We start from the raw sequence: 51,613 nt of genomic DNA, 5'->3' as shown, positions 1-51,613 counted from the left end.
CTGGGATGAAGGGACCGAAGGTATGTTTACTAAATTTGCTGATGACACAAAGATAGGTAGGAAAGTAAGTTCTGAAGAGGATGTAAGGGGGCTACAAAAGGTTATAGATAAGTTAGTTGAATGGACAAAGATCTGGGTTATAATGTGGGAAAGTGTGAAATTGTCCATTTTGGCAGTATGGATAAAAAAAGCATATTATCTAAATGGTGAGAGACTGCAGAGCTATGAAATGCAGAGGGATCTGGGTGCAAAAGGTATGCAATTCCAACAAGTAATTAGGAAAGCAAATAGAATGCTGTCGTTTTTTGTGAGGAGAATTGAATTTATTATACAGGGCATTGTGAGACCACATTTGGAGTACTGTGTACGGTATTGATCTCCTTATTTAAGGAAGGATGTAAATGCATTTGTAGCAGTTACAGACTAATACCTGGAATGGGTGAGTTTTCTTATGAGGAAAGACTGGACAGATTAGGCTTGTATCCACTGGAGTTTAGAAGAATAAGAGGAGACTTGATTGAAACATATAAGATCCTGAAGGGTCTTGACAGGGTGGATGTGGAAAGGATGTTTCCTCTTGTGGGAGAATCTGGAACTAGGGGTCACGGTTTAAAAATAATGAGTCATCCATTTAAGACAGAGATGAGGAGAATTTTTTTCTGAGGTTCGTGAGTCTTTGGAACTCTCTTCCTCAAAAGGCAGTGGAGTCAGAGTCTTTGAATATTTTTAAGGCAGAGCTAGGTAGGTTCTTGATAAGCAAGGGGGTGAAAAGTTATCAGGAATAGGCAGCAATGTGGAGTTGAGGTTAAAATAAGATCAGCCATGATCTTATTGAATGTTGGAGCAGGCTCGAAGGGCTGAGTGGCCTACTCCTGCTCCTGATTCATACGTATGTACGTACAGCTGTATTGAGGTGGGTATACTTATTGTTCATCAGCTCTGTGAACTCCTTTGCCAGTACCACAGGAGAGATACATAATGTTGTCTGCTATTTTCACTAAGTTTGGAAAAGTAGGAAAGAATTTGCATTTTCTGGTTCCCAATCTCTCAGGTTTAAAAGCCTTGTCCTTGTGTTCGAGTACCTTTGTGGCCTTGCCTTTCCCTGTCCCTGTAACCTCTCACAATCACTCAAAGTCTGCATCCCTCTGACTCCAGACTTTATGGTGTATCCTCTCCACTCATGCTGTTGGCAGCTGTGCCTTTGGTTAGCCAGATCTGCAACCCTCCGAAATCACAGAATTGTTACAGCACAGAAGGAGGCCATTCAGCCCATTTTGTCTGCGCTGGATCTTTGAATAAGCAATTCACTGTGTGCCACTCCTCCGCCTACTCCCTGTAGCCATACGCATTCTTCCTTTTCAGATAATAATCCTCTTGATACCTCGATTGAACCTGCCTGCAGTGCACTCTTAGCGCATTCCAACCCTAACCAATTGCTGTGTGCAAAAGCTTTCCCTCATGTCTCCATTGCTTCATTTGCCAATTACTTAAATCTATGTCCTCTCGTTCTTGATCCTTCCACCAATTGTTACGACCGGTCCCTAGGCGAGGTCCTCTAATTTTTTTATGATCCTGGACGAGATACCCCAAATTGTTAACTCCCAAATGGGACCCCAATTTTGCTATGCTCCTGGGTGAGGAGCCATGAGCTGGCTCCCCTAGATGGTGAAATGTTTCAGCTGTTAAGTTGGCTGATTCCAATAGACCTGATTTTGGCAGTTGAGCAGTTTGGTTTGGAGACACTTGGTTCTGCAGGTTAGCTGAAGGAGTTGTCCGGTTTCCTTTTTGACTGTGGCTTAGCTGACTTGCCACCAGCCAGAAAGAGATAATAGCTAGGGACTTTTACCTGCAAGCTGCAGCGATGCCTAGTACTGCTTTTCTGCAGCAACCTTCACAGCACAAACTAGCACACCAGAACTTGAAAACACAGATCAGGTTTGGAGCTGTCTTTTTAACCTCTTTTCTTGTGTATTCCTGGAAGGGGAAATAAAACAAACATGTCTTTCACCTAGAATCTGCTTTCTTTGAACTCCGATCACGTCCACATTCTGAGACATAACTCAACAGGAGATGGGTCCTGCTGAGATGATAATCAGTCTCCATCGTCTCCACAACCATAGGAGATTAAAGTTCAGTCTTTTGCATTGCATCTCACCCTTTCAATTGTCTCTGTCTGAAGTGGGTTTTTTTAAGTGTGACATTCCAGGGCCTCTCTGGACTAGTTGGTCAAGTATACAGGAATTTTCCAGAAAGCACAGTCTCAGCTAGTTTTTACTTGGATGCCCCTTTTTTTTAAAAAAAAAGCACACCTTCCTCAAAAAGTTCAATATTCCCTTAAGTAATTTGGGCTGTGATCCGTTGTCATGACATGGTGGGAACAGTTTTCTCCCCTATCTACGATGTCCAGACCCCGCATGATTTTGAATACCTCTATCAAATCTCCTCTCAACCCTCTCTACGCTCATCCAATCCTGGCCTTTTGCACATCCTTGATTTTTTTTGTCTACCTAATATCTCCTTACGTGGCAGATTTTGTTTGTAATTGTTCCTGTGAAGCACTTTGGGAGGTTTTACCATGTTAAAGGCCTACATACATGCAAGTAGTTGATGGCCAAGACAGGAAATGGACATGTTGAGATGGAAACCCCGGAAGTATTTCAGAAGCAATTGGATGTTGCATTGGGAGAACTTTGGGATCTTCCTAGCTGCATGAATTTAGATGAGCTGAATGGCCTCATTGATCCATAATTGTGTTCACTGACTTTTCTTTGCCTGTTCCTACAGGACTGAGCCACGCGGCTGGTGTGTGAGTGATGACGAGACATGGGAAGAACTGCACAGCGGGGGCTGTGTATACCTATTACGAGAAGAAGAAGGATACAGGTATGGGCTGTCAGTGGGAGGGTGAATTTAATATTATCAATGGGAGCTAACAGACAAAAATAGAGAGGGAGGGGTGCCAAAGGGTGGGTGGAAGTAAGGTGTGGTAATGGACAGGATCTGACGTTTTTAAAGCTAGACTCTGGGTCAAGCAAAATGCTGAGATTGCGTGCAGTTTAGATCACATTGAGCGAGCAGCCAGGGAGGGAGATGGAGGAGAGGGTGAAACTGGCTTTGTTGGGTACCAAGGACAAACAGCTTTGGTCTTCCCAATGTTTACTTTCAGAATTAAGAGAAAATGCTGGAAACCACTCCACAGGTCAGGCAGAAACATAAAGAGCTGACCTTTCGTCAGAATCTGATGGTACTGAAACAGGTCACCAACCTAAAACATTAACCATGTTACTCTCTGCACTGATGGTGCCTGACCTGCTGAGTATTTCCAGATTTTTCTGTTCTTATTACAGAATTCCAACACCAGCGGTATTTCGATTTTGTTTACTTTGCCTTTCCCATTCTTTATGCATCATTTTAACACGGTGGTAACTCCAATTATGATTTGACCTGTGTATTGTAAACGTCAGCATAGAATCACACACCACACGAGGCCTTTCAGCCCATCATGCCTGTGTTACTCTTTGAAAGAATTTTCCAATTAGTAGTTGCTTGGTTGTACAGACCTAGAGTATTGCTGAGAAAAGAGACATGCTGTCAAGAGTTTCTCATTTTGCACTCATCAGGACAGATGCAAGAATACCAAATTTCAAAGGGAGCAGCAACTAATACTGCATGAGAAAAGGTTAAAGATTGGTTGGCAAGTTGACTCTGATTGGTCAAGGCATTGCAATGGAGAATGCACCAGGGAACTATTGTCCCCCATACTTTTGTTTAATTCAAAAAAGGTACAATGCCTGGACATGTTCTTTCTGCCTGCAGAGGAGACTGGTCCTTGCTTTGAATATATATAGCTTCTAGCAAGCTCAAGTGAGCCACATTTGCCAACACATGCTTGCCAGCCAATCAGCATTCCTTTCCTCATGCAGTATAAATCGTTGCTCCCTTTGAAATTCCCCATAGCCCTACAACTTTCTCCTTTCCTTTTGAAAGGTACTGTTGAATGTTCCTCCTTCACTCTTTCAGACAGCGCATTCCAGATCAGAAGAACTCTCTATCGTAAAAGAAAATTTCTTCAACTCGCTTCTGATGTTTTTGAAGGGTTTCTACCCGAACTTGTCCAACCTCTGTGCTCTACTATTCTCCCTGCGTTTCCAATTGCTTGTTCAGTACTTTGGCATACCATCTCGTTATTGATGGAGAACCATCTTCCATAACTCGTGGTTCCCATTGTGAGTCTGCCTGCATTCATTCAATTCCATTCTTTTTTTTTAAGATGAGGGACACAGTTTAAGAATAAGGGGCCTCTCTTTTAAGACTGAGATGAGGAGAGCTTTTTTCCTTCTCAGAGGGTCGTTGGCATGTGGAATTTCCTTCCCTAGAGAGCGGTGGAGGCTGGTTCATTGAATATACTCAAGGCTGAGTTGGACAGATTTTTGATTGACAAGGGAGCCAAAGGTTATGGGGGGCAGGCGGGAGAGTGGAGTTGAGGCCACAATCACATCAGCCATAATCTTATTGAATGGTGCAGGAGGCTTGAGGAACCAAATAGCCTACTACTGCTGCTAAGTCCTATGCTCCAAATATGTATTAATTTACATTGCTGCGCTTTAACCTTCATTTATTGTTTATGCATTTCATTCTACTACAAATATATAAATCCTTCTGCAAGTGTTTTGTTGCATTCTCAGCCTGTACCACATGCTTTCTTTCCACTACCACTGTGCACTGTGTACCTGGGGAGCTGGTCGGAGGGGGTGTTGGGGCCAGCCAAGATTATGATGGCTTCCAAGGCCCTCTGTCCTGGATGCACTGGCGGGGACCAGCAGGACAGTAGGGTGATGTCGTGCTAAGGTTACTGGACTATTAATTCAGAGACCCAGGCTAACATCCACCACGGCAGCAAATATTGAAATTGAATTCAATAAATTCAATTGGTTAATAAAAAAAAAATCTGGAATCAAAATCTAGTCTCAGAATTGATACCATGAAATTATCGTCAACTGTTGTAAACACCCATCTGGTTCACTGATGTCCTTTAGGGAAGCAAATCTGCCATCCTTACCTGGTCCAACCTACATGTGACTCCAGACCCATGGCAATGTGGTTGACTCTTAACTGCCCCCTGAAGAGGCCTAGTAAGCCACTCATTTCAAGAGCAATTGGGGATGGGCAACAAATGCTGACCTTGCCAGTGATGTCCACCTTCCAGCAAATAATAAAAAAAAAGGACCAACATACATGCAGGAGTTCTGGCAGCATCGGCGGAGAAGAAAAGAGTTGACGTTTCGAGTCCTCATGACCCTTCGACAGAACTTCAAGTTCTGTCGAAGGGTCATGAGGACTCAAAACATCAACTCTTTTCTTCTCCGCCGATGCTGCCAGACCTGCTGAGTTTTTCCAGGTAATTCTGTTTTTGTTTTGGATTTCCAGCATCCGCAGTTTTTTTGTTTTTATTACATGCAGGAGTGCCTGGTGATTCCACCAACGCTCATGTACCAGTTCAGTTTTGTGTGAGGTCAGTCCTGGTGTGGCAATGGGGAGAGATAGAGGAAAAAGGGGCATAAAGGAGAGGGGAGATTGCCCCTGCGGGTGAAAGATGTATTGTGGCTGGTGGTGCCTGCTGTGCAGTGCCCTCTTTAATGGTTCAAGCTGTGGCTCAGTCGGTAGCTCCCTCCCTCCTGAGTCAGAAGGTTGTGAGTTCAAGTCAACTCCAGGGCTTGGGTGCCAAAACCTAGGTTAACACTCCAGTGTAGTACTGAGGGAGTGTTGCCAAAGGTGCCGTCTTCGGCTGAAACTGAGGCCCTATCTGCTCTCTTGGGTGGATATAAAAGATTCCATGGCATTGTTTGAAAAAGAGCAGAATAATCACCCCTGGAGTCTTGGTCAATGTTTATCCCTCAATCAACATCACAAAATTATCTGGTCATTATCACATTGCTGTTTGTGGGAGCTTGCTGTGCACATGTTGACTGTTGCGTTTCCTATTTTACATCAGTGACTACATTTCAAAAGCACTCCATTCACTGGGGACAGTGTTAGGGTTGATTTGGTCGAGGTTGGTGACTGACTGATTCTTTCTTCTCACCCAGCTGTTTCGGGGTATGGGACTCAGTCCCTGCGCCTCAGCAAAGATGCCATCAAGGACTTTGACTGCTGTTGTCTGTCCTTGCAACCATGCAAAGATCCTGTCATAACGTGAGTCCTTCTTAATTTTTCCATCCTCTGATGCTTCTTGCTCCTTTCCTGGAAGTTGCAAACTCTTGGGATCCGAACCCAGTTCCTGCTGCTCTCCCCACAGGTACCACTACCTCCTGTGCCTATGATTGGGCTGGTGGTGACTGAGTGAATCAAATTCTTGAATATTGCTAAAAATATTTTGACAATCCTGAGTGTACTAATAGCTACACGAATAACTGTAGTTGAGCTCGTAATGTGGCTCATTTATGCTTGCTAGAAGTGACATACATTCATACACAGAGACCCATTTTCTGCAAACAAAAGGAATATGATCAAGCCTTGCGTCTTTTTTGAATTACCCGGGAGCTTGGAGAGACTATAGTGCCCCTTTGACTGAGGCATTACCTTATAGAAAGCAATCACATGCAGCCACAATGGGCCCTTCAACCACAAAGGCAATCTCGCCTCCCCTCCATGCCCCATCTGCCTCTAGCTCTCCCCATTGCCACATCAGGACTGACCCCACAGAAAATTGATTTGGTACCTGAATGTTGGTGGAACTTCAGAGCTCTGAAGAAGAGTCATACAGACTCGAAACATTAACTCTGCCTTTCTCTCCACAGATGCTGTCAGACCTGCTGAGTTTTTCCAGCATTTTTTGTTTTTGTTTCGGATCTCCAGCATCTGCAATATTTTGCTTTTATCTTCCTGCACATATGTTGGTCCTGCTACCCCGGAAACCAAGACAGTATTGGCTGGTCCCTCTGACCAGCTCCCCAGGTGCCCCCCAGACCATTGTGGTGGCACAAGCAGGGAGTGTGGTAGAGAGCAAGGAGGCCAACCAATTGGCATTCTTTTCTCCTGTCGTATGAATTGTTGTGATCGTTTGAAATTTGGCATTCTTGTGTTTGTCCTGATGAATGCAAGACAAAAAGCTTCAGCAACATGTCTCTCTTTTCAGTAATATTCAAGTTCTGTAATACCAAGCGACTGAATCAACTTCTGTTTTTATTAGATTGAATTCCCAAAGTCTTTGTATTTTGGGATTGCTTTCTGTAATTTTCTCATTAAAATCAGTGCTTGTCTGGATAATGAATTGTCTAGGGTATTCAATTATTGGCAGGGTATTCAATTAAAACGGCCAGAAAGAAATAGCAGGGGATTTCTTCATGGTTTCTCTAGTTTCATGGTCACCATTATGACATTTATTTCACATTCCAAATTTATTTAATCAATTGAATTTAAGTTTCTCAGCAGCTGTGGTGGGAGTTGAACTCACAACTCTGGGCCATTCGTTCAGGCCTCCGGGTTACTAGTCCAGTAGCATAATCATTCTATTGCCATACTCAATTAATCTCATTGCTGTTTGTGGGAGCTTACTGTGCACAAATTGGCTGCCACATTTTCTACCTTACAGTAATGTCTACGCTTCAAATGTATTCAATTGGCTGAAAAGCACTTTAGCACTGAGCTTGTGAAAGGCACTATATAAATACAAGCTCGATCTTAAATCAGCACGATTCAGGCATCAAACCTGTGACCATTTAACCCCTGTTGCTCAGTAGATATTGTGCATTTACCCTTTGAACTGGTCAGAATACTGTTACTGTACATTGGTGTTTAATGCTGTAAAGGTTAATGGGTTGTCAGGCTAATGAATATTACTTATTATTTATTTCATTATACAGACCTGATGGTTTTATATATGAAAAGGAAGCAATTCTGGAATACATCTTGCATCAGAAAACCGAGATTGCCAAGAAGATAAAGGTAGCAAAAGGACTGCCGTGTTTCAAGAAGGCAGCTCACCACCACCTTCTCAAGGGCAATAAGGGATGGGGAATAAATGCTGGCCCAGCCAGTGATGCCCACATCCTGTGAATGAGTAAAATAAAACAAAAATTCCCCTTTCTCATCTCTTCCACCTGGAATGAAATCTGTCTGTGTGTCATGTGTTTGACAGCAAACAAGCTGTCTCTCTCCCCTCTCCCGCACTCTCCCCCACTTCCTGCACTCCCACCCCCCCACCCCTCGCTCTCCCCCCCTCTCCCGCTTGCTCCCCCCCCCCCCCTCCTGCTCACTCTCTCCCCCACTCGCCCCCCCCCTGCTCGCTTCCCCCCTCCCGCTCACTGTTCCTGTCGCTCGTGCCCTCTCGCTCACACACCCGCCTATACTCTCGCCCTCGCCTTTTCTTGCGCTCTCCAACTCCTCTCGATTCGTGGAGAGAAAAATGTTGCTGCTGATGTCCACTCTCTTCCCCTCCCGCATGCAGTTGGTCTTGTTTGGACAATGCTCCACAGGAATCCCAGCCCCCTTGCACTTTGTTCAATTGGCCATTTTTCAGTGAATCTGCTGCACCCACTTCCTGTGTGTTTTGTACCATCCTCCATTTGGAAACTTTATTTCCTGCTTTTAAAATTTCCTAGGCTTACGAGAAACAGAAGAACGTCAAAAAGACGGAGCTGGCTGAGCTGGCGAAGGCAGAGAAGGAGACCAAAGTCAAAGCATTCCTGGAGAAAGAGTCAACCATCGTGAGCAAGCCACTGAATCCCTTCAACTCCAAAGAGGGTACGATGTCCCACTGCAGTCAGGAAAAGAGGATTCTCCACAGTGCGATGGGCGGGGGACGGGTTGGGGGTGGTGGGGGGGGAGTGGTCCACACATAAAATCACTTTGACGTCATGTCAGCTTTATATAGAACTCTGCATTTATATAGTGTCCTTCAGCAACTTGGGACACCTCAAAGTGCTTCACAACCAAGGAAGCACTTCTTTTGACCTGGTCAAATGTAGGAAACGTGGCAGCCAGTTTGTGCACAGCAAGCTCCCACATGAAGCGTAGCGATCAAAGACCAGATCGCCCACTTTGGCAATGTTGTTGAAGAATAAGTATTGGCCAGGATGTCAGGGAGGACTCCCCTGATTCTCCACACCCCCCCCCCCCCCAAAACAACAGAACGATGTCATGGAATCTTCTGCATCCACCTTCGAGCTCGACACCTCTGGCAGCGCAGCATCCCCTTCGCCCTGCACTGGAGAGTCAGCCCCGACTTTGTGCTCCAGTCCCTGGAGTCGGATTTGAACCCATGACCTTCCTACATAGATAAGAGGAACGAGAAAAGCAGCTCTGCATTGGGTGCCTGTGGCTGTCCAAGGAAGGCTCCGTTTTCACTATATCAGCATCACCAGCCCCTGTCAGAGGAAATGTAGGGGCTCAGTGGATGGCAGTCTCGCCTCTTAAGTCAGAATGTTGTGGGTTCAAGTCCCACTCCCAAGACTTGAGCACGACAGTTTAGGCTGACAGTACAGTGCAGTGCCGAGGGAGTGCTGCACTGTTGGAGATTCCATTTTTTGGCTGAGGTGTTAAACTGAGATGCCGCCTGCCCTCTCGGGTGAACGTAAAAGGTTGCGTGGCACTATCTCGAAGAAGAGCAAGGGAGGCCTTCTCAGTGTCTTGCCCACTATTTACTGTTTACACCTCAATCAACGTCACTAAAAAAAAAATTATCTGGTTGTTAACAAATTGCCGTTTGTGGAAGTTACACAAATTGGCAGTCGTGTTTCCTAATATTAAAACGGTGAGTACACATTAAAGGTACTTGGTTGGCTGTAAAACACTTTGAGATGTCCTGAGGTGAAAGGGTGCTATATAAATGCAAGTCTTTCTAGGCGTGCTCCGCTAATGGCTGCCTCTGGGTTTTGGACCTGTTGGAGTTTTTCCTCTGTTAGTTTCTGTTGTCAGTGGCAGCAATACTGTGGGATTGCTTCTGACGAGTCACTGATGGTGAAGCAAACTTTTAATAAAAATGTTCCTCGGAAGACTACTAACCACCGTTTCTCTTGCTGTTCTCTTTACTCGTTCCTCCACGTTCTCCCCTTACTGTTCTGAAATCGCTGGTTCACGTCGTCATGGGGCGCCCCTCTTGTTTCATGGGGTAACCCTCGGCAACATTTGCATGAGGGCTGTTTGACTGGGGGAGGCAGCGTCATGCCCATTAGGGCAATTGGACTGCTGTTGACATAACGGTGATAACCGGAGCAGATTTCATCCCTACTTTGCCCTTCATGCCAGTCCCTAGTCCAGGGCTCAGCAAACATTTTTTTAACCTGAAGAGCCTTTTTTTTAAAAAAAAGGCCTCAAATAAAAACTATTGGGAGCCAGAAGACAAAAATTTGGCATTTCTAATCCAAGGATACAGCAAATTGCCAAATGCCTCTGGTAGAATTTATAAATTGTGTACATAAAAGGTAAAATACATGTTACATAAATGTATGTATTAATAGAAAACAATTAAAATAGACCTAACTCTGAATTATCACATTTTTTAACTTTCCTCGAATTTTGTCTGTAAAGTCATCTTTAAAACATACTGACTTAAGAAACTTTAGAGGTAAGACACTTTTAGCTATCGATTCTCGTGATTAAAGAGTTCTAAGCACATTCAGAATAATTTATCATTTCAGCTATACTAAAAGCAGTAATGGTCACAACCATAAAACATGTTCCTTGACCCAGTATCTGTGGTGGGATTTGAACCTGTGTCCCCAGGGTATCAGTATGGGCCTCTAGTCTAATGACATTAACACTACGTCACTGTCAGCCCCCAGGATGTGAGGACTTGTGCACAATGTAGTTGCAAAGGCAGCAGCGGTGTTTGGAATTAAGCTGCATCATTTATGGTCTCTTTTTCTTTTCCCTCCCTCCCCCTCTGAACTTGCCCTTCGGACCCCAGGTGAACCCCAGGCTAGTTCAAGCAGAAAACCCGCTCAGCAAGAGGATGAAAAGCACTTGCCCAGCTTTTGGATCCCGTCTCTCACCCCTGAGGCTAAAGCATCTACCATGAGAAAACCGGTAAGATACTCCGAGGCAATTGATTCTGGTTTGGTATTCTTCCTGTTTCTCCTCCAGCTGCCCTGGACCTCCCAAACCCAACCCCACACCCCCCGCCTCCCCGCTCCCCACTGCCATTTAAAATGGGGACTGAATCACATCTGCACTGACTACTACTGTCAGTCACTGGAGGCTTATGGACTGATGCAGTTCAGGTTTGTGAGCATGTACCATACACTACTTGGTCCTACTCTCCTCTACCCTCAAGTCATCTGAGGACTACAGATGGCAATCTTCCTTGGTCTCAGCAGATGGAAAATGACTGAGTTATTTAGAGAAAAGTAAATGTAGGAATTTAGGAGAACGTTTTGATTCACAACCTTTCAATGCCTCGCCTCTGTCCTTTTTGAATGCCCTATTTGCAACACTTTTTTAGCTGCCGCTGAGGAGCGAGCGGTATTTATGTATGAACGGGGCAGTGTTTTGCTGCAGGTGTCATTCTTACAGGAATTACGGCAGAGCGGCTGTGGGAGAGATGGAGATCTGGGGTATGAAGCCTGCCAAAGTTGAATAGCCAGCCAGCCACTGCTGTCCAGGTGCACACACAAGAAAGGGAAGACTTTCCTTTACGTGGCGCCCTTCACGACCTCCGACAGCACTTTACAGCTAATGAAGTGTTTTTGATGTGTGGTCACTGTTGTAATGTAGGAACGCACAGAGAGCAGTCACTTGTGTGAGCTACAGGAGGGCTGCTGGCGCCTGTGGGTCTGAGCGAGGGTCAGTTCCTTGAAGAAAGGAGGGGTGAAATTTGGAGGAGGGGGCCGTGTGCCTTCTGCCCTTTTTTATATTTGGGTGATTTCATGTTTACAGTCAAATAGGAAAAAATGATCATTTGTGATGCAGAATAGTGGAGTTGGTTGGAGCAGAGGAGTTTCTGTGCAGTACAGTGCCCACCCCACACCCGCCCACCCCGCCACCAGTGCTGGGAAGCTGTCATTACAGCAAGATGTTTACGTAAGAAATTTCCATCTTGAGTGTGGAAAGTTACAACGGGAGATTTTAGTCTATTTAGAGAGAAAACGTTATGAAGGCTCAGACATTTAACATGTGCATATGGACGGCATGAGCTTCGTGTGCCAGATCAGTCCCCTAGTCTGCTCCTTTCACAGCATGGTTTTCAAAAAGTTACAAGACTTGACTCTAGGGAGGTTGTGGCACAAAACACAAGGCCACAAAATGGCAATGGGTTGCGGTCTGGAGTCAGTTTTTCGTCTTTAGTGGAAGGGAGGTACAACGGTACTCATCTGATAGTGTCAAAAGTGTTCAGGTTAGAAAGTACAATGTACAGGCCATGTTTTGTACTGCCTGAAATCATGGACTGTCCTCCTAGCAGTATGTTCAGTTCTCACCAGTTAAGTGTTTCATCCCTCAGGACTTCCTTCTTCCCATATTCCGAATGCTTCCAAGGATATCTATGGACCTGTCAACACGTCATCCAACTGGCCATTCTTGTCCTGCATTGAGTTTTTGGCAGACTATTTGACTGTGCAGGCATCGCTGCTAAGTCTGATCTTGGCCTTGCCAGGCATATGCAACCACTAACTTTGCAGGAGGAGCAGCTGCATTATTGATCAGGTTTCCCCTGTTAAATCTTTCTTTCCTTATTTTGTAACACTTTTCCCTTAACTGAGATCAGAAAAGGCTGGCTCGGAGGTGTGAGTGCTACTCACTGAGCCACACCTGACGCAGTTGATCCAGGGCCATGCTGCTGAGATATAATAATACGCACATCGAAGGACTGATAACTACTCTTGACCAGCCACTGGAGGCCTACTGACCACTATCGTACAGGACTGTAACCTGCACCAGAGCGTAATTAACGCAAAACAAATAGAGGACGGAAAGACATTGGAAAGGGATATTGACGGGTTAAGTAAGTGGGCAACAAAGTGGCAGATGGAGTTAATGTGGGGAAGCGTGAAGTTATTCACTTTGGTCATGAGAATAGAAAAGCAGAATATTTTTTTGAAAAGGCATGAAACTTTTAAATGTTGATGTTCATAGAGACTTGGGTGCACTCGTACGAGGAACACAACACAAGTTAGCCTGCAAGTACAGCAAGCAATGGCATGTTGACCTTTATTTGCAAGGGGATTGGAGAACAGGAACAAAGAAGTCTTGCTACAGTTGTACAGGGTATGGTGAGACCACATCTGGAATACTGAGTGCAGTTTTGGTCTCCATATTTAAGGAATGATACACTTGCATTGGAGGTGGTACAGCAAAGGTTCACTAGACTGGTTGCTGGGATGAGAGGCTGGGTAAATTGGGCTTATATTCTCTGGAGTTTAGAAGAATGAGAGGTGATCTTATTGAAACATACAAGATTCTGAAGGGGCTTGATAGGGTAAACACTGAGAGGCTGTTTCCATTGGCTGAGGAATCGAGAACATGTTGGGGGCAGGGGCAGGGCAGGGGGAGTCTTATCATCCTGAGACTAACATTTAGAACTGAGATGAGGAGAAATTTCTTCACTCAAAGGGTAGTGAATCTTTGAAATCCTCTCCCTAAAGGGTTATAGATGTTCCATTGTTGAATATATTTAATGCTGACTTAGACAGATTTTTGATCTCAGGGAATGGAGGGACAAGGGGAGCATGGGCAGGGAAATGGAGTTGAAGCCAAGGATCAGCCATGATCGTATTGACTGGTGGAGCAGGTTCGGTGGGCTTTATGGTCCACTCCTGTTCCTATTTCTCATGTTCCTATGTTTAAACTTGATGTCGATACATCAGGGCTTATTGAGATAGGGTGCGGGAGTTGGAATAAACGCGAGAGCACTGCTGTGGCGAATAAAACGACAGCACTTAATGACCCAGACAGCCTACTCCAGCCCCTGTATCTCTGAATTGTTAAATTGCCTTCTCCCCTCTCGCAGGATAAGACTGTCTACTGCCCGATGAGTGGGAAGCCCCTGAAAATGAACGACCTGATCCCTGTGAACTTCTTGCCAGTGGACAGTAAGCTGGACCGTGTGCAGCTAATCACAAGGCAGGAGCGCTACGTCTGTGCCGTGACTCGGGATGTGTTGGGAAACTCCGTGCCGTGTGCTGTACTGCGACCCTCGTAAGTGAAGCGTCGACCCCTGCCTCACCCCCCACCACCACACTCCACTCCACACCTCATTCCTTGATCCATGGCCTTGCAGCAGCACCGCCCCCCCCCCACCCTGCGCCTTGTTCCTGAGTTCCTGATTCATGGCCCCTCTCCCCCACTCCCCTTGGGACTACATTAAAGGTGCTATACAAATGCAAGTTGTTTTTCTGTAGCCTTTGACAGAGGGGAGACTGTGCCTCCGGGAATCTACTATCTGTAATATTACAGAAGGATTAACTGTTGAGTTAGCAGTTGACAAGCCTCCAGTGTCTAACACTGGTTGTCAGTTCATCAGTGTGGGAGCCATCAATGTGACCCGGAACCATGTTTGCTCCATCGCTTCTTCACCTGTGGCCTTCAAAAGATTTGCCTCTTATTAGAGTAGGGCGGAACACTGGTTCTGATACTGGACCAGTAACCTGGAGAGCACGAGTCTCAATCCCATCAACGGCAAGTAGGGGACATTGGTTTCAATATATATGGTCATTTGGGGATTTGCACTGGCTTCTGATTATTGTAAAGCCCACTATTTTCCTGTTCAAGTGGACATGTGGCTCTTGTCTTGATTCTTAATAACCCTTGAAGAGGCCTTTCCAGCCAGTTCAGGGGGCATCAGGACTGTTTAATGGCAAAGCATCGCCTTGCAACACCTCCCTCGCTCTCTTGAGATTTTTTTTTGTAAAAAGGGAGCCTATTCAAGGCTGAGTTAGACAGATTTTTGATTGACGAGGGAGTCCAGGGTAATGGGGTTACAGACAGGAAAGTGGAGTTGAGGCCACATCAGATCAGCCATGATCTTATTGAATGGCAGAGCAGGCTTGAGGGGCCGAATGGCCTACTCCTGCCCCTATTTCTTGTGCTTGTTTCATATATTATTCTGCTGTTCCCTGTCCTTGACAGCAAAAGGCCCCAAGGAAGCAGCTTCCAATCCAGGGCTGGTGTCCCAGCCACTAACTTTGTTGTGGACCCTGGCTCCAACACAGTTATTGATGCCTTTGCTGAGTGCCAGATATCTGAGACCTGCCAGTTAATATTTCTCAATTGCTGGAGGTGGTTAATTCACCCTCTGAGCTATCGGGGGAGATGCTTTATTAAAACGTATTTGTCTATATTTATTGTTCTCCCACTAAACAGCTTTCCCTCTCGGGCTGAAGGGGTTAACTCTGTACCGGATGCGGGGCCCATGGACACTGGTCACTCTCTGTATCTGCTCTCGTGTCTGAGCTTTGATAGTGACCATCAGTGCCTCGCTAAATCACGCTGAGCTAAACTCAGGAACAGATGGAGGACCTTCACCCCGTCGCACGTGTTCGGCACCATTCCCTTAGATTATAGCTGACCTGCCTCTCAACTCCATTTATGCACCTTTGCTGCACTCCCTCCACACCCTTGTCTAAGAAAAATCTGCCAGTCTCAGTTTTGACATTTTCAGTTTTCAAATGACCCCAGATTCCACAGCTTTTTTTGGCGGGGGTGGGGGCGGAGAGAGTTCTATATTTCCACCAGCCTTTGTGTGAAGAATGGCTTCCTGAACCAATGGCCTGGTTCTAATTTTAAAGTTATGCCCTCTTGTTTTGGCCTCTCTTCTCCGTACCCCAACCAGAGGTGAGAGTGTCTGTCACTCTACCTGGTTAAATCCTTCGATCATCTTCAACCCTTTAGACTTTTATTCTCAAGGTCTGACACCCAAAGCAATTATTCTACACGGAACTTGTTCGCAGCAGGAGACTCCCCAGAGGACAGCGGAAACACTTCAGGATGCTGTAAGGACGTCTCCAAAGAGGCCAGGCGTACTCACTGACTGGTGGAAGTCCCTGTCTCTTGACCGGCCACCACTGCGGACCCTCGTTCGGGAAGGCGCCGAACACATCGAGAGACTTCGTCGGGAACGTGCGGAGGCGAAATCGAAGCGTCGGAGGGAGCGCACAAACCCCAAAAGAACCCATCTACCCAACCCCTCGAGCACCACCTGCCCCACTTATGGTAGTGTCTGCAGGTCGCGGGCTGGACTGATAGGCCATCTCGGAACCCATCGAACCGGAGTGGAAGCAAGTCATCCTCCATTCTGTGGGCCTCCCTAAGAAGGAAGGAGATACTCAAGGGGATATGTGCCCAGTCCATCCAACCTGCCTTTGGTACCTTGACCCCTCATCTTTGGCTGATGTCCACACGAGCACCAGCATGTCTGATTGGATGCTAACTTTGGCTGATCTTCCACTCTGAGGTACCAAGATCAGTTATGGCGCCACCTACTGTTATCCCAGCTCAACTCAGCTGACTCAGCACAAACTTTATACCTCTCTCTAGTCAAAGCTACTTCTAACTTAAATTTGTTTCTCTCTTTCCCTCCCCTTCTCTGTGATCCATTAACACATGCTTCTTAATACCCGGGCTGCAGATTTTTAAAATTCTATCATGGGATGTGGACCTTGCTGGCAAAACCAGCATTTGTTACCCATCCCTAAATGCCCTTGAGAGCAGTTAAGCGTCAACCTCGTTGCTGTGGGTCTGGAGTCACATATAGGCCAGATTAAGGAAGGAAATCTGCTGTCCTTACCCAAAGGACATTAGGGAAGCAGATGGGTGTTTACTACTCCGACGATCATTTCGTGGCCATCATTACTGAGACTAGCCTTATTTTTTCAGATTTTTAAATTCTTTTTATTAATTTTATTTGGATTTAAATTTTGCCAGTTGCAGTGGTGGGATTTGAACTGTGTCCCTGGAGCATTAGCATGGGCCTCTGGATTACTAGTCAAGTGACATTGCCACCAACTCCCCATTTGTAGGGCTGCCCCACAGTAACAGAAGTGGAGCAGCGTCAACCACCAGTGGGAGTGTTAGTGATGTGCATTAGGGACCCTTCATCATTTGTGCTCGGTTTATTGTGATTGTGTTTTTTCTTAAAACTGGTTTGCAGAGGGGCTGTGGTCACCCTGGAGTGTGTGGAGAAACTGATTAAACACGACATGGTGGATCCGATCAATGGGGCAATACTGACAGAGAAGGACATAATCCCCATTCAGAGGGTGAGCGAAAGTGTTTCACATTCAGAATTTCTACTCATTCTTCTTCACATCTCCAACTTAGTGCTACATCGCGTCATATGAAGATGGACTTGCATCACGATCAGACACTTCCCTCTTGCAACCCTGTAATCCCAGAAGAGGGGGGAAAAAAATAAGAGAGACAATTAGTTTAAAAGAAAATCCTGATATGTTCCTCTCTGACCCCCTGAGATGATTGAAACCGAACCTTGGAAATCGCACTGATAATACGTTAATGCTTAATTCACTTATCAATCCAACTCCCTCTTTAAAGTCTGCAGCATGATCACAGTACTGCACAACTGGCAATTAATTTTGGAGGCTTCTGGAGCACAGAAAGTGACCATTGTAGCCCGTGCCAGCTCTGTAAAAGAACGATCTAATTTGCCCCAGTTCCATTAGAACAGATGTTCTGAATAATAATTTTTAAACCTGCATGGCAACCGAACCGAGATGCCAAACAAGTGACGATACGGAGAGAGAACAGGAGTGTGGCACTGTGACCCTTTATAAGCAATGGGGTGGATCTCACAGTAATGACAGTGTTGATGCTGTTGTCCCCTTGCCAGAGGTCATCCATTCAAGTCCCACTCCAGATGCTTGCGCACATGATTTAGGCTGACACTGCCAGTGAAGTACTGAGGGAGTGCTGCATTATCGGAAGTGTTGTCTTTCAGATCAGACATTAAACTCAGGCACCGTCTGCCCTCTTAAGGTGGCTGTAAAAGATCCCATGGTTTCATTCGAAGAAACATGAATTCTGTAATGACTTTGCCAACATATCTCCCTCAATCCACATAACTAAAACAAATTAACCCATCATTGTACGGGGCAAGTTAGATGGACAAGCTGCCCTTGTACAATAGTTTTGTGTGTTGTGGGACCTTGTCTGTAAATCGGTTGCTTTGTTTAACTACAGAAGAATTGCCCTCTAAACAGTTGCATGTGGAAAGTAAAAACAGAAAGTGCTAGGAAAACTCAGCAGGTCTGGCAGCATCTGTGAAGAGAGAAATGGAGTTAATGTTTCGAGTCTGATATGACACTTCTTTAGAGTTCGAAGTTCTTCTCCAATCCGAAGAAGAGTCATATTGGACTCAAAATTAACCCTCTTTCTCTCTCCACAGATGCTGAAAGATCTTCTTTCCAGCACTTTGTCTTTATTTCACATCTAGCATTTTGTGTTTTTATTTCACGTCTAGTATGTTGCTTTTATGCATATGGAAAGTAGTTGGCTGCAAAGCACCTTGGGATGCCCGCTACATGAATGTAATTTCTTTCTAATGGGGGACTTTGGATTTGTGCACTTAAACTCTTCTAGATAGTGCCAGGGAAAGGTCATGGGATTTTAGTCTGACTGCAGTTCTCACTGTGCTGTTGTTTTTGGGCATAGGGCGGGACTGGATTCGCTGGATCCGGAGTGAAACTGGAAGCAAAGGAGTCAAGGCCAGTGATGCAGGCATAACAACGCGGTGGCTATTGGAGCCCATTGTCCCTCAGGTGTCTGACCAAACAATAGGCTTCAACAAGTGGACGTTCTGCTGTGTTAATTCCCCCATCGTCAGCGCTTTGTTTATGGATTGGAGTTTAGTAGAACTGAAATTTTTGTCCTTTTGGTCCCTTTTCTATTCCCAGACTCTCTTGTTTTAGTATCTTTATATTTAATAAAGTCATCCTCTTCACCACTCTCTGCTTCTCTTAGAATGAAGTTGCTGCCATTCGTCGAAACATGTGAACTGTGTATCAAGAGAATAAGCTGACACCTTGTGCAGGACACATTAGCTGTTGTTGCCCTCAGTCCCTGGGTCGGGATGGGTGTGAGGTGTTGAGAAAAGTCAGCATAAGTTTAAAAAAATTAGGGTCACTAAAAGTGACTTTTATTAGCGCGCATTTTAACAGCATGTGGAGACAGTGAAGCCATCTCCCAGCGGTCCAGGCTGACAGACACATGACCATTTTTTGTGTTGAGGGCGTGGAAGCAGATTCTCAACCGTCAGTGGCCCCCCTGCAAAGGAAGGGCAAATGGGCTAAATCAGCCCCTCTTATTTTTATTCTATGTAATGACTGAATCTCCCCCCCCCGCCCCCCCCAAAGCTGATGCAGTGACAACAGCATTCTGAGGCTGAGATCATGAGATGTTTGGACACTAAGGGAGCCGAGGGTCATGGGAATCTGGAAGGAAAGTGGGATGAGGATTAATTAAATAGGTGCAGCAGGCTTGAGGGGCCAAATGGCCTACCCCAATTAAGTTATGTTCTTAATCCTTGTTGTTTTCCAGGTGTTACATTTGAGTGTTGGCAAAGCTATTTGACTACAGGGAGCATCATAGCTGAGCCTCAACGGCCATCCAGTAAAACACAATCTGGTCATTTATCAGACAGCAGACAGTGGGAGTTTGCTGTGTGCAAACTGGCTGCTGTGTTTCCTATGTTACAAAAGCGACTATGCTTCACAAGGACTTAATTGGCTGTGAAACACTTTGGGACGTCCTGTGGTTGTGGAAGAAGCTTTTGGAGGGTAATGTTAATTGTCCAACCATGGCATTGCTGGTCGAGTCAGTCCCTGAGGCGGAGACCGGGGCCTGAGAGTGAAGATGAAATAATCTCGGTCGAGTTGTTGCAGTGCAGTTAAAGACCGAAAGTCCTTTTCACTTTGATTGTGGTGTCTCCCACTCCTAAAGTGCCCACACCCTCTATCATCAATGTGATTAATTAATTACATTTGCAGGGAGGGGGAAATGGTATAACAAATATTTTGCAAAGGACACACAGAAAAGTTCTTATTTTTAATAAAAGATTTATTGACAAACTTGACTTTCTTGTCCTAAGCACAGAGACTGGTCCGCTAACACAGCGAGACATCATTCCCACTTGTTTATCTTGCATGCAGGAAGATCGAGCAGTGATGAGCAAATCCAATGAACCTGTGAGGTTCGAAGCGGCTTGGCATTCTTCCAGCACCCACCCCGCTGCCCCACTAGGTCTCCCCCCACCCCGGCTCCTCCCGACACTTTGATGCTGATTCTTACTGGGGCACAGTTCCAAAGGTGCAGACTGCCTTAATCCACTTATGAACTTTCTGTCAGTGGTAACTGAACCAGATTGCAGCCTCCATACCTGCTTTCAAATGGTCACTGTTTAGTAATCAGGAGCAGCAAGCCTGACTGATGTTCTGTCTCCTCCCAAGCCTAGATTGTGGCCAACCCTTCAGGAATTAAAGCTGTGAGCACACCTGGGACGATAAGTCTTAAGGGCAGCTTTAAAAAAATTTATGTTGACTTGTGGGGTGCTTGGAGGTCATCTAATAAACCTCCAGGAATGCATCCAACCCAAGTTGGCAACCTCACTAGGAAACCTTCAGCTCTAAACAACAATGAGCAGACTGTAGGCTCCAAGCTGGGATTGAGGGAAGGTTTGATAGCGGTGTACAAGATTATGACAGGTTCAGGTAAGATAGACAAAGGAAAGCAGTTCCCAATAGCTGATGGTATAAGGACTGGAGTGGGGGGGGGGGGCGGTGTGGTACATAGATTTAAGATTTTGGGCAAGAGATGCAGTGGTGGGGGGGGGGGGGGGAGAATGTGAGAAAGAACATTCTTACGCAGCGAGCGGTAATGACCTGCAACTTGCTGCCCTCAAGGGTGGCGGAAGCGGGGACAATACATGATCTCAAAAGGAAATTAGATAGGCATTTGAGGGAGATAAATTTGCAGGGCTGTGGGGATAGATGGGGGGAATGAGACTGATTGGACTGCTCTACAGAGAGCTAGCATGGACTTAAGGGATCAAATGGCCTCTTCCTGTGCTGTAATGACTCTACGTGAGGTGAGTTTACTGACAGAAGCTTGTGCCCTTGACGCAAATTGGACTTCAGCATGGTCCCAGCATGGGGAATGTGCCTCACAGGCCTCTCTGCTGCCAGGGCAATGGATTTTGAGGGGTTGGGAAAAGTCAGGGGCTCAGAGTCAGTCTTAAGTGAACAACAGTGGCTTGTGTGTTAGAAACAGAGTAGGGCAACAGGTTGTTAAAGCCGTCTGCACAAGCGCTGAAGATGATTCCTGCCATTGAGAAATGTGCTTTGAAGCTGCATTGAAATGCCGAACAATGGGAAATAAACCCCCCCCCCACCCTTCATGTACTTCAGGGCCCTGAATATTACAGCTACCCTAGGAGCAAAATCAGGAAGGACAAAAGGTAGAGGAAATGTGGAGCTCTTACCCCAGTAAGACTGCTGCTGGATCCATTGAAAATTTAAGATGGGTTTAAGATAGCTGTTTGTAGCATACATTAATGATCTAGACATGAATGCAGGAGGTATGATCAGTAAGTTCGAAGATGATATGAAAATTGGTGGTAAACAGTAAGGAGGAAAGCCTTAGTCTACGGGATGATATAGATGGGCTGGTCAGATGGGTAGAACAGTGGCAAATGGAATTTAATCCTGAAAAGTGTGAGTGATGCTTTCTGGGAAGACTAACAAGGCAAAGGAGTACACGATGAATGGTAGGATCCTAGGAAGTACAGAGGATCAGAGGGCCCTAAGTGTGCTTGGCCATAGATCTTTGAAGTCAGCAGGACAGGTAGGTAAGGTGGTTAAGAAGTCATATGGGATACTTGCCTTTATTAGTCAAGGTATTGAATACAAGAACAGGGAGGTTATGATGGAGCTGTATAAAATGTTAGGCCACATCTGGAGTACTGTGTGCAGTTCTGGTCGCCACAGTATGGAAAGGAGAGGGTGCAGAGGAGATTCACCGGGATGTTGCTTGGGCTGGAGCATTTCAGCTATGAAGAGAGACGAGATAGGCTGGGATTGTTTTCCTTAGAGCAGAGAAGGCTGAGAGGGGACCTGATTGAGATGTACAAAATTATGAGGGGCATAGATAGGAAGAAACTTTTCCCCTTAGATCTATGCCCCTTGGTTACTGACCCCTCCACTAAGGTAAGGGGCAGGAGGTTTAGAGGGGATTTGAGGAAAAAAATTTCCACCCAGAGGGAGGGGATATCTGGAACTCACTGCCTGGAAGGGTGGCAGAGGTGGGAACCCTCGAAACATTTAAGAAGTATTTATATGAACACGTGAAACACCGTAGCATACAAGGCTATGGGCCAAGTGCTGGAAAATGGGATTAGAGTAGATAGGGGCTTGATGTCTGACACGGACATGATGGGCCTCCTTCCATGCTGTAAAACTCTGTAATAGATTTATGTTGGGTATGGGACGGGGGCAAAAGGTGAGTAAATGGAGTTGAGGGACCGATCAGCCATGATTTAACTGAATAGAGGAACAGGCTCAAAGGGATGAATGACTTAATCCTATTACCTAATTAGATAAGCGTAGGTTCTCAATACTATTAGTATAAGTAGAGAGGTGTCCCATCATAGGTTCAGCTCCACAGGACATAGGAAATAGCAGCAGGAGTAGGCCATTCAGCCCCTGAGCCTGATCCACCATTCAACAAGATCATGGCAATCTTCCACCTCCATTTTCCTTGCACTGCGTCTAAGCTAAAAGGTGCTACTTTGTGTGTTATTGTTCCACAATCGTTACCAGGGACTCTTGAGTTAACACTGTCCTGTGCTCAAACACAAAAAACGTTAGAGCTGGCCATGATGTCAACTGGCTATTGCACATGGAATACTGCATAAATAACTGCTGCCTAACAGCATTTGGCCAGCACTGTGATGGGAATGGGTGGTTGCATCACAGAATCGTACCATGGGTCAGATTGAGTGATTTTATTTTCTCTTCAGGAGAGAGCTAGATCAGCAAATCCTTGCACAGATCTTGAGTGACCCTGGGACTAAATTACACAGCGTCCACAATCCTTTCGGAACCCAGTGTGAGAAATAATGTTATATCTTAACTTAGCTTATAAAGTTTTAGCTCGGTTGAGCTACGGCGCTTCATTGAGGAGGCAGTTGTTGGGAACGAGTTATTTGGGGAGGGGATTGGTGGAGGGGGGCGGTGGCGGTGTGTGCGTGAAAAATCCTGCTGGTTTGCACCAGATCAGAATCTTGATGCTGGGGACTGGAACGGTTTCTCTAGGTGACCCTGTATCAAGATCAGCTCTGCCCATCTGATACGGGAGGGTTAGATGCAGAGTTTTTTAAAAAAAAAAGTGGGCCAGAATTTGTTGCCCTTGAGAGCCAACTACATTGCTGCGGGTCTGGAGTCACGTGTAGGCTATGGTTCATGGTTCACTGAAACTGGCTTTCAATTCTAGACTTTATTAATTGAATTCAAATTCCACCAGCTGCCATGGTGGGATTTGAACCAATGTCCTCACAGCATTAGCTTGGGTCTCTAGATTACTAATCCAGTGATATTACCACTACACAACCATCTTCCTCGTAACATTCCCTTTACGCTATGCCAACAATGTCCCAACCTCACAAGTGATGGATTCCTCTCTTCTCTCCTCCACTCCCATCCAATCACCCGCTCCCCTCTCCATTCCATCAATTCCTCCCCCTAAATTAAGCATGAGACTGCCAAAACCATCACCCCCTAAACCTGGCTCCAACATAGCTCTCAGAAGTGGTAAAGCAGCGCGATGTCAAATGTATCAGGACCAACGGCTGCGACAAAGATCTCCATTCAAAGAAATAAATTAGAGATTACAAGAATTCAGGCAAATTAAAGACCCCCCCCACCCCCAGATTACAGGAAACTCTTACAAACAGCAACAGTGGGACGAGGTGCACTGTGAGAGATCGTGCTTGGACTAAAATTCATCATGCTTGACCATCATCTCTCCGTAATCTGTAACAGCACTCCCTACGAATCTGCGGTAGTTCTCCAAGAATTCTTCTTTTGAAAGTTTGCCATCCTGACATACAGAAGCAAGACTTCACGTTAGAAAAAGCAGTCACATCTGCTCAAAAAAAAAATCATAATTCTTCAGCTTAACCTCCAATGGACAGTTGACAGAGGAAAAAAAAATTCAATTAATTCTCTGTAACCGCCCCCTACAATAGTCTTAGTGAGGTCCATGTGGTGTGAATTAATATTGTAGTTTGGAGTGTTTTTTTTTCCCCATTCCTTCGCCTCCCCAACCACCCCCCCCCACAACCCCCACAGCTCCTACGCCTGTTGCTGGGGATGGGGAAATGATTTCTCAGGCCTGGTTATATGTTAGCACCTTACACCAGGGGCCATTCTATATCTGCACGTACAGCAGAAAAGTTCAGGCATCAACTGAGTATCTTACTGACACGGTGTAAGGCTGCGTTCCAGCCTGCTAGCGGGGTGACGAGTTATTCACTGCACCGTGTTCGGGAATGGGAACCCAGGCTGAGCTGTACCCCCTGCTGACACACGACACCAAGGTCAGCATTGGCAACTCTTTCCCCCTTACTGCTGAGATCAGCACCTCCCAGCCAAGCCCAGGTACAGTATCCACTCCTGGGAACCTCCAGCTCTGCAGTGCTCAGTATCGCACAGTGAGGTTCACGAGTTTTCATTATCAAAGTGAATTAGTGTCTGTAACAAGCTAAATATTGTCTAATTCAGATGAAAAAAAGGTGGCGCTAACGCAAGCTGTGCACTCCATATCCTAGATATCTCCAGATAATTAAGGAAGCACCAAGAAAAGGGTAGGTTCTTCTTAGGGGCAGGGACAAGTGGTTGTAAAGGCCCTAGCACCTTTGTACACATTTTGGGGTCAATACCAGAGCAACATTTGAACCCACCCAGTATATACAGGTGGGTTGTTCAATAGACTGGTCCTGCTTTGCAGCAATGCAAAGCCTGGAAACACGAAGGGAAAATTGGGTAATCCCTGCTTCTCTTTGCCCCCCCCACCACCACCACCACCCAATCTCCCTCCCTCCAAGGCTAACCTTTTATTAATAGCTGGCTTCTTGTCTGCCCCCTAACAGCAAATATTGGATAGGAATTCTGCTCACAAGAAAGAAGTAGAATATAAGGCTACAATCATTTAGTCCTGACTACGGTATCTGGCTCCAGAAGTCAGATTAAACAAACACACATACATTAAACCGTCAGTGGAATTGAGCGACAGACGAATACCTTTCAAACAAGCAGCATGGGCAAAAATAAAAAAAAAAACAAAAATCAAATGGGACCCTAAACAAAATAAATGCCCCCCCCCCACCCCCCGCTCCTGTCCCACCCACATTATCTGTGTGTGTTGTGATGTGGAGGATATCTTTCCTCATCAGTGAAGCAATTCTCACCATTGAAGCCATAGCAACCCCCTCAACTTCAGACACGTCACTAACTGAAACTGGATGTGCTGTGTTATGATGCCGCACTGGTCCCCACAGAGGACAAACACCATCCAGTCTCTAGCTGGCAAACTGGTTGCCACACACACAATAATGCATTACAGGTTTGCATTCATTAATTGGAATACATTCCTCTTTCTCAGACCCCCCCCCACCCCTCTTCACCACTCCCCACCCACCACCCCCCCCACCCCACCCCCCAACCTCCCCTAACAAGCAGGAAAATTAATATCAGTCAAGACATCCCATCAACAACAAAAAAAAAGCACTGAATTAGGTGAGAGACATTTCAACTAGCTGGGTGTTAGCAGCACTTGCAATTCATTCAGGTTGATGAGCGCTTTGGAAGTATTCTACTGATGCCAAAGCAATTATTCCCCTCCCTCTCCTCCTGCTCCTGAAGGCACAGATTCCTAGCCATAGTCAGGTTCATGAGGGACCAGCACACTAAAGCGTCTCACCCGAGTGGTACTGGTTCATGTCAGAACATAGAAAATGGGCAGGCCATTGCACCACCACTCCGGATGTCAACCCAGGTCTTTCCAGGTGGTGAGTTTGCTCCCCACCCTCTCCAAAATGCCTAGAACAACTGTAGTTCCATCCCCACCCCACTTCACTGCTATCGAGCAGAGCTCAGCAGAGCTGATTATTGGCCTCTGTGGAGGGTCAGTAAGCTGTACATTTACAATACCAGGCCGTAGTAGGTATCAGTTTGACTCGAGGAAGTCAGTGAGGCCAAGGGCAGTGTTGGCACCAGGATTTAAGCAGTGCTTAAAACCTGTGGTTTGTAACCCTTCAAGCAGTTTATGCATTACACATTCTGCCCTCAAACTGGGTTGTGCCTAGGGTACCCTAAGCTGAACGACACATGGAGTAAGGTAGTGGGGTGTCCACAGGTCTGTTACTGCTAGGGGAAAGAACAAAGAGTGCTACAAAGGAATATGCTTTGGCAAGATATCAAGGTTGGATTTTCAATTTGACTCCTTTCTCGAAAACTGGCAAGCTGCTTACAGAAACACACCAATTTTAGTTCCCATGGAAATCAATATTGAGCATTTAACCCGCAAATTGCCATTTTCCACCCGGGCAGTGAGCTGAAGATCTACCCCCAAGTCATGCAAGATTAGTGACTATGCCCTTGGTGCCCTCTTCACTGGGACCCTCACCATAAGACCACTGCTTACTTGGACTCTGCCAACAGGAGGCACAAGGTCTTGCATGCCCGCTGGGCACAGAGGGGGAAGCACCTGGCAGCAGTTGGACATTTCCAGACTTCACCTGCTAGGATGGAGGTATCTGATTGGGTGCAGCAAGCAGTGAGCTTCCCATCAAGTTTGCCCCTGCCACGATACTTCAGCGATCGTGCGCAGGACCTCGCCCAGACTGAATGCTGATTTTACCCATTAAACCGAATCAAGGGGGTTGTTTTGAAACCAAAGTTTTAAAAGGAAATGCCGGGGTCCCTTCTGGCAGGAGACGGAAGGCAAGAATGGCACAAAGTGGAATATTTCCATGATGGAGAAGGGGCACTCAAAAAAAAACCCAACAAAACCAAGAATCCCAAACCTTTCCTGGGATAAATTAATCCAATTACAATCCCACCAATAAATAGATGTCAGATTTAATCCATTACTGGGACATTTCATTGTCCCATTTATGGTAACCAGTCAGATGGGCATTGTATTGGGTTCTACGCCAGAAGAATAGGGGGACCCAATTTTTTGGGGGTGCAGGGGCAACTTGATGGAAATTCAGTCCTGCAAGACGAGGGTTAAAAAAAATTAAATATAAACAATTAATGTTTTTGATCACAATTCGAATTATCCATGTCTTGGGTTAGCCACAAATAAAATGTTGCAATTTCTTCAGGATTTGGTGATTCTGATGGGTTCATTGGTGGGAAACATTGAATCAAGGATCAGAGCTCGTCGTGTTTCCGTGTCAGATCCTCCCCGTAATTGGTCACTTGGCTGCCAACAAACATATTCCAGTTGTCTAAAATCTCCTGCTTTGTCAGTTTATCATCCTGCGAACAGACACCACAAAGAAGACAGCAAAAGGTTAATGGGGTTGGGGGGGGGGGGGGATTAATTGGAACAGTACAATTCGAGTTTCGTCCACGAATCTCACCTGTGCCTCAGGATCTTTCTTACGGCAGGGAAGGAGGCCATTCAGCCCATCATGCCCATGCCAGCCCTTTGCGAGAGCCACCCACTTGGTCACACTAACCACCCCCACCCCTGCTCTTTCCCCATCGCTTGTGAGTAGCGCCTGTTGCCATGGATGTGTGGACAGGCAAGAATACGAGAGGAAGGGGCAAAGAAAGAACGCAGATTAAAGGATAAGGGGGCAAGGCAGCGAGTATATACAAGACAGCGTACACAAAGTGCACACAAACGCACAGGATATGAGAAAGGGAGCGTCAGCAAGAGAGGAGAAGGTACAACAGGAAGGGAAGCTAGAGCAGGAGTGACAGGATAGCAAGTGTGAACGAAACAGCATGTAATAGATAAAAGGTGTGCACGGAAGAGAAACATTTCGAGTGCCAAAGAGGAGAGAGAGTGGCGATAGGGGGAGAGAGAGCGCAAGACACAGAGGATAGGAGAAAGGGAGGTTATTATGAAAGTGGTTGGGGGATTAGAAAGGAATGATTGGGTAAGCGAAGGATAAGTAAAAGATTTCAGTGGGGTCTCGCGATGCGAGCAACAACCGATGAACTCTGACCTGGTTTTTATCAGACTCATGGATAAGATGTTTGGCCTCGGACTCTGCATGATCATAATCCCCGGGGAGAATCCAACGTTCAATCTCGCTGTGGTCCATTTTTCCATCTTTGTTTGTGTCACGGAAGTCTCGGAACTGCTCCTTTTCATTCCTCACCCATTCGGGTTCTGGCTCACCTTCTTCAGGTGTGTACATGTCACCTGTTGGAGACAGATTACAGAAAGAGGGTTACTGGCTGCATCACCTCCGGGTGTTGACATTACCGGTTGAACATTTGAGGCCAAGTCATCAGCTAAAGGACTGACACTGGGGGTGCAGGTTAGTAAGGAAGAAAAATATATAACTAGCTATTTCATAAATGTCAAGATTTTAAAAGTAATTTTAATTAACCAGAGATTATTGACAGAATCTATTGCTCTGAAGAAGAGTCTTATGGGCTCGAAACATTAACTCTGTCTTTCTCTCCACAGATGCTGTCAGACCTGCTGAGTTTTTCCAGCATTTTTTGTTTTTGTGTCTATTGACACAACTGTGTCAGCCAATGAGTTAGAAGCAGGGCATCCTTGCAGGACTCAGCAAACAGTCAACAGAGTCTAATTAAACATCATTCTACAGCAAACAGTCCACAGAGTCTAATTAAACATTGTTCTACAACAAAGCCTATAGAGTCTAATTAAAAATCATTCTGTAGCAAACAGACTACAGAGTCAATTTAAAAATAAAAAGCCTCTATAAACTGCAGCAAACAAAACTCATGATTGAAATGACAGTAATGTCTCCCAATAAAAGTAGGTCGCTTTCTCCAGCAAAACGCAGTGTTTGGCAGGGGGGATAGTTACATAATACAAATTGTGTGTGTAAAATCAATCCCAGTTACTTACAGCAGTGCAATCTACAGATGTGACTGGGTAATTTTCCTCTGTCAATCACATCCATTCTAGCTGGGAATAGTGGCGTTACTATCCTCCTTCAGTTACTGTGCCTTAAGAGGGTATTGGCAACCATAGACTTCCATTGGATTGGTCCATGATTATGCTTGGCAAAGTACTGCAGTGGTTTGCCATTGTCTTCTGCAGTATGGCTGACCAAGAAACTCTCCCACTCTTACCACCTGCCATCAGACATATTGGAAGGATTTACAGGCTGATAATTAGGCTGTTTGGCCACAATATGAACACAGCTCCTGGGCCATAAAGACCTGAAGTGAGACTTGAACCCAGAATTTCTAGCCCAGAGGTAGGGATGCTACCCACTGCACTGCAAAACCTCTAGTATCACTACATTTAGCCTCAATTAATTCATAAAACATACACTCAACTGCAACGCTGTCCCACACCCCCTCGGATTGAAATTCAGCCTGGATGTTGGTCTAGAGTTCCAAATGGACAGTTTCAATCCAGCACTAAAACTGGTATCCCACATTTTTCGGGTGAGACCTTAAGCCAAGGTCCTGCTCTTCCAGGTGGATGTAAAAGATCCTGTGGCACTATTGTAAAGAGGAGCAGGGCAGTTCTCCCTGGTGTCCTGGCCAATATTTACCCCTCAATCGACATCACTGAACAAAAAAAAAACAATCATCTGGTCATTTACCCCACTGCTGGTTTTGGGAGCTAGCTGTGCGCAAATTGGTTGCCTCATTTCTTACTTTACGACACTTCAAAAGTCCCCACTGAGAGAGAATATTAAGAAAAATTAAAATATTGAACAAGCGTTTAAAAAATTAATCCAAAATTATGGTCATCCTGAGTTGAAACTGCAGTGGAAGAGAAAGATAAGAATCTTACTGATGTATTCTTTCAAATCAACCATCCCATCACCATCTTTGTCGATGTCTTCAATGGTTTCCTAGAGAGAAGGAAGATGTTAGCACTCTTCTTTCACAAATTCAATCACAGGATTATGTGGTACAGGGCGAGGCCATTTGGCCCAAGCAGTCCCTCCTGGCTTCAGTGGATCACAGGTATTTGGATGGGGTTCTCAACCTACTGTTGCTGGTTATATGGTGCAGATGTTAGGCCCAGAACCTGTTTTGAAAATGCTGTAGGTTTAAAGTACAGGGGTGGCTGTGGCACAGTGGTAATACCACTGGACTAATAATCCAGCAAGGCCCAGACTAATCCTCTGGGGATGTGGGTTCAAGTCTCACTGTGGCAGCTAGTGGAATTTAAATACAAATTATTTTTAAAAAGTCAGCCTCATGACAACAATTGTTGTAAAGCCCCATCTGGTTCACTAACGTCCTTTAGGGAAGGAAATCTGCCCATCCTTACCTGGTCTGGCCCACATGTGACTCCTATGTGGTTGACCCTGAAATGCCCTCTGGACAAGGGCAGTTAGGGATGGGCAATAAATGTTGGCCTAGCCAGCGACGCCCAAGTCCCATGAGCGAATATATATAAAAAAAAATTGGAGCCACACAACTTGGGAGTAAACTCAGGAAGCACATTAGGGGAGGGAGTGGCATAGTGGTGGTGTCACTGGATTAATAATCTAAAGGCCTACAATGAACTCTGCAGACATGGGTTTACATCCCATCCTGGCAGCTGGTGGAGTTCAGATTCAATCAATGAATCTGAAATTGGAAGCCAGCCACCAGTAATGGTGACCATGGAATTAGGATTAGATGTAAAAAAAAATGCCCTTTAGGGAAGGAATTCTGCCATCCATACTTGGCCTAGCCTACATGTGACTCCAGACCCACAGCAATGTGGTTGACTGCCCTCTGAAATGGCCTAGAAAGCCACTTAGTTCAAGGGCATTTAGGGAAGGACCAGTGACATCCACATCCTACAAAAGAAATAATCAAATGGCAACATCACAGAAGGAGGCCATTCGACCCGTCATGTCTGTGCTGGTTCTCTGCAAAAGCATCTCAGCTAACCCCACTCCTGAGTCTTTTCCCAGCAGCCCTCCAAATATTTTTCTCTTCAGGTAATTATCCAATTCCCTTTGGAAAGCCACAGTTGAATCCACCTCCACCACACTTTTAAGGCATGCTGGTACACAGACTGTAGAGGGAGCTTTATTCTGCCTCTAACCTGTGCTGGATTTCTCCTTGGAAGTGGTGAATTTTTTTTTTCAAAAAACAAAGCAAAGCAGTCTCGAGATCTGGCCACCCTCCATTACCCTCGAGAAGGTGGTGGTGCCTCCTTGAATCTCTGCAGACCATGTGGTGTAGATACACCACTGAGAAGGAATTTCTTCTCTCAAGAGGGTCATTAGTCTGGAATTCTCTTCCCCAGTGAACAGTGGAGGCTGCGAGTCATTGAATATATTCAAGGCCAAGTTAGACAGATTTTAGATTGACGCGGGAGTTGAGGGTTATGGGGAGAAAGGAGCCAAGGAGTTAAGATCAACCAGTTCTTATCGAATGGCAGAACAGGCTCAAGGGGCTGAATGGCCTACTCTTGCTCCTGCCTCTTACATTCACTCACAGTACTTTGGACATTAAAGTAACCATTCTACTCCCAGCTACAGAGATCCTTCTCGTTGAAGGACTGACACATTATTTGCTTTTAGAAAAGTAAACTGAAGATTTACCAGAAGACGACTGGGGACCAGGACTTGCAGTTATGTGGCGAAACTGGGATTGTTCTCCTCAGAGCACAGACTGTTGAGGGGAGATTTAATAAGGTGTTCAAAATTCTGAAAGGTTTTGATACAATAAATTGGGCGAAACTGTCCATTAGCTGCTAGGCATAGGACACAGGTTTAAGATAATTGGCAAAAGAACCCCGAGCAGAGGTGGATTGCGGTAAAGTCCCGCCATTCACGACTTCCCCTTTTGCGAATTCGCTTATCCGCGCAAAACTATTTATTTGCGCACCACTTCACCCATTGCGGGCCCCACATGTTCACTTCTCCACGGTTTTAAAAATAAAAAAGTAGAAGCCATTTTTAGAAAATGCCAAAAGTAAGCAAAAAAAAAAAACCTGCCTCAATAAAGCTTCAAACAAAAAAGGGAAGGTGTCTGTGACATGAGGAGAAAGTGCATGTGCTTCATCTGCTGTGGTTTCCACACCGGCGTCCCTCATTGCTGAGACTTCATTCCTGATCAGTCCACCTCCAACCTCAAATAAAGTACTGCAAGTGTAGCAAATCTTTCTCGTTTTATTAACCAATTTCTCCAGTGAGTTTCTCTTTAAATTTATTTCTCTTGCCTTTAATCTTTTGCACATGTAAAATTTTAGGGTGGCTGGAAATGATCGAATTGACTCCCATCGTAAAAGTACGTTCATCATTCAAAATACCACTGTTTGCGAAGTTTCGTGGGAACGTGACCCCCCACCCCCAACAAAATGGTGGGACTTTACTGTATTTTTAATTTAATAAACAGTGAGTTGCTCTGAGCTGGAATGCACTACCTGAAAGGAGCAGTTTTCAGTAGCAATCAAACATAGTTCTCAAGGGACCATAGGCATCTCTCTCTCTATTAGAGAGACACAATTGATCATCTATAGCCTGAGAGACACCATCTCACAAGCACAGGGCAAGGTGAGGAGGTAGGCCCCTGTGAGCTACTATAGCTGGCATGGGGACTGAACATGCATCATTGGTGTCACTCTGCATTACACTCTAACAGTCTAGTCAACTGAACTAACTGACTCCTAGGAAGGATGCAATAGTAACTTAAGGAAGGGATTTGGACAAATATGTGAAAAAGTTTGCAGGGCTATGGAGAAAGAGCAGGGTGGTGCAATGAATTGGACAGCCTTTTTCAAAGGGCTGGAATACACTTGGTGGGTCCAATGGCATCCTTGTGTGCTGTAAGGTCCTATATACCAGCCGCTGCTGCAATTTGCCTCCAGCTGTCAAAACAGTTCCGGAGTTTAACCAGTCACTGACACAGACAGACACAGGTAACCAGGCCAAGAACTGGTATCAATCCCGCCATGTCCTGGTGTTGCCACTCGCTATGCTGAGTTAGCTAGTCTCAGCCAGGACACTTGTGACCCAGGGAGGGGAAATAGGTCTGATCAACATCCAGTTATTGTTGCTGGAATTAGTGTGCTGATATTGGGTGGAGCTAGGATCGGGCTTACAAATGATACTGTTAGCAGTGGCTGAGTCAGTAGCATGCTTGCCTCTGAATCACAAGACTCACTCCAGGGCTTGTGCAAAAAGATACCCTGACTCTTGAGACCAGTACTGAGGGAATGCTGCACTGTCAGTGATGCTATCTTCCAGGTGAGATGTTAAACCGAGGCCCTATCTGCCTGTTTGGATGGATAAAGGATCCCATGGCACTACTTCAAAGAAGATTAGGGGAGTTCTCCCCAGTGTCCTGACCAATATTTATCCCTCAATCCACATTAAAAAAATAGAGATGACCTGGTCATTATCGCATTGCCGTTTGTGGGAGTTTGCCGTCTGCAAATTGGCTGCTGTGTTTGCTACATTACAACAGTGACTACACCTCAGAAAGTACTTCAAGTGTGTTGAGATGTCTGGTGGATGTGAAAAGTGCTACGTAAATGCAAGCCCTTCTTTATCTTTCAAAGAGTCTACACCCGACAGACATGAAGAACAGACGCTTGAGTGGGACACCAGGACCGGTCTGCAAAATATGCCCCAGGAAGGAATCCCTATCTTCAAGAGATAAAAGCCCAAGAGGAAAACTGAAACAAAAAAGCAGAATTTGGCATGTCACCATCCTTGCTTACTGTGACTACAATGCTCTTCATGTAATCAAACTCCTCCGGGTGAAGAAACGCGGTGAACTCCTCTCGCGTGGCGATCAGGTCACCATCTTTGTCCGCCATCTTGAATCTGCGCTCATCTCTCCTAAACATCTTTTTGTAAGCCTCCTTGTCCTCCACATCGTTGAATTCTTCACCTGGAGAAAGGAATAAACGCCAAGATGACAAGAGTAGGCGGGGAGACCTGTTGCTACTGGCAAGTGGCGAGGTCATGAACCATAAAATAATTGGTAGAGGAACAAAAGGTGATGGAGAATTAAAAAAATAAATAAACATAGTGAGTTGAGATCTGGAACGCGTTGACCGAAAGGGCGGTGGAAGCAGATTCAATAGTAACTTTCAAAAGGGAATTGGATAAATACTGCATTGGAGGGCTTATGGGCAAAGAGCAGGGGAGAGTGGACCTAACTGGGCAACCCTTTCAAAGAGCAGGCACAGGTCTCCTTCTCTGGATGATGTGGTGATAATTTGTAACATGCTTTAAACTAGATATGTCTTTTCTTCTGATGAAATCCTGGTGTGAAGGTGCAGCCACCCCCCCTCGATGCTGGGCTCCTGTTCCAGCTGTGCCCAAGTGAGCACTCATGATTAAGCGACGGTTCATTCGAGGGTCAAGAGTAGAGAGTATTGTAGCCCGATGGGGTTTACAAGGCGATGAAGGGGGTAGATTGGGTTTGTGCAGTTTGTTTCGATTAGGGTGAAGGCTAATGGAACGCTATCCTTTATTACGAGGGGAACTGAACACAAAATTAAGGATGTTATGCTTCAGTTATGCAGGGCATTGGTGAGACCACATCTCGAATATTGAGTGCACTTTTGGTCTCCTTACCTAAGGAAGGATGTAAATGTGTTGGAGGTGGTTCAGGGGAGGTTTGCTAGATTAATACCTGGAATGAGTGGGTTGTCTTATGAGGAAAGGTTGGACAGACTGGGCTTGTTTCCACTGGAGTTTAGAAGAGTGAGGGGTGATTTGATTGAAGTTTACAAGATCCTGAACGGCCTTGACAAGGTGGACGTGGAAAGGATGTTTCCTCTTGTGGGTGAGTCCAGAACTAGGGGGCTCTGTTTTAAAATTAGGGCTCTGCCCTTATAGGACAGAGATGAGGAGAAATTGTTTCTCTCAGAGGGTTGTGCAACTTTGGAACTCTCTGCCTCAGAAGGTGGTGGAGGTGGGGTCACTGAATATTTTTAAGATGAAGGCATCATGCCTAAAAAGAATCAAAGATTATCGGGATGGTGGGAGGTAGATGGGAATGTGGAATTCAAAATAAAAACAGATCAGCCATGAGTATCATCCCAGAGTCAGCAAAGAAACCTAGTCACAAAAATACTTCCAGTAGAAGCAACTGGGACAACACTGCATCCAACCCTCAACAAGAGGAAAGAACCGGAAGATGAATAGACTGCCAGCCTGTACACTGATTCACTGAATTCATCCATGCGATTGTGGGCTCTGCTTAGCACCTCATATAAAAGAAAGCACCTGGTCATATTAATCAGGGCCAGAGTAGTCTCCTGGACTATTTTCAATCTCCCGACACCCACCTCTACAACAAATGGACCTGAGGATCAGCCAGAGTCCTGTCTACACTGTCCCTACCAGACCTTGAAACAAAAACAGGAAGGACTAGTAGCTATTGGGAACAGAAACACTGACTGAAAACTCTCAAATCCCACCTCAATCTGCCACTATCTCTTACATAAAAGTAAACGTGTGATGGAATTAAGGAGAAAAGACACCATTCCAAAAATAAGATATAGAACGAATAGACTACGAGACAGCCCAATCCCCTACTTTGTAAAACTCAAAGACAATGTAAATGTTTGGGAATTTAATGAACTCAACCTGACAACATGTGATCTATAGACCTTGATACAGAACAGAGTGCTGTCTGTCATTTTCATTCTGTAAATTCAGGAGATCTGCATTTTACATTGTACTGTAATTACTTATAACTTTGAATGTTGATAATTGTGTGATTTTTTTATTGTTTTGTATTTTATTTTTATTGTAATGTTGTCTATAACTGTTATAAATGATTACTTATTTTATTTGTAAGACTGTCACAATTCAGCACCTGCTGCCATGAGGATTTTTCAATAAACCAATCGAAAAAAAATGCTTAATTCAGCGGAGAGCAGTGATCGAAGCTGGGAAAGTGCTTCAGTGACAGACAGGGCGCTACCATAGATCAGAGAGCACTTGACCATGCTTCCCACTAAATATGCAGCTTGCCCCCATTTGAGTGCTATTGCACTTGCCCCGATTAGGATCCTACCAGACATTATATGATGGATCAAAGACCTAGAGCTTGAGTGATAGAGTGAGCATACATCAGGTAAAGACAGAATTTTAACAGTCTAGAAAGGGAGAAGAGCAACAGAAAAAGAGGCTTTAAGAGTACAGACTGAGGGAAGTCTTGCTACAACTGTCTAGGGCTTTGTTAAGACAACCCCAGAGTGCTGTGTACAGCCTTGGTTGTCTTATTCAAGGAGGGATGTACTTGCTTTGGAGGCAGTTCAGGGAAGGTTCACTAGGCTGACTCCTGAGATGAAGGGGTTGCCTTATGAGAAAAGATTGAGCCTATATTCAATGAAGCTTAAAAGAATGAGAGGTGATCTTATTCTGGGGAAGGAGTATTTGCCAGGGTTGATGCTGTGAGGGTGTTTCCCCTCATGGGGGGAAGTCTAGAACTAGGGGCATTGTTTCAGAATAAGTGGTCTCCCATTTAAGATGGAGACAAGGAGGAATTTCTTCTCTGTCATTAATTATTGGAATTCTCTTCCCCAGACAGCAGTGGAGGCTGGGTCACTGATTATATTCAAGGCTGAGTTAGACAGATTTTTAACTGCCAAGGGAGTCAGGGGTTATAGAAAACAGGCAGGAAAGTGAAGTTAAAGCCACGATCTTATTGACTGGCAGAGGAGGCTCGAGGGGCTGAATAGTCTACTCCTGCACTTATTTCTTCTGCTTGGTAAAGTTAAGAACATTCATGAGAAATGAACCACAAAGGAGACAAATGACCACTTGCTGATGGGAGATCTTCTAATCATTTTCCTACAATAAAAAAACCACGTGTGAATTCTCTGCTCCTCAAATGAGGAGAGTGTGAGAGGATGTCCCTGAGACAGGCAGTCAGCAGCACCTAGAGGAGAGTGAGAGAGGAGGACCCTGGGACAGGCAGTCAGCAGCACCTAGAGGAGAGTGTGAGAGGAGGTCCTAAAGAGCGGGAGGTTACCTGTGAGGGAATGGACTGGTTGTCTAAAGAGCGGGAGCAGAGTTTACCTGTGATGGGATGGAGTGGAGTGGAGCAGAGGGTGGGGGTGGGGGCGGGGGCGGGGGCGGGGGGGGGGTGGGAGCTGTATAAAGAGTGGGAGCGGAGTTTACCTGTAAGGGAGTGGAGTGGAGGGGAGGGCTGTATAAAGAGTGGGAGCGGAGTTTACCTGTGAGGGAGCTGGTTCTCACCCAGACAGTCGGTGGTACTGGAATTCGAAAGGAGTGACGTCAGGACAAGGGAGAGAGCTGATTGGTACGTAGTGGGTAAGTGTTTTTGTTTCCTCACTTTAAAGTGACATTACAGAAGACCATAAGACATAGGAGTAGAAATTAGGCCATTCGGCCCATCGAGTCTGCTCTGCTATTCAATCATGGCTGATAAGTTTCTCAACCCCATTCTCCTGCCTTCTCCCCATAACCTTTAATCCCCTTACCAATCAAGAACCTATCTATCTTGGGCTGGTCAGAGTCTCAGCATTTTTTTTTAAATAAAAAGAAAAACTAAATAGTTTTCTGCCTGGCTTAAATTTAAGGAAATAGCCTTTTAATTAAAACAAACAAAAATTGTGGCAAGGGAGCTCAGTCCCGTGTGTTGTACGGTCTGCAGCATGTGGAGATTCTTCGACACTTGTGGCAGTCTGGATGACCACATGTGCAGGACGTGCCACTGACCCAGACCAGCTTGAGCAATGGTTTCAGAGCTCGAGCGTCCAGCTGGAGAGACAGCGGCACATCCAGGAGGCTGGGGGTCACGTGGATAGCATGTTTTTAGATGTGCTCACTCCGCAGCTTAAGGAAGTGCTGCCAGAGAGGGAATGGGTGACCACCAGTCAGAAGAAGGGAGTCGGGAAAGCCCCGGAACCATCGTTCTGTGCTGGAAAGCGGTGAGGGCGAAGGTTCGTCTGGAGAGAGCAGCCAGAGCCGAGTTCATGGCACTGTGGGTGGCTCAGGTGCACAAGGTGGGGAGGAGTAAGAGTTCAAGAGCAATAGTGGTAGGCGACTCAACAGTGATGGGTGCAGCCTTTAATGCCACCATCGGCACCTCCTTCAGCCAGTAGCATCACCATTAACACCCCTTTGTCCTTTTGTTCATGACACCTTTGTCAATCTCTCCTTTGCCTCCTATCCAGCTTCCCCTGCTCCACCTCACTTAAACAGTATAAATTTCATCACATTTTTACTTGTCTTTAGCTCTGAAGAAGAGTCATACGGACTCGAAACGTTAACTCTGTCTTTCTCTCCACAGATGCTGTTAGACCTGCTGAGCTTTTCCAATATTTGTTTTTGTTTTCAATTTCCAGCATCTGCAGCATTTTGCTTTTAACTGGGATCGTCTTAGTGTGAAAGGCTTAGAGGGGGCGGAATTCGTAAAGTACATCCAGGAAAGGCTTTTGAGCCAGCGCGTAGGAAGTCCGAGAAGAAGAGGCAATATTGGACCTAATCTTAGGGAATGAAGCCGGGAAAGTGGTAGAAGTGTCAGTGGGGGAGCATTTCGGGGATAGTGACCATAACTCTGTACGATTTAAGGTAATTTTGGAAAAGGACAAAGATGGACCGGAAATAAAGGTCATGAACTGGGGGAAGGCTGATTTCAATATGATAAGACAGGATCTGGCCAAAGTGAACTGGGAGTGGCTACTTGTAGGAAAGTCCACATCAGACCAGTGGGAGTCATTCAAAAAGGAAATAGTGAGAGTTCAGGGCTAACATGTTCCCTTGAAGGTGAGGGGTAGAACCAACAAGTCCAGGGAACCCTGGATGTCAAGGCATATAGAGGTTTGGATAAGCAAAAGGAAGGAGGCTTATGGCAGATACAGAGGGCTGAAAACAGTGGGAGTCCTAGAAGAGTATTAGAAAAGGTAGGGGGGGGGTACTTAAAAAGGTAATTAGGAGAGCAAAGAGGGGGCATGAAAAAACACAGGTGTGCAAGATAAAGGATAATCCCAAGGCATTTTATAAATATATTAAGGGCAGGAGGATAACCAGGGAAAGAGTAGGGCCCATTAGGGACCAAAGTGGCAATTTGTGCATGGAGCCAGAGGACGTAGGTGAGGCTTTAAATGATTACCTTTCATCTGTGTTTATTATAGAGAAGGACGATGTAGGTGTAGAAATCAGGGAGGGGGACTGTGATATACTTGAACAAATTAGCATTGAAAAGGAGGTATTAATGGGCTTAAAAGTGGATAAATCCCCAGGCCCAGATGGGATGTGTCCCAGGTTGCTATGTGAGGCAAGGGAGGAGATAGCAGGGGCTCTGACACTATTTTTCAAATCCTCTCTGGCCACAGGAGAGGTGCCAGAGGGCAGGAGGACTGCCAATGTGATCCAATATTCAAGAAGGGAAGTGGGAATAAAGCAGGTTAATTATAGGCCAGTGAGTCTAACATCAGTGGTAGGGAAGCTATTGGAAAAAATTCTGAGGGACAGGATTAATCTCCACTTGGAGAGGCAGGGATTAATCAGGGATAGTCAGCATAGCTCTGTCAGGGGGAGATCATGTCTAACAAATTTGATTGAATTTTTCAAGGAGGGTAGTGCAATTGATGTAGTCTACATGGACTTCAGTAAGGCTTTTGACATGGTCCCGCAAGGGAGACTGGTCAGGAAGGTAAGAGCCCAAGGGATCCAGGGCAATTTGGTAAATTGGATCCAAAATTGGCTTAGTGGCACAAGGCAGAGGGTGATGGTGAAAGGTTGTTTTTGCGATTGGAAGCCTGTGACGAGTGATGTACCACAGGGACCCTTGCTGTTTGTAGTGTACGTTAATGATTTAGATGTGAATATAGGAGGTATGATCAGTAAGTTCGCAGATGACACAAAAATTGATGATGTCATAAATAGTGAGGAGGGAAGCCTTAGATTACAGGACGATATAGATGGGCTGGTAAGATGGGCAGAGCAGTGACAAGTGGAATTTAATCCTGAGAAGTGTGAGGTGATGCATTTTGGGAGGGGCTAGGGAATACACAATGAATGGTAGGACCATAGGAAGTACAGACGACCAGAGGGACCTTGACGTACGGTGTCCAGGAGGCAGCAGGACAGGTAGATAAGGTAGTTAAGAAGTCATATGGGATACTTGCCTTTATTAGCTGAGGCATAGAATATAAGAGCAGGGAGGTTATGCTGGGACTGTATAAAACGTTAATTAGGCCACAGTACTGGAGTACTGTGTGCAATTCTGGTCGTCATACTATAGGAAGGATGTGATTGCACTGGAGAGAGTACAGAGGAGATTCACCAGGATGTTTCCTGGGCTGGGGTGTTTCAGCTATGAAGAGAGACTGGATAGGTGAGGATTGTTTTCCTTAGAGCAGAGAAGGCTGAGGGGGGACCTGATAGAGGTACACAGAATTATGAGGGGCGTAGATAGGACAAAACTTTTCCTCTTGGTGGAGGGATCAATAACCAGGGGACATAGATTTAAAGGTAAGGGGCAGGAGGTTTAGAGGGGATTTGAGGAAAAAATTTTTCACCCAGAGGGTGGTTGGAATCTGGAACACGCTGCCTGAGGGGGTGGTAGAGGCAGGAACCCTCACAACATTTAAGTATTTAGATGAGCACTTGAAACACCATAGCACGCAGGGCTATGGGCTAAGTGCTGGAAAATATGAATAGAACAGATAGGTGTTTGATGGCCGGCACGGACACGATGGGCCGAAGGGCCTGTTTCTGTGCTGTATAACCCTATGATTCAAATCAAAGGTCATTAGGACTGGATAACTGGATACCTTCAATTTTACACATTACAAATATTAATATTAAATAGCCTAATGCTCAAGGACCCCCAATCTACAACAACACTAGGGCAGAGTAGTTCTTTGAACTAAGAATTTCAAACTGGATCCCCTCCCTGCTCATCTGGCACACGTGTTCAGTCAGTGTTTGCTCCCTTGTTTGACAAGTTTGACAATTTCAGTCTGGGTTGTTGACTGGGGGTAATTGGGGGGGGTGGGGTGTGGCGCCATCAGCAAAGGGCATCCATCTCAGATCGCAAACTTCGTAGTCTCACTTCAAGCTTCACACATGGGCCTCTTGTGGGAACTAGATCACTACAGTGATGCCCACATGGCCAAACAGCCTGCCCAGGGTTACAAATTACCGCTGGTGAGAGAACCAATGGGCAGGTGATGTCCATGAGATATGAATATGGATATTTGGAGATTACAAATAAATAAAAAGTTAATGACAGGAACTGAGTCACCCAAACGTGTTCTCTCGCCCCCTCCAGTTTAGGAAGATGGTCTGATGAGGTTAGTTCCCTTGTTAAAGAGTTTGCAGAAAAGCTTCAGTTAAATAAAATATACGAGTGACCCTGGACCATGAAGGGACAGGAAACTGGACACATGACCCTCAAACTGAGGACGCAACACTGAAAACATTGAATTAAACAAGACCAAACTCCCAATGTAAAAAACAAAATCATCACATTTACCCAAATGTGTCCGTGCCACAAAATACTGTGCAGCTGCATTACTGAATTTTGTCCACTGGAGGGCGGTTGAGTGCTTTGTAAATTCTGCTGTGCTGTCAGATGGTTCCCAGAGCAGAACTTTCAAACAAGCACAAAGTCACAGCTTGGCTAAGTGGTGAGAAGGACCCTCTCCGTCAGGTCCTTCCTGCACACCCAGAGGCTCACTCCCTCTGCACGTTTGCCCTCAAAGGTGGCAGCGATGGGGAAGAGCCCGTTGTCCACCTCCTCCTGCAACGTGCCTTTGCAGCCCGAAACTTGCGGTCTTCCAGCGCAAAAAGAGTTGAAAAGAGTTGTCCCTGACCAAGGCCAGGATTCTTTCCCCCCACCCCCCCCCCACCCACCCACCACCGGCGGGTGGGACCAGCCGCGGGCGAGGCGGCGCTCCGGCCGGAAGTCCACTGACTTGCGGCGGGAATCGGACGATCCCAGCGGCGGATGGGCAGGGAAAACCCTGCCCAAGGTGTTGCAGGCTGACACATTCTAAAAGGTCCAGGGCTACGCGCTGAGCGACACATTAAAGCTCAGGGCAGTCACCAGAGAAGGGGGGGGAAGGTCGCTGGCTAATGTTTTCCAGCCATAATACACCGAGGGGCTGAAATTGGGCTAAAAGCCCTCAGGCTGTGCGCCCCATTGTTAATATCCCACGTAACTGCAATTGTATAAAAGCACCTCAGAGCGTCACATGCTGTACTGAAAGAAATTGAACTTTCTAAAATGTCCAATTTGAATGGTTACGTAATGTATTACAAATTTTATAACTACAGCATATTTTTGAAAAAAAATTTACCTGTCCTTTTGCCGTATTAATACAGAATGCAAGTTACTTGTGGGTGGGTCGGGGGGGTTGGGGGGGGGCGCTTGGTAAACTGGTGTGAAACTGGAACGTGGAGATAGGAGAATGTCATTCAGCCCCTTGAGCCTGTTTCTGCCATTCAGTTGATCTGTATCTTAATCCATTTACCTACCTTAGTTACGTATTCCTAGAGACCCTTACTTATCAAATATCTATTATTCTGCTTTGACGTTTCAATTGATCATCTACCCCTGTCCCAGCATTTGTTTAGGCAAGAGGATTGCAGATTTCGACTACTCCACTTGATATGACTGCTGAAGGATCTGACTCTAACATAAGGTCGCTCTGGACTAATCTCTCCATTTGGTTTCAAACGTGAGATAAGGGAGTGGAGGCCTCCCTCATCGGCTTGGCCCAGGAGTAAAGCACAGTGGGGATAAAGGCCATCGTCTAAGGCCCTCCTGACATAGTACGCCAAGGGGCTGGGAGCCACATGAACATAAACAGGAGATGCAGCAAGCCATTCAATACTATCATGGAAGAGCTGATGTGGCCTTAACTTCACTTTCCCTTGACTCCCATGTACTCGGCCTGGAGTATAATCAATGACCCAGCCTCCACTGCTCTCTGGGAGAGAAACTGTAACACCCGCTCGGGCTGTGTGTTCGACATGGAATGAATATTATTAAATAAGCTACAATGACAAGTGCAATGAGGCAGCTCAGAGTGCCACATATTGTATTGAAAGAAAATGATCTCATTTGCACTTTAAGTAAAGTCAACTTTGAAATGTCAGGCACTTTTACAAATTATGAAAATATATTTTTTTTAGAAAAAAAAACAATTTCTCTATTTCATTTGACATAACCCCTGAAATCTTTGGACATCAAACCCATTAAAATTTAATTGCAATAGCAGAGGGAAGCTTGGTTAAGAATTCTCCCTCGCAGTTCACGATGCCTTAGACACGCAGAGGGAAAGATGTCAATCAGCTCCAGGATCGAGCAGCAAGCCGGCTTCATTTGTTACAACAACAACTTGCATTTATATAGAAATAGAAGCCCCCTCCACCCCACCCCCCCCCGCCCCACTTCACAGGAGCATTATAAAACAAAACGCAACATCGAGAAACGCAAGGAGATATTAGTACAGGTGATCAAAAGCTTGGTCAAAGACAAAGAAATGTCCTAAAAGGTGGAAAATGAGGTAGAGTGGTGGTGGGGAAATAAAAACAAGCAGTATAAGGTGTGTGTGTGTGTGTGTGTGTGGGGGGGGGGGGGAGGGGAGGTGGTTTCCAGGGCTCAAGACCTGAGTGAGTGACCACCAATCCTTCAGCAATTATTAATTGGGTATCCACAGGAGGGCAGAATTAGAGGAGAGCAGGTGGCTGAGGGTGGTGAGGTTGGACAAGATTATGAGATAGGGAGAGGGTGAGGGCATGGAGCGATTTGAAAACAAGGACCAGGGTTTTAAAATCAGGACGCTGCTCGACCAGGAGCCAATGCCAGTCAGCGAGCACAGGGGTGATGGGTGAACGGGGCTTGGAGAGTTAAAACACGGGCAGCAGCGTTTTGGGTGACCTCAAATTTACGGAGGGTAGAATATGAGAGATCTGCCAGGATAACTAATTCCCTGGAATTTAGGAAGATAAGGGGCAACCCGATTGAAGTTTAAGATATTAAGGGGAACTACTTCCGCTGGTTGGGGAGTCTAGGACTAGGGGGGGGCAGAGTCTAATAATTAGAGGCAGGCCTTTCAGCAGTGTATGGAAACACCGGCACACAAAGGTAACTCTTCCACAAATGGCAATTGATGCTGGGTCAATTGTTAATTTTAAAACCGAGATTGATAATTTTTTTTCGTTAACCAAAAGGTATTAGGGCAACAGGGCAAAGGCAAGCACGTGGAATCAGTTCATTGAACAGCCGTGATCCCAGTCAATGGTGGAACAGGCTCAAAGGGCCGGATGACTTCCTCCCATTCCAGTGTTGCTTGTAGTCTTAATATCTCAGGGAAGGAGATGAGGGGGCGGCACAGATATAGAACAGGAAAGTTCCAGAGCTTTTTTTCCAGTCTCCCATCTGGGGAAAGCCACACGCACCAGGATTAGGCAGAGCCCGCTAACACATGCTGTCAAGACTCGTACAGGCAAAGGCTGGGCCACTTGGGTGCGAGGTCCTGGATGATAAACCGCCATACCTGGCAAAAGCTAGTGAGGGGTAGGGGAGTGGGTGGGGTGGTGTGAGTAAGAACAACGAGCAGAAATCTGACATGTGGCAAAAGGTGCATCCATTACAGAGACCCGTGTGTGAGAGAGAGAGAGAGAGAGAGAGAGCGCGTCTTTTAAAGGAGTTTGCTGGTGGAGCTGCTCCTTTCTGGTATCTTACCCAGATAGTACCCGTACGTTGCATTCTTGTACTCATCCCATGACACCTTCCCGTCTTGATTACTGTCGTACTCTTTCCAGTTCTTATTGACGTTCTCGTCGATGTATCTGTTCTGTGCGCGTTTGATCCAGGTGGTCAGCTCCTCAGCGGTGACCAGGTTGTCCTTGTCCTGGTCAATCCGGTCAACGATTTTCCTGGAAGAACAGGACAAGAGAGAAGACACAAGGCGGGCAGAAGGTCAGAGGTGATAGGTGAGAGGTCCTACCTAAGAGGTGGCCATAGAGCCGCTGGTTGTACTCCTCCCAGTCAACCCTGCCGTCTTTGTTGGCATCGTACATGTCCATCTGTTTGCTCACGTTCTCAGTCAACCAGCGTCTCCGAACCCGCTTCATCCAATCGCGCAGCTCGGTGCTGGTTACCATGCCATCTGAGTCGCTGTCCACTTTATCTACAATTTTTCTGCAAGCAAGTTTGGAGTGGATGAAAATTCTCTCTCCACATTACCCAGAACTGTTTCTTCCCCACACACCCCGCCCCTCGCCCTGCTTCCACCTCCCCCCACAAAGGCTCAGGCCGCACAGACCACTGGCTGGGGTCCAACCTCACCAGCGCAGCCTTCAACATCGGCAGTCTGGCCAACTCCACTGTCTTCTCAGCGTCAGCTGTGACTCAACAGTTAGCACCCTTGTCTGAGTCAGGTGGTTTTGGGCACAAGACCCACGCTAGAGACCCAAACATAAAATCCAGGCTGATGCTCCCAGTGCAGTGCTGAGGGAGTGCTGTATGACTGGAGGTGAGGTGGTGGAGGCAGGTTCAACTGAGGCATTCAAGAAGGAACTGGATCGTTAATTGAAAAAGGAAGAACGTGCAAGGGGAACGCCACTAGGGGGAGGAATCCCACCCCACCCCGCCCCCCGTCCCAGTTGGGGGTGGGCACCGAATCAGTGCCCCCGATCAGGTCGGTGCTGCCATTTTATGTGGGCGAGCCAATTAAGGCTCGTCCAGCGTGACGTGCGCCCAGAAGTGCTGAGCGCTCCCTGTGCGGGGGGGGGTGGGGGGTAAAGAGGGGTGGGTGGCTGTTGGGGGGATGGGGGTTCAGAGTCGGGGCCTGCACTCTTTTGCACACAGAGCTGCCTCAGGGAGATTAGTTTAAGTTCCCGAAATTTTTAATAAAGAAAAAAATTTTAAGACATGTCCCCTCGTGTGACAGTGCCACATGAGCTGGGACATGTCAATGGATATTAACGAAAGCATTTATTTAATTTATAAAACATTCGTGAAGCCTCATCCCGCCCGTGGATGAGGTTCCATGAAAAATGCGAAGGCCGCCTGGTCTCTTCGCTTGCCCAACAACCTTAAGGTTGGACGGGCAGCTCAGTTTAATTGATATTTAAATGGCCTTAATAGGCCTTTGACTGGCAGGGGGGGGGGGGTGGTGCAGCTGACTCGGCTGTGTTCCCGCCGAACTAAAAATCTAAACGATGCATGGTGACGTCAGGATGCCCGACGGGTCATTTTATGCCTCGGCGAGCAGGGCCTGCCACCACTTGCCGAGCTGAAGGTGCAGGCCCAGGTGAATTGCTCGTACAGAGAGCTGGTGCGGATGTGACGGGCTGAATGGCCTACTGCTGCACTGTGACCATGCTGTGATCGCTAAATGCAGGTTGCTGTCTTTCAAGCTGGGATGTTAAAAAACGGGAGGGCCCTGTCCACCCTCTCGGGTGGGTGTAAAAGATCCCGCGGCCCAATTACAAACAAGAGCCGGGGCGTTTGCCCCAGAGCCGCGGGCAGCATTTCTCTCTCAGCCGTCGCCAAAGCAGATTATCTGGTCATTATCACTTTGCCGTTTGTGGGACCTTGCTGTGCGCAAATGGGCTGCTGCATCTCCTACATCCCAGCATTTAAAAAAAAGAGAAACGACAGCTAATTCATCAAGTCTGCGCCACATGATGAACAGGCCATAACTAAATTCCTGCCCCTGCAATCAGCAACTTCACCTCAAAAGGTACTTGTTTGCTTTAACACATTTCAGGATGCCCCAAGACGCTATATGAATGAAAGTCTTCCTTCCGAGAGCCATCTACGGTCTTGGCTTCCCCCAACATTCGTGCTTTTAACAATGTCGGTGTGGGAGGTAAATGCTAACAGTAACTGCAAACCCGTCCAATTCCGCCTCCACCTCTCGATCCAGCCAGGCTGCTCTGATGGTGTTAGGACCGGGAATTAAACCTGGACCTTCTGGCTCTGTGTAGCCCATGGCAGAGAGCAATCTTACCCACTGTGCCACAAGTGTGCCCACAGTCACAAGCTGGAAGTGGGATAACAGGGAGTAAACAATTGCAGGAAGCAGAGCTAATGCTCTGGGGACGTGGGTTCAAATCCCACCTTAGCAGCTGGTGGAATTTAAATTCAATTAATAAACCTGGAATTGAAAGCTAGTCTCAGTAATGGTGACCGTGACAACTATTAAGTATCGTTTAAAAACTTATCTGGTTCATTACTGCCCTTTAGGGAAGGAAGTCTGCTGTCCTTACCTGACTCCAGACCCACAGTGGTTGACTGCCCTCTGAAACAGCTGAGCAAGCCACTCGGTTCAAGGGCAATTAGGGATGGGCAACAAATGCCAGTGACACCCACATGCCCTGAAAGGACAATTGGGAGCTCAGCAAGTGGCACAGACACTCAAACTGGAGCCATGACTCAACTGTGTCTGCTGAATTTTGAGTAGGAGTGGGTTAACTTCTTTACTCGCGTCGATCGCAGAATTTCACTGCACAGTTGGCTGAGGGCAGGAGTGGGTTGGGCCGCAATGCGGCCATGGTGTTAGGACCAAACAGCTGACCACAGAGCCTCGCGTGTGATGGTTACTCCCGAGAGGCATTCCCACATCCTGGCGAGCCCCGCACTGGTCGTTATACCCACAGGTTCAGTGACCGGGGCGGGGGGGGGGGGGGGGGTGGGGGATGCAGCTGCGAGCTGCGCGTTTACCCAGCGCGAGTTCCCTATCTCAGCCGAGGCACCAACATCAGTCACTGCTGTGGTTGAACATTCGGGCTCGTCCGCCAGAGGGTAGGTTTTAAAATCCTGCCGCGAACTGTGTCGAATTTTGGCCGAAACGGCTCCGGCGAGAATCCTCACCGTCAGCAGAGACTGTTAAATTAACCTCTCACACCCACCCACCCACCCAGTAAATGTAAAGTCTGACCAGTTTACTTCCCCCGGCCCCCCCCCCACCCCGGGTTTGCTACAGCCTGAGATGTGGAAATGAGTAGCTGGAGTAATTTTTTGGAGGCGTACAAATAATTACTGGTCTGAAATTGCCTGGAGAGGGGGCCACGTGGACTGAAGCTGATGCCTCTGCCACGTCTTCTAAGTCTCTCCAACATTTGGTTATTGTATCGGAGTGAGGACGGGGGATGGGTGGGTCCTTACTGCCAACTCAGCTCAAAACACTACAGAAAGGGAGTTTAGGAATTAAAGAACGCCACAAGTAAATTACAGAGTTGGGGAAATAACATCACAGTCTCCAATAGTTTTCCACAAGGGCAGGAGGCAGAGGTAACTCAGAAGTGGTTTAAAACGATAACAACCCGCGCAGGTCGAAAAGCAGTCCACGTCCCTCTATTCTCCCCAAAATTCAAGCACCAAATCTCACTCCTTTTTAACCCCCTCCCATCCCCAATGCCCCCCCCCCCAAAAAAAAAAAATCGATACTGCAGCCGGAACCAGCGATTCTCCCGCATGTTCACAGCAACATTTGAGGGACAATGCGAGATGCAAGTGACCATCAGTTTGTTTCAAGTTGGGAGCAAATAAACGATTCACGAGTGGGGAGGGGGTCAATTCATGCCGAAGTAGGTTTTATAGGGAGCGCGATCCTTTCAATTGTAACCCGCTTACCACGAAGCGAAGAGAAACTATTGGCAACAATTGGTCACCGCATCAAACTTGCATGTTACCCAAGTGAGCGCAAGGGCTTTGGTTAAAAGGGTCCATGAGAAATGTTTGACTTGAAGTTGGAGGATGCATTGGGAGCGCATAGACCGGGGGAGGGTTGGGGATCCCCAGAGTACGGGACTGGTTAGAAACAAGGTATTCCGCATTACCCAAGTCTTTCTTTGCTCTCCTCCGGAGTGAGTTGGTCGAATGTCTTGGCGAATTCTTTCCCCAGGAACGCCTCGTGATCGAACTGGAAGCCCTTCTGATCCGCGGGATCCCGCTCACCCAGGTCAACGGAGTGATGCACCCTGTCCTTTTTCTCGGAGGTGGGTTTGCAAAACGCCACGAAGGCGCAGGCAGCCAGCAAGTACAGGAGAATCAGAGACTTCATTGCCACTGTCAGAGGGGAGGGGGGGGGTGGGGGGGTGGGGGCAAGAGGGTAGAGAATAAGAGAAGGGCAACAAGCTTTAAAAAAAAGTGTGGTTAATAATGAAATATAGTATTGGAACTACAAGGCGAGGCATTTAAAAAAAAAAATACCAAGACCATAGAATGATCCAGCACAGAAGGAGGCGGCCATTCGGCCCATCGCGCCTGTGCTGTCCCTTTGAAAGTGCTATCCAATTAGGCCCACTGACCCACCCTACGAAACTTTTATTTATTTAAGCGTTAACATTTTGTCTGCCGTCACTTCTGGGAAGAGCCTTGGGCCATGTTACTTATGTCAAAAAGGTACAATATAAATGCCAGAATGCAATCAATGCATTCAGTCGTTAGCACTGAATCTGCTTCTACTGCCCTTTAAGGAGTTGCATCCCAGATTTTAAAACTTGCGGCGTAAATGAAAAAAAAAAACCACTCAGCTGGTCCCTGTTCTTTTCCCAGCCCATGTTAAATCTGTGCCCTCCTGCCAGTGGAAACAGTTTCTCCAGCGATCGTCACAAAGTAAAAGGGGACCAAAGCAGGATTTTGAAAGGATTCAAGCTGCATTCACTGCAAATATAAATTATATGGCATGCCGGGTAGTGGAAGAGCTAGCATTTTTCCTCGTTTTATGTAGCACAGAACATGCCCCAATATCCAGGCAGATGGCAAAGCCAAACCCCACCCCTCACTTTATCCAACAGATTAACGGACGCATCACGATTATCAGAACCAAGCATGTTAAATATTGATAAACGTGTGAGGACTGGACAAAAGCGATTTTAATATACTAAGTGTCAGATGTATTTTATTTATCTCTGGATTATTTCCAGGAATACTTTAAAATAAAATTCAGTATTTCTCGCACATTCAAAAATTTGTTAAATATACTGCCCCCCCCAAAAAAAGACTCATTTTGGCTTCAAAACCCGAGTCTCTAATGCAGCGAAAACAAACAGAATTTACAATTAGCTTAAATAACTGTCTTTACAACTTTAAAAACCGATTGAGAGTTTATTAAGACACTGTCTACAATGCAGTCTGTTTTTCTACATACTTTTTGGATTTTCCTTAAAAGTATAAACTACAAAATCAATTACAACCTATACCAACCATTTGAAGGGTTTCCAAATAATCCTGCCCTGTCTCAGAACATTGCCCTTACATCTAAGAAAGAAGCAGCATCGTACAACTAACATTTTACCGGTTTAAAATATCAAACGTGGAATCATGCTAAAACTTTAAACATTTAGAAAACGAAATGTCTGACATTCCTTAGGAAACTGCCCAAATTCAGAGAAGTAACAGCGAACACAATTTTGACACATGAGAATAAGTTAACGTGAAGTATTTGCAAACTTTAAAACATTATTCACAACTTTTTAAGTTGTAATTTAAAAGTAGCAAAACGCAATTGCATTAAAAGGCATAAATCTTAAAATCTGTTATTTTGTAATAAGTTAAAATCTGTTATTGTCTTATCGATAGAACTAATAAATCTCACCAGTTATCAATGTGCGATAAGATGCTGGAATTATTTTACAGCATAGAAAGTTATATTGAGACCATAGAAGGCGTGGTAAAAATCACCCAATCACTGCTGAGCTTTCATTCCGCTCTCCACGCCATCTGATCTGTTATAAACTCTAAGATTGGCAGAATTGGACCAGGGTGACGTCTAGCCACTGCGGGGTTTATGATTGGTCAGGAACCGCCACGTTGACACAATCGAGTAGCTACGCATGCGCCATGGCTGCATTGCCTTCTGGTATTTGTAGTTTTTGTTTTCAAAATAAAACTCCCTCACCAACAACAATTGAGTTTATCTTATTAAAGATCCAAAAACAACAAAAAATAGATGATCAGGGGAGTGGGCAGAGCGAAAATAAGAAAATGAATTTTTAAAGGACTAAGAATGCCTTGCCTCATTATTGAACAACAGCTGAAATATCCAATCATAATTAAACTCTGGCTTGACTGATGTGCTATTGGCGAATAACAATGAGGAAAACGATGGGGGGGGGGGGGGGGGGGGGGAAACCTGCCCAGCAGCCGTAGCAAGGTGGCCAATCAGTGCCCTCTGGGGCGTCGTCTGGCTGGGAGCCTGGCGCCGATTGGTTGTCCGGGTTTGGGCGGGAACGTGGAGGGGCTGGGTGTTGTTCGGAGGCGCGAGGCTGGAGCGCTGGCCCGGCGGAGGCGCCAGAAAGCCAGACGAAGGTCCAATTTTATTCTCTCCCAATAAAACAATCATAATTAATAACAATATTTACAAAAAAAAAGGGAGCCTCAGATATAAAAAAAAAAGCCGAACCCATTCAGGTTAGGAGACAGCTTTTACCCGAAAAAAGAGAGGTGAGGAATAAAAATAATAATAAAAAAAAATTAATTGCGAAAAATTAAAGGCCAAAATTTTTAAATACCCACATTTGGTAAAAGAA

At 46.0% G+C, this 51,613-nt stretch overlaps 2 protein-coding genes across 3 annotated transcripts in view; one reads left to right on the top strand and one right to left on the bottom strand.

The window, feature by feature from the left end:
- LOC121271805 (nitric oxide synthase interacting protein) overlaps nucleotides 1-18,889 on the top strand; it is a 20,299-nt gene extending 1,410 nt beyond the window's left edge. Inside the window, exons 2-9 of the mRNA XM_041178090.1 lie at nucleotides 2,785-2,883; nucleotides 6,087-6,192; nucleotides 7,863-7,944; nucleotides 8,601-8,742; nucleotides 10,907-11,025; nucleotides 13,943-14,130; nucleotides 17,081-17,189; nucleotides 18,598-18,889. Coding sequence (XP_041034024.1) covers nucleotides 2,814-2,883; nucleotides 6,087-6,192; nucleotides 7,863-7,944; nucleotides 8,601-8,742; nucleotides 10,907-11,025; nucleotides 13,943-14,130; nucleotides 17,081-17,189; nucleotides 18,598-18,669 — 888 coding nt within the window. The 5' untranslated portion in view covers nucleotides 2,785-2,813 and the 3' untranslated portion in view covers nucleotides 18,670-18,889. The remainder of the gene's footprint in view (nucleotides 1-2,784; nucleotides 2,884-6,086; nucleotides 6,193-7,862; nucleotides 7,945-8,600; nucleotides 8,743-10,906; nucleotides 11,026-13,942; nucleotides 14,131-17,080; nucleotides 17,190-18,597) is intronic.
- A 3,271-nt stretch (nucleotides 18,890-22,160) lies between these two features.
- On the bottom strand, nucleotides 22,161-50,735 carry rcn3 (reticulocalbin 3, EF-hand calcium binding domain). 2 transcript variants are annotated; one of them, XM_041177943.1, is made up of 7 exons: nucleotides 50,680-50,735; nucleotides 48,920-49,148; nucleotides 44,814-45,007; nucleotides 33,844-34,016; nucleotides 29,965-30,025; nucleotides 28,181-28,380; nucleotides 22,161-24,036 (listed from the first exon to the last, which is right to left on the bottom strand). In XM_041177943.1, exons 2-7 carry the CDS (start codon nucleotides 49,141-49,143, stop codon nucleotides 23,932-23,934), a joined length of 957 nt encoding a protein of 318 aa, XP_041033877.1. In that variant the 5' UTR covers nucleotides 49,144-49,148; nucleotides 50,680-50,735; the 3' UTR covers nucleotides 22,161-23,931. The 2 variants fall into 2 exon arrangements, with proteins under 2 accessions (XP_041033877.1, XP_041033876.1); XM_041177942.1 differs by lacking the exon at nucleotides 22,161-24,036 and adding an exon at nucleotides 25,660-27,482.
- Nucleotides 50,736-51,613: the final 878 nt, after the last annotated feature.

This window comes from Carcharodon carcharias, chromosome 31 (assembly GCF_017639515.1).
Source record: "Carcharodon carcharias isolate sCarCar2 chromosome 31, sCarCar2.pri, whole genome shotgun sequence".
NCBI lineage: Eukaryota > Metazoa > Chordata > Chondrichthyes > Lamniformes > Lamnidae > Carcharodon > Carcharodon carcharias.
The sequence above is the reverse complement of the archived record's forward strand: the minus strand, read 5'-3'. Positions and strand labels throughout refer to the sequence as shown.

What these genes read in the sequence shown, in the direction of transcription:
- rcn3 (XM_041177942.1), bottom strand. Translation starts at nt 49,143, where the DNA reads ATGAAGTCTCTGATTCTCCTGTACTTGCTGGCTGCCTGCGCCTTCGTG. An exon ending in AACGTACGGGTACTATCTGG is followed by an intron (nt 34,017 to 44,813) that starts GTAAGATACCAG and finishes TCCTTTCTCCAG; the next exon opens with GTGAAGAATTCAACGATGTG. An exon ending in ATGAGTCTGATAAAAACCAG is followed by an intron (nt 27,483 to 28,180) that starts GTCAGAGTTCAT and finishes GTCTGTTCGCAG; the next exon opens with GATGATAAACTGACAAAGCA.